Consider the following 72,089-nt stretch of genomic DNA (forward strand, 5'->3'; position numbering starts at 1 on the left):
CAAATTATTGTAACCACTATTCAGGTTTAGTAGTCTATTTTGTCTCAGCTGTAATCTTTTGCCTTGGTTTGGTACAGGTTTTTTGTTTACCTTACAGTGTTTTTAAATGATTCTTAACACTTTTCTGCCCCGAGTGAATTCTACATTAAGTCAAATAGCAATGAGTTAATTACAGGTAGCTCTGACAGGTTAAAACAGACAAACATAATAATTTACAAATAAAGTCTATTTTATTCCTTTCGGGACCAGGGACCATAATCTCCCACGTGAAATGTCAACTTTTCTCTTCCAGATGGCCTCTGAGCCAGAGTTGGGGTGAGGCAAGAGCAATTAAAAATACCACAAAACTTTTCCACTGGTTTAAAGTTCCCCTTTTCCGTATTCAGCATTTACTTGGTTTCTGTAAACTTTGACTGTTTTCTAGAGCTCTGACACACTTGGTTGTTAAAGTTTCTACTTGTTTTTTGATGTGACTATGAAGAGATGGGCATTTGCAACTGTCTATGCTAAAATTTTACTGATACACACTCACACTCACAACTGTGTGTGTTTTTTCTTTCGCCTATTTGCCAACAGTCAAAACAATGGGTATTAAAATCACTACAATATAAATTTCTTCATTTTTGTGCCTCCTAAGCTTTATTAACATAAAATATTAATATGGTTTTTATAGGCAAATTTATTTTTTCTATATAATGGCCTTTGATCATAAATATATATTTTTTTCTCAGAATCAACTTTTTAACTTTGTCTACAAAAAAAATGAAATTGTCTTGTCTACAGGTATACTCCCGAATTAAATGTTGTCTGGGTTTTAAGATTACTATAGGAGTAGAAAAGAGTTGCATATCATTAAATATTGAAAAATTTCCACAGTAATCTAAATAATTTTAAGAAAATATTTTACACACCACAAGACATTTATTTGTTGTTGATTTTATTTCCAATGACTAAGAAGATACTTTCAACTTTATATATATTCATGTGAAAAATCAACGTGTTCCCAATTTGTGCACTTTGTAGAAATACATACATTTTTGAATATTAAATGCTGTATTTATTTAGTACATATGATACTTTATAAATATATCATTGAATTTAATATTTTTAAAAGCTGAAAGCATCAACATTAATTTTACTTTGAAGCAGTTTGAACTTATTTTGAAACATTTGCACTGAACTTTTACTGTTTTAGAATAATATAGCACTTTCAAAAAGACCCATTGCTTAATATCACCAAAATGAGAGTTGAGTTTCAATATAAATTTTTGAAAGAAACGCATAATAAAACCATAGCAACATGTAAAAGGCAAAGGGAAAGACAGTCTGAAGAGACAATACAATCATGACAACCAGAGTGCAATAGGATACAGCTGCTGGTGATATCATATAGATACTATAAATAACTATCGTTAGCATGTTAAGCACTCAGTCTAACGGGAAAAAAGCAGACATTATAAAATATGATAATGTAAGCAAAGAGATGAAAATACTAAGAAAGAATAAAATGGAAATGTAAAATAATAAAATGTATTATATGATAAATAAGGAGTGCCTTCATGTGCTCATTGGTAGTCTGGATAAAGCCAAAGGAAGAATTAGTGTTTTTCAACTTCTGATTTACACACAAGTTTTAGGAACAGTACAGAAGTTTTCATATTCACACACATTTCCCTTTATTATTAAGACCTTACATAGTATGGTAGATTCATCATAGCACATAAAATAATATTAACACATTAACAATAAGTTCATACTTTATTCATTTTTCATTAATTTTTATCTAATATTGTCTTTAAAATTCCCTGTTCCATGCCAGATACCACATTATATTTAGAAATTGAACTGTTAATTTTTGAAAACGTAAAAATTCACATTTTTAATGCATTATACTTTTGCTATTGTAGTTTAATATTAAATTTCAATTTTAAAAACAAATCAATTCTTTTCTATTTTTTCCATTCCACTATTATAGTTTTTCATTTTACATTAAGTTTAATTTTCACTTAAGTTAATTGCTATACAAGTATAATATTTATGTATAGGTTTATTTTTTCATATGAATGTCCAGGTTTTTCCAGCACCATTTATTGAAAACACTGTAATTTCTCCACTGTATTGTCTTTGATCCTCTGTCAAAGATCATTTCTTTATCAAAGACATTTCTGTGGATTCTTTTTTGAACTCTTTATTCTGTGTCATTAATGTATGTGTCTATTATTTCATCAATATCAAGGAGTTTTAATAATTTTATAGTAAGTCTTGAATTCAGAAAATGTGAATCCTCCAATTTTGTTCTTTTATTTTCAGAATTATATTGGTACTTATAGATCCTTTGCCTTAAATTATTATACAATTTTGGAATCAATTTGTCACTATCTACAATATACCTTGCTGGAATGTTGATTGTGATTTTTTAAAAATTTATAAATTTAGCTGGAAAAAAGTTGACCTCTTAAATACCAAGCCTTCTAATCTATCAATGGTAATATCTCTCAATTCATTTTGGACATTCTGCAGTCATTCTTTCAAATATTTCTTCTACACTCTTCTCACTTTTTCTCCTTCTTGGATTTCTGAAGCATAAATTTTATACATTTTTGTAGTCCTATACAGCACTTTAACATTTCTTTCTATTTTACATTCTTTCCCTACCCCTTTGCATTTAGTTTGGAAAGCTTCTATTGACCTATCTTAGAGAACATTGATTCTTCCTTTGGCTTTATCCAGACTATCAGTGAGCCCATGGAAGACACTCCTTACTTATGATATCATACTTCTTATTATCCTACATTTCCATTTTATTCTTTCTTAGCATTTTCATCTCTTTGCTTACATTACCCTTTTATTTTATGTTGTCTGTTTTTTTTTTCATTAGACTAAGCTTTTAACATACTGATGATAGTTATTTACAGTTTCTATCGGATATCTCCAACAGCTGTATCCTATTACACTCTGGTTGTCACGACTGAATTGTCTCTTCAGACTGTGTTTTCCTTTGCCTTTTTCATGCTGCTAAGGTTTTATTATGTGTTTCTTCCAAAATTTATGTTGAAACTTAACTGTCATTGTGGTGTTATTAAGAAGTGGTTTCCTTTGGGAAGTGCTGAAGCCATGGGGCTCTGTGCTCATGAATTGGTTACCCATTTTAAAAGAGACTTTGGAGCAAGTTTGCCTCTCTTGCCCTTCCACCTTCCTCCACCCATGTGAGGACACAACAAAAAATTGTCATCTTAGATGCAAGACACCAAGCCCTTGCCAGACACCAAACCTGTCAGCAGCCTCTGATTTTGGACTTCCATACTCCAGAACTGTAAGAAATAAACGTATATTATTTACAAATTGCCCAGTCTGTGGTATTTTGTTTTAACAGGATAAATAGACTAAGATTAATGCCTTGTAAATTTGATTAGTAAGCCACATATCAGGTAGCAGGAATTGAGGTAAATAGAACTTTACTGTCAGTAACTATGTTGATTTGGCTAAAAATTGGGTCATGTTTATTATTTCTGGTTTCCCCAGAACTTTCTAGACCCACCCTTTAAAGATAAGTACCAGCACTATTCACAATAGCTAAGATATTAAATCAAACTAAGTGTCCAACAACAGATAAATGCATAAAACTGTGGTACGTATACACAATGGGAATACTGTACAAGAACAAAAAGGAATAAAATCTTGTCATTCACACAAATGTAGATGAAACTGGAGGACATTATGCTAGGTGAAACAAGCCAGCAACAGAGAGTTAACCACCACATGTTCTCATTCACATGTGGCTAAAATAAAATTGATCTCATAGTTGTAGAAACTATTACAAGAGATACTTGAAGCTTAGATGAGTAGGGAGAAGGGGTATAGGGAGAGTTTTGTTAAAAGATAAAAAATGGCAACTAAATAGGAGGAATTCATTAGCATTCTACAGCACTGTAGAATGGTTATAGTAAAAATACTATGTTACATAGTTTTAAATAGCTAGAAGGAGGATATTGAATGTTTCCAACATAAATGTACATTATAAATGCTATTACTGTGATCAAATTACCATACATTATATGTATTGCAGCATCACCATGTACCCCATAAATATGTGCAGTTATATATGCAAAATTATAAAAAAATAACAATAGTAAATAACTATCAGAGTCTTCAAAGTTATCTGGTGTCATTTTTGTCTTTTTTTTTTTTTTTTTTGACTATGGACTTTCGTCTCATATTAAGCTTCTCCAGAGAAGCAGAATCAAAACAGGATAGGGGGTGTATGTGTGTGTGTGTATGTGTTTAGGAATCTGCAGGGTGGGCCAGAAGTTTGAAAATCCAAGAAATGTAGTTCATGTTCAAAGGCAGTCTGCTCCCATCATTCCCTTTACCTTTTCCTCAGGGAGGTCAGTCATTTTGTTCTATTCAGGTCTTCAGCTGATTATATCACGCCTACCCAAATATGGATGATAATCTGCTTTACTCAAAATCCACTGATTTAAATGTAAATCTCATCCAAAAACATCCTTACAAAAACACCCAAGATAATGTTCTACCAAATATCTGGGCTCTGTGGCTTAGCCAAATTGATACATAAAATTAACTGTCACTTATGCATGCTGGTCTTCAGAGAGTCTGTCCTAAAGCTCCTTCAGCTGTCACGCACTGTTACTATACTGAATCCCTGTTGGTGTGGTGACAAGGTTAAAAGGGAGGAGCTTTCCATAATGTTTCAATTAAGTATCAGTGTTTTCTTGGGCCCTATCTTGGGGGCTCTAATCTTTTTTAGTTTATTCAGCATAATAGTTTATGTGTCCTCCTCTGGCTCCTCCTTGCCTCCTTGTCTGCAGTCTTCCCAATGCATTTGTTGGATTTATTAGTTCTTGCTGCCTATGGGCTCCTCTCCTGCAAGGCGATACTAGAAGCCAGGAGTGTGGTGGGATTGATTCCTCTCTCCAAACTGAGATAAAGTTTTAGAATTGGTTTCTGGCATCTTTTCTCCTAGGTGTAGGTCTTTGTAGTGGAAAAAAGATCTCTTTATGTTACTTTTTCCCTAATTCTGTCAGAGCCAAGAGATCCTCACATCTAGAGCCTACTAAGTTTCCTAGAGAGGAAGCCCATGAAATCCCCCATCAAGCCTGTCACCCAGTCGTTTCTCACTCTCATGCTAGTTAGCATTCAGGCTCCAGTTATTCATCAAAATTACCTTTGAGGGGTTACCATTGGTTTATGTCTCCTGTGACTCCTACTCCCGTGACACAATCCTTTATCTCTCTATACCCACTTGTCTCTCCACATTTTGAAAATGTGATTTGTCTTGTTAATTTAGGATTTTAGATCAATACTTTTCTAAGTGCTCTTTGAAAGCTCTGATAACATTCACAGTAAAAAGAAATCATCTCACAGGACTGTGAATGCATCAGCAGCTCTGGCTTTTCCTAAGAAGGAACATTTTTTATATATGGTGTGCATAAAGTCCAGTCATTCAAAGAATATTTGTCAATCATTATCTGGAGGCAAATTTGCTGAAAAAAATATATAACTTAAACATTTAATCTTGCTAAATATTTTTAATTGTAATTCATATGGTATTGTTTCTTTTAAAAGTCAGTAAGCCATTTTCATCTTTAATTATTGTGTCTGTCATTTTAATGAATATCTCACATAGTTTTTATTTGAATAATACCATTAATAATTCACCATTTAAGGTCAAGTTTCCCACTACCAAAATAAGTATTTGCAGTCCGCTATCTTCTCACATTTGAGATGCAAGCACAATATTTTTCCAAATATTTGCTAAATTCCTGGCAGACTGCCTCAGACATTCTATCCTATGAAGTCTTTATGAAATCAGCTGAACACGTGTGAACTATTTAACAGTTTCATTGAAGATAATGGAAGGTTACCATTTCTGTTTACACATTTTAAATGGAAGAAAGTTCTTTTTACCTGATGCATTTGATACAAAGTTTTCCTGGAGAGAGAAGGTTAATCTACATTATCCACCTTACCATTTAAAAACTGTCAGGGAGCAATTCAGGGCATGATGTGGACAGGTAGAAGTAGTGTTGGAAGTAATTTTTAATTTTACTTTGGTAGGTGGATTTATTCTCTTACACTAAGATACTGAATAACATATTTGATTTGTTTTGCTTTACTTTATTCCAGTAGCATGTAAAGAATTAAATGTCAAAAGAAAATATTTTTAATATTTCAAGCTAAATTGAATATTCTTCTTACAATATTAAGTTTAATATTGTTTAAAAACAATGGCATATGTCACATAATCCCAGGGCTATTTAAATGCTTTAGAGGATAAAAAGAAAAAAAGTTAACTTCGTCCTAAGGTACAAGATATAATAAATAACTAAACCATATAAAAATTTTATAAAATAGACTACTCTAGAACAATCTCACTTTAAATATCAATACAAAAATTTCAAACTGAATAGAAACAAATAAAATCAAATTGCACATTAGAAACAGTACTATATCATAATCACATTATACTGATTCCAGGAACAAAAGGTTAATCATAATTAAGAAATGCATTAATATATTTACCTATACATATAAATCTTAAGAGAAAAATACTATGATATTCCATGCATTTACACAGAAAACATTTGACAAGAATACACCAAACAGCCAATCAAAAGTGAAATGAAATAAAGATTAATGCATTTTATTTAATATGCAGAAGACCTATCCTCAATCTAAATGTCAGCATTATAATTGTGTACTTATTTGATCTTACACTAAAGTTAGGAGCTAGGCAAGAAAGTTCATCTAGTTAAAATGGCAAAGTAGGGAGCTCCATAGCCTTTTCCCTCTTTGGGAACCCTGAAAAAAAATAGCAAAGTTGTCAGAATCAACCTTACTGTAACTTTGAAAAACAGTCAGAGGTTTGCAACAATAATTGAGTACTTAATCAACAAAAGCTGTTACTTAAACATGATAGAAAATATTTGCAGCATGTTAATTTAGCCCTATTTCATCCCATTTCCTTGGCAGGACAGTGGTCTTGAAGATGATAATCTCAGTAGGTATTAGTTATGAAGGAAGAACAGTAAACTTTACTCTCAAGGACTTATGTTTGTATGTTTTGACCTATCTTAGGGTTCTCTGATTGACACGAGGCACTTGCTTTGTTTATTCTAATTCGAACTCTGACAGGGTATAAAAGGGTCTAAGTGAACGGCGTTGCTGGATACCATTATAAGGGAAATTAATAAGCTGCTTTTGCCTAGGATAAGAAAATACAGTTCAGATATGCCAAAATAGACACGAAAAAAAAAAAAAAAAAAACACCTTAGAGTAAAAGCTGAAGAATATAAATTTGGAGACTGTAGCTTCAAAAAGCTCCTGCATATAATATAATGTGAATAAAGTCTTCATGCACCTACTGAGGAAAAAACACGTCCTTGGAAAATTACTGAGAAGGCCCTACCTTTTCATTTCCAACTGATCTTTAAGGAAGACAACTAGGCCGGGCGCGGTGGCTCAAGCCTGTAATCCCAGCACTTTGGGAGGCCGAGACGGGCGGATCACGAGGTCAGGAGATCAAGACCATCCTGGCAAACACGGTGAAACCCCGTCTCTACTAAAAAATACAAAAAACTAGCCGGGCGAGGTGGCGGGTGCCTGTAGTTCCAGCTACTCCGGAGGCTGAGGCAGGAGAATGGCGTAAACCCGGGAGGCGGAGCTTGCAGTGAGCTGAGATCCGGCCACTGCACTCCAGCCTGGGCGACAGAGCGAGACTCCGTTTCAAAAAAAAAAAAAAAAAAGGAAGACAACTAATGCAGTGGCTGTTGTAGGAGTGATATAATACAGAGCTAATCAGCAAACACAGAAACTAAAAAAGACTGTTTTTTCTTTTCTTTCCTTTTGTTTTATGGTTCCAGAAATTTAAGAAAATTTAAGCCTCCCAAGTAGCTGGGACTACAGGCACCTGTCACCACGCCCGGCTAAATTTTTGTCTTTTTAGTAGAGACAAGGATTCATCATGTTAGCCAGGATGGTCTCAATCTCCTGACCTCATGATCTGTCCACCTCGGCCTTCCAAAGTGCTGGGATTACAGGTGTGATTCTTTTCTATGCACCCGGCCCATTGTTCTTTTCTATGCACTGTGGTTGCTTGTTTGCTTCATGTCTTTCCTATGCTACGTTTTAAAGTTTGCATTCTTTGTCATGTGTAGTTTCTGAAGTTGCTGTTCCTGTAGATTCTGGTAAGCTGCTGGTTTAACCAAAATTAGGCAGGAGATTAATAAAGAAATAAAAGACTGAGACACCACTGTAAACCAATGACAGTCATTTCTTGGAATGTACGGCAGATTAGTTTCAGGACTGCCCCCATAGATGCCAAACCCACAGGTGTTTGAGTCCCACAGTCAGCCCTGCAAAACCTATGGGCCTGGGCGCAGTGGCTTACGCTTGTAATCCGAGCACTTGGGAGGCCGAGGCAGGTGGATCACGAGGTCAGGAGTTCAAGATCAGCCTGGCCAACATAGTGAAACCCCATCTCTACTGAAAACACAAAAAGTTGGCTAGGCATGGTGGTGCATGCCTGTAATCCCAGCTACTCAGGAGACTGAGGCAGGAGAATCGCTTGAACTCGGAAGGAAGAGGTTGCAGTGAGCTGAGACTGCACCATTGCACTCCAGCCCAGGGGACAGTGAGAGATTTTGTCTGAAAAAAATTAATTAATTAATTAATTAATTAAAAATCCCCAGAAACCTATGGATATGAAAAGTCAGCCGTTCACATATGCAAGTTCTACATCCCCCCATACTGTATTTTCTGTGCCTTGACTGGTTGAATACATCCATGCTAAACCTGCAGATAAGGAGAGCTGTCTGTAGACCTAACAGACATATACAGAATATTGCAGTCAGCAACAGCAAAATATACAGCCTTCTTAAGTGCACATGCTACGTTTCTCAGGAGAGACCACGTCTTAATTAATTAAGAAAAAGAAAATCTGGCCAAGAACGGTGGCTCACAGCTGTATTCCCAGAACTTTGGGAGGCCGAGGCGGGTGGATCACGAGGTCAGGAGAATGAGACCATGGTGAAATCCCGTCTGTACTAAAAATACAAAAAATTAGCTGGGCATGGTGGTGGGTGCCTATAGTCCCAGCTACTCAGGAGGCTGAGGCAGGAGAATGGAGTAAACCCAGGAGGCGGAGATTGCAGTGAGCTGAGTTTGCACCACTGCACTCCAGCCTGGGCAACAGAACAAGATTCCATCTCAAAAAAAAAAAAAAAAAAGAGAGAAAGAAAAAAGAAAATCTCAATCATGCACAATATCTTCTTTGACTTCAATGACATAAAATTAAATATCAAAAACTAAAATAAAAACTGGAAAATTCACAAGTATGTGGAAATTTAAACAACATACACTTGGAGAAAAAATGACAATGAATAAAATGATAAATCAAAAAATAATTTAGAATAAAATTAAATTTACATTTTCGTAAGAGACACATGTAGAATAAAATGAATAAGATATCAAACTTATAGAATGAAATGAAAGCAATGTTCACAAGGAAACTTATAGCTTTATACAGTTATATGTATAAAGAAGAAAGATTTAAAATCAATAATTTATAGACTTCAAGGAAAAAAAAAAAACAAAAACAAAACTAAACGTGAAGCTAGTGTAAGAAAATAAATGATAAAATATTAGAGTAGGAAAAAAAGAGATAAAGAATAGAACAACAGAAAAAATCAACAAAACCAGAAGTTGACTCTTTCAAAAGATTAACAAAGCTAACAAAATTTTAACTGTACTTGATGAATAGTAAAAGAGAAAAATTTCAAATTATTAAAATGAAAAATGAAAGTGAGGACATTACTACAGTATGTAGGAGTCTACTGTAAACAATTGCATCCTAAAAAATTAGATAACCTAGACAATGTGGGCAATAATCTAGAAATATATAAATTATCAGGATTGACTAAAGAAGAAATAAAAAATCTGAACAGATCTATAAGAAGTAAAGAGTTTGAAATAGTAATATAAAAAAGAAAATCTCAAGAGCCAATAACATCACAATTGAATTCTACCAAACTTTAAAAACAGAATTAATAACAATCCTCAAACTGTTACAAAAATAGAAGAGGAAGCAGTTTTAATACATCTTATGAGGTCAGCATTCCCAGACACCAAAGCCAAAGACATCACAATAAAAGAAAACTATAATAAAATATCCCTTAAATATATTAAAAAAATCCTCAATAAAATATTAGCAAACCGAGTACAACTACACATACAAATTTATATACCATTAACAAGAGTGATTTAGGAATGCAAGTGCAGTTCAACATGAAAATTAATCATGTTTAATCAATTAATCATTAGTCATATCACATTAACAGAACAAAGGGGAAAAACATATTATCATCTCTATTGATGCGGGAAAAGCATCTGACAAACTCTATCATCTTTTTATGATACAACACTATACAAAGTAGGAATAATAGAATAGAATTTCCTCACCTGAAAAAGTGTATTTATGAAACTCTATAACCAGTATCATTCTTAACGATGGAAGACTAAAACTTTTCTAAGATCTGGAACATGTCATACTTGACTTATTTTACCACTTCCGTTCAAACATTAAATTGTACTAGAAGTTTTTGCCAAAGCAGTTAAGCATAATGAAAAAATAAAAGGCATAAATATTGAAAAGAAACACTAAAATTGTCTTTCTTTATAAATGATGTTATTCTATATAAAGAAAATACTGAATAATATATACACACAACTATTGCATGCTATAAATGACTTTAGAAAAGTTATAGGACACCATATCAATGAATAAATATCATTGCATTTCTAGATACTGCCAATGAACAATCTATAAATAAAATTAAGAAAACAATTACACATTCAATAGACTTCAAAATAATAAAATACAAATAAGTTTAACCAAAGGGGTGTAATATTTTACACTGACATTGCAAAATATTACTGAAAGAAATCTAAAAATTGCTAAGTAAATGGAAAGCCATCTTGTGTGCATGAATTAGAAGACTTAATATGGTCATGATTGAAATACTTCACAAAGAAATCTTCAGGTGCATTTCAATTTCTAACACTATCCTAATGGCCACTCTCTGTCTGTCTTTCAGAAATGAAACAGCCGATACTAATACTTCTATAGGATTGCCAGGGTTGCTGACTAGCTAAAACAATCTTAAAAAAAAAAAAAAAGGACAAAGTTGAAGGCAGGAATAATACCACAAATGTCAGGAATATTATTGAAAAGCTATGAAGCAAGAGAAGCAGAGTAGTACTGGCATAAGGACATTCATAGAAATTGAATTGAGTGTCCAGAAATAAATTTATACCTTTGTGGCCAACTTACCTTTGACAAGAATGTCAACACCACTTACTGTGAAAGCAAAATAGCCTCTTCAATAAACAGTGCTAAGAAAATGAAATATCCAAATACAAAAGAATGAAGTTGTACTCCTCTCTCTCAATGTAAACAAACATTAACTCAAAAAGGTCAAAGATGTAAATGTAAGAGCTGAAACTATCTTACTCTTAGCAGAAATCATAGAGGTTTCGTTTTGGCAGTGATATCAAAAGCATGAGAAACAAGAAAAAAATATATTAATAGGACAGAGTAAAAAATTTAAAAAATAGTTTATTCACAAAATATCAGAAAAGTAAAAACCATACCAAATGTGAGAAAATATTTACAAATCAAATATCTGACATGGCTCTAATATTTAGAATATATAAGAAACTCATTGCTCAACAACACAAAGACAAACAACTCAATAAAGACAATGAGTAAAAGTTCTAGAGAGACACCTCACTAAAGAGGACCTACAGATAGCAAATAAACATGAAAAGATCATCAAAATTATACATCATCATAGAATTGTGGAATAAAACAATGAAATACCAATAGACACCTGTTCGGATATTTATAATACAAAATACTGACAATACTAAATGCTGGTGTGGATTTGGAGCAACTGGAAGTCTCATTTATTGCAGGTGGAAGTGTAAAATGATAAGCTACTTTGGAATATCATTTGTAAGTCTCTTACACAGCTAAACATAATCTTATCCTAAGATTCAGTATTTGTACTCCTTGGAATTCACTCAAATGAATAGAAAACTTATGTCCACACAAAAACCTGCAAATGGATGTTTATACTATCTTTAGTCACAGTTGTCAAAACTTGAAAGCAGCCTAGCTGTCCTTCAATAGGTGAATGGATAAATAAACTGTGCTATACCTATGCAATGGAATATCATCCAGTGATGAACAGAAATGAGCTACCAAGCCATAAAAAGACATGGAGGAACCTAAAATACTGTTAAAGGAAAGAAGCCAATTAAATGAAAGAAGACTGTCGGAAAAGGCTAACACTATATAATTCATCTACAAGGCAATCTGGGAAAGGCTAAATTGTAGAGAGTAAAAACATCAGTAATGCCCAGAGCTTTGGGATAGGAAGGAGAATAAATAGGTGGAGCACAGGTAATTTTTAGTTTGATTAATTTTGTGTGATACTGTAATGGTGGAAACACAATATTATGCATTCATCAAAACCTATCACACTATACAACACGAAGAGTGAAACCTAATTTAAACTATGCACTTTAATTAAAATCACATATTTGTATTAGTTTTTTAGTTGTAACAAATGTACTACACTAATACAAGATGTCAGTAATAAAAGAGATTGTGTGCAGTGGGTAGGCGGGTTGCCAAGGAGAGGCAATATAGGAACTTTCTGCACTCTCTGCTCAAGTTTTCTGCAAATGTAAAAATGCTGTAAAAAAGAAAGTATATAAATTTAGAATACAATACACACACACAAACCTGTGGAGAAAAAAAAAAAAGAATGACCACTGTTTTATCATCATTTAACTTTGTATTACAGGCATTAAGTAATGCAATAAAGTAAGAGAAATCAACTGGAGGCATCAGAAACGGAAAAAAGAAATTAGAAAGTATCTTTTAATGCATGTCAACTAAAGATGACTATTGGTAAAAAAAAAAAAAATGTAAATCAATGTTTTTAAATCCACTTTAATCATTCTACTGCTCTGCCTATAAAATGATGATGTGGGCAGTGAAATTGTCATCACAACAACCTTTCTGTAATTGTATCCCTAGAAAGAAGCCCACTATCCTTTATTTTGGATGATCAAAGGTATCTCAAACAAGGAATAAAATATTTTTAAAAACTCATTGATTTACATGTTGTCAGCCTTTGATCACGGTCAGATTTCTATACATGCTATAAAAACACATGAGATTATTAGATTTTTTTTTTTTTCGATGAAGTCTCATTCTTGTCGCCCAGGCTGGAGTGCAATGGCACGATCTGGGCTCACTGCAACCTCCGCCTCCTTGGTTCGAGCAATTCTCTTGCCTCAGCCTCCTAAGTAGCTGGGATTACAGACACCTGGTACCACACCTGACTAATTTTTGTATTTTTTTTTTTTTTTATAGTAGAGATGGGGTTTCATCATCTTAGCCAGGCTGGTCTCAAACTCCTGACCTCAGGTGATCTGCCTGCCTCAGCCTTCCAGAGTGCTGGGATTACAGGCATGAGCCACCAAGCCTGGCCAGAATTTTGTTGAAAACTCGTGTAAGTAATGTTTCTTAACCAAAATAAAATAATGTAGAATAATAAAATTGACTTTCCCCATGGAAGATGAACTACCCTTTTTGTACTTTTTTTTTCCCAATATTTTTTGTGCTAGATTCAGTAGGTGCAAGTTTATTAGATGTGTATATTAAATGATGCTGGAGTTTGAGCCTCTAATGATTCCATTGCCCAAGTAATAAACATAGTACCCAATAGGTAGTTTTTAAAACCTTGCCTCACTGCCCTCTCTCTCCCCTTTTGAAGTCCCCAGTGACTATCATTCTCATCTTTCTGTCCATGTGTATCCAATATTTGCCTCCCATTTATGAGTGAGAATGTGTAGTATTTGGTTTTCTGTTTCTGTGTTAGTTTGCTTAGGTTAAACACAAAAATGCAAAACCAGCTGCATCTATGCTGCTGCAAAGGACATGATTTTGCTTTTTTGATGGCTGAGTGGAGTTCTAGCTGCAAAAACATGATTTTGCTTTTTTGGTGGCTGAGTGGGATTCTATTGTGTGTATGTACAATATTTTCTTTATTCAGTCCACTGTTGATGGGCACATAAGTTGATTCCATGTGTTTGCTATTGTGAATAGTGCAATAAACATAGAAGTGCAGGTATCTTTTTGCTAAAATAGTTTATTTCCCTGTGGGTATATACCCAACAATTGTGTTACTGATTCAAGTAGTAATGGATCCAGCAATCCAGTTACTCTTTATGGTTCTATCAAAAACCTCCAAACTGCTTTCTGCAGGAGGTGAACAAATTTTCACTCCCACCAAGAATATATGAGTGTCCCTTTTCCTCCACAGCCTCACCAACATCTCTTCTTTTTCATCATTTGTCTCACTCTGTTGCCCAAGCTGGAGGGCAATGGTGCGGTGTCTGCTCACTGCAACCCCTGCCTCTCAGGTTTAGGCCATTCTCCTGCTTCAGCCTCCCAAGCAGCTGGGACTACAGGTGTGTGCCACCACACCCAGTTAATTGTTGTATTTTTAGTAGAGACAAGGTTTCACTACGTTGGCCAGGCTGGTCTCAAACTCCTGACCTCGTGATCTGCCTACCTCAGCCTCCCAAAATGCTCGGATTACAGGCATTAGCCACCACAACTTTTAATAATAGCCATACTGCCAAGTGTGAGATATATCTCTTGGTGGTTTTGATTTGTATCTCTCCAATGATTAGTGATGTTGAGCATTTTCTATATGTTTGTTTAACACCTGTATGTTTTCTTTTGAGTAGTATCTATTCGTGTCTTTTGGCAACTTTTTAATCAGGTTATTTTTTTTCTTGTTAATTTGTTTAAGTTCTTTATAGATTCTGTATATTAGTTCTTTGTTATATGCATAGTTTTCAAATGTATTTTCTCTCATTCTTTAGGTTGCATGTTTACTCTGTTAGGAATTTATTTTGCTGTGCAGAGGCTCTTTAGCTTGACTAACTCCCATTTGTTTATTTTTGTTTTTATTGCATTTGTTTTTGGGGTATTCATCATAACTTTTTGCCTAGGGCAATATCTAGAAAAGCATTCCCTAGGTTTTGTTAGAAATTTTAGTTTGAGGTCTTACATTTAAGTCTTTAATTCATCTTGAGTTAATTGTTGCCTACAGTGAGAGGTAGGGGTCAGGTTTCATTCTTCTGCATGTGGTCAGCCAGTTTCCCAGCATTATTTAATGAATAGGATGTCCTTTCCACATTATTTATTTTTGTTGACTTTTCCAAAGATGGTTTGGTTGTAGGCTTGTTGCTTTGCTTCAGAGGTCTCTATTACGTTCCATTTGTCTATCCGTCTGCTTTTGTATCAGCACCATGATGCTTTGATTACTATAGTCATGTAGTATAGTTTAGTCTCAATTTATTTGATGCCTCTGGCTTTACACTTTTGGCATTAGATTGCCTCAACTACTCAGGCTCTAGTTTTGTTCCATATAAATACTAGGTTCGGCCGGGCGCAGTGGCTCATGCCTGTAATCCCAGCACTTTGTGAGGCCGAAGCGGGCAGATCACAAGGTCAGGAGACCGACCATCCTGGCTAATATGGTGAAACCTCATCTCTACTAAAAATATAACAAAATTAGCCAGGCGTGGTGGCAGGTGCCTGTAGTCCCAGCTACTCAGGAGGCTGAGGCAGGAGAGTGGCGTGAATCTGGGAGGCAGAGCTTGCAGTGAGCCAAGATAGCACCACTGCACTCCAGCTTGGGCTACAGAGCGAGACTCTATCTCAAAAAAATAATAAATAAATATAAAATAAAAATAAAATAAAATAAAATAAATGCTAGTTTTTTAAAAATTTTATAAAAACTGACATTATTAGTTTGACAGGAATAGTGTTGATTCTGGAGATTGCTTTCAGCAGTATGAACATTTAATGATATTGATTCATTTTTTTTTTTATTATTATACTTTAAGTTCTAGGGTACATGTGCATGACGTTTATATCATGTATAACTCCCCAATGCAATCCCCCCTCCTCCCCCCTCCCCATGATAGGCCCCAGTGTGTGATGTCCCCTTCCCGAGTCCAAGTGATCTCATTGTTCAGTTCCCACCTATGAGTGAGAACATGCGGTGTTTGGTTTTCTCTTCTTGTGATAGTTTGCTAAGAATGATGGTTTCCAGCTGCATCCATGTCCCTACAAAGGACACAAACTCATCCTTTTTCATGGCTGCATAGTATTCCATGGTGTATATGTGCCACATTTTCTTAATCCAGTCTGTCACAGATGGACATTGGGTTGATTCCAAGTCTTTGCTATTGTGAATAGTGCCGCAAAAATACGTGTGCATGTGTCTTTGTAGTAGAGTATTTATAATCCTTGGGTATATACCCAGTAGTGGGATGGCTGGGTCATATGGTACATCTAGTTCTAGATCCTTGAGGAATCGCCATACTGTTTTCCATAATGGTTGAACTAGTTCACAATCCCACCAACAGTGTAAAAGTGTTCCTATTTCTCCACATCCTCTCCAACACCTGTTGTTTCCTGACTTCTTAATGATTGCCATTCTAACTGTGTGAGATGGTATCTCATTGTGGTTTTGATTTGCATTTCTCTGATGGCGAGTGATGATGAGCATTTTTTCAAGTGTCTGTTGGCTGTATGGATGTCTTCTTTTGAGAAATGTCTGTTCATATCCTTTCCCCACTTTTTGATGGGGTGTTTGTTTTTTTCTTGTATATTTGTTTGAGTTCTTTGTAGATTCTGGATATTAGCCCTTTGTCAGATGAGTAGGTTGCAAAATTTTTTCCCATTCTGTAGGTTCCTGTTCACTCTGATGGTAGTTTCTTTAGCTGTGCAAAAGCTCTTTAGTTTAATTAGATCCCATTTGTCATTTTTGCTTTTGCTGCTGTTGCTTTTGGTGTTTTAGACATGAAGTCCTTGCCCATGCCTATGTCCTGAATGGTACTACCTAGATTTTCTTCTAGGGTTTTTATGGTATTAGGTCTAACATTTAAGTCTCTAATCCATCTTGAATTAATTTTCGTATAAGGGGTAAGGAAAGGATCCAGTTTCAGCTGTCTACTTATGGCTAGCCAATTTTCCCAGCACACCATTTATTAAATAGGGAATCCTTTCCCCATTTCTTGTTTCTCTCAGGTTTGTCAAAGATCAGATGGCTGTAGATGTGTGGTATTATTTCTGAGGACTCTGTTCTGTTCCATTGGTCTATATCTCTGTTGTGGTACCAGTACCATGCTGGTTATTGTAGCCTTGTAGTATAGTTTGGTTACTGTAGCCTTGTAGTATAGTTTGAAGTCAGGTAGCGTGACGCTTCCAGCTTTGTCCTTTTGACTTAGGATTGTCTTGGCAATGCGGGCTCTTTTTGGGTTCCATATGAACTTTAAAGCCGTTTTTTCCAATTCTGTGAAGAAAGTCATTGGTAGCTTGATGGGGATGGCATTGAATCTATAAATCACCTTGGGCAGTATGGCCATTTTCACGATATTGATTCTTCCTATCCATGAGCACGGAATGTTCTTCCATTTGTTTGTGTCCTCTTTGATTTCACTGAGCAGTGGTTTATAGTTCTCCTTGAAGAGGTCCTTTACATCCCTTGTAAGCTGGATTCCTAGGTATTTTATTCTCTTTGAAGCAATTGTGAATGGAAGTTCATTCCTGAATTGGCTCTCTGCTTGTCTGTTACTGGTGTATAAGAATGCTTGTGATTTTTGCACATTAATTTTGTATCCTGAGACTTTGCTGAAGTTGCTTATCAGCTTAAGGAGATTTTGGGCTGAGACAATGGGGTTTTCTAAATATACAATCATGTCATCTGCAAACAGGGACAATTTGACTTCTTCTTTTCCTAACTGGATACCCTTGATTTCTTTCTCTTGCCTGATTGCCCTAGCCAGAACTTCCAACACTATGTTGAATAGGAGTGGTGAGAGAGGGCATCCCTGTCTTGTGCCAGTTTTCAAAGGGAATTTTTCCAGTTTTTGCCCATTCAGTATGATATTAGCTGTGGGTTTGTCATAAATAGCTCTTATGAGGTACGTTCCATCAATACCAAATTTATTGAGCGTTTTTAGCATAAAGGGCTGTTGAATTTTGTCAAAAGCCTTTTCTGCATCTATTGAGATAATTATGTGGTTCTTGTCTTTGGTTCTGTTTATATGCTGGATTACGTTTATTGATTTGCGAATGTTGAACCAGCTTGCATCCCAGGGATGAAGCCCACTTGATCATGGTGGATAAGCTTTTGATGTGCGCTGAATCCGGTTTGCCAGTATTTTATTGAGGATTTTTGCATCGATGTTCATCAGGGATATTGGTCTAAAATTCTCTTTTTTTGTTGGTCTCTGCCAGGCTTTGGTATCAGGATGATGTTGGCCTCATAAAAAGTTAGGGAGGATTCCCTCTTTTTCTATTGATTGAAATAGTTTCAGAAGGAATGTACCAGCTCCTCCTTGTTCCTCTGGTAGAATTCAGCTGTGAATCCATCTGGTCCTGGACTTTTTTTGGTGGGTAGGCTATTAATTGTTGCCTCAATTTCAGAGCCTGCTATTGTCTATTCAGGGATTCAACTTCTTCCTGGTTTAGTCTTGGAGAAGTGTAAGTGTCCAGGAAATTATCCATTTCTTCTAGATTTTCTAGTTGATTTGCGTAGAGGCATTTATAGTATTCTCTGATGGTTGTTTGTATTTCTGTGGGGTCGGTGTGATATCCCCTTTATCATTTTTTATTGCGTCTCTTTGATTCCTCTCTCTTTTCTTCTTTATTAGTCTAGCTAGCGGTCTGTCAATTTCTTTGATCTTTTCAAAAAACCAACTCCTGGATTCATTGATTTTTGGAGGGTTTTTTGTGTCTCTATCTCCTTCAGTTCTGCTCTGATCTTAGTTATTTCTTGCCTTCTGCTAGCTTTTGAATGTGTTTGCTCTTGCCTCTCTAGTTCTTTTAATTGTGATGTTAGAGTGTCAATTTTAGATCTCTCCTGCTTTCTCTTGTGGGCATTTAGTGCTATAAATTTCCCTCTACACACTGCTTTAAATGTGTCCCAGATATTCTGGTATGTTGTATCTTTGTCTCATTGGTTTCAAAGAACATCTTTATTTCTGCTTTCATTTCATTATGTACCAGTAGTCATTCAGGAGCAGGTTGTTCAGTTTCCATGTAGTTGAGCGGTTTTGATTGAGTTTCTTAGTCCTGAGTTCTAGTTTGATTGCACTGTGGTCTGAGAGACAGTTTATAATTTCTGTTCTTGTACATTTGCTGAGGAGTGCTTTACTTCCAATTATGTGGTCAATTTTGGAATAAGTGCGATGGGTGCTGAGAAGAATGTATATTCTGTTGATTTGGGGTGAGAGTTCTATAGATGTCTATTAGGTCCGCTTGGTGCAGAGATGAGTACAATTCCTGGATATCCTTGTTAACTTTCTGTCTCGTTGATCTGTCTAATGTTGACAGTGGAGTGTTGAAGTCTCCCATTATTATTGTATGGGAGTCTAAGTCTCTTTGTAGTCTCTAAGGACTTGCTTTATGAATCTGGGTGCTCCTGTATTGGTGCATATATATTTAGGAGAGTTAGCTCTTCCTGTTGAATTAATCCCTTTACCATATGTATGGCCTTCTTTGTCTCTTTTGATCTTTGATGGTTTTAAGTCTGTTTTATCAGAGACTAGGATTGCAACCCCTGCTTTTTTTTGTTCTCCATTTGCTTGGTAGATCTTCCTCCATCCCTTTATTTTGAGCCATGTATGTCTCTGTATGTGAGATGGGTCCTGAATACAGCAGACTGATGGGTCTTGACTCTTATCCAGTTGCCAGTCTGTGTCTTTTAATTGGAGCATTTAGTCCATTGACATTTAGGTTCAATATTGTTATGTGTGACTTGATCCTGTCATTATGATATTAACTGGTTATTTTGCTCGTTAGTTGATGCAGTTTCTTCCTAGCCTCCATGGTCTTTACATTTTGGCATGTTTTTGCAATGGCTGGTACCGGTTGTTCCTTTCCATGTTTAGGGCTTCCTTCAGCGTCTCTTGTAAGGCAGGCCTGGTGGTGACAAAATCTCTAAGCATTTGCTTATCTATAAAGGATTTTATTTCTCCTTCACTGATGAAGCTTAGTTTGGCTGGATATGAGATTCTCGGTTGAAAATTATTTTCTTTAAGAACGTTGAATATTGGCCCCCACTCTCTTCTGGCTTGGAGAGTTTCTGCCGAGAGATCTGCTGTTATTCTGATGGGCTTCCCTTTGTGGGTAACCCGACCTTTCTCTCGGCTGCCCTTCAGATTTTTTCCTTCATTTCAACTTTGGTGAATCTGGCAATTATGTGTCTTGGAGTTGCTCTTCTGGAGGAGTATCTTTGTGGCGTTCTCTGTATTCCTGAATTTGAATGTTGGCCTGCCCTACTAGGTTGGGGAGTTCTCCTGGATGATATCCTGAAGAGTGTTTTCCAACTTGGTTCCATTTTCCCCCTCACTTTCAGGCACCCCAATCAGACGTAGATTTGTCTTTTTACATAATCCCATACTTCTTGTAGGCTTTGTTCATTTCTTTTTCTTCTTTTTTCTTTTGGTTTCTCTTCTCGCTTCATTTCATTCATTTGATCCTCAATCACTGATACTCTTTCTTCCAGTTGATCGAGTCGGTTACTGAAGCTTGTGCATTTGTCATGTATTCTCGTGTCATGGTTTTCATCTCTGTCATTTCGTTTATGATATTCTCTGCATTAATTAGTCTAGCTGTCAATTCTTCCACTCTTTTTTAAGATTTTTAGTTTCTTTGTGCTGGTACGTAATTCCTCCTTTAGCTCTGAGAGGTTTGATGGACTGAAGCCTTCTTCTCTCATCTCGTCAAAGTCATTCTCTGACCAGCTTTGATCCGTTGCTGGCGATGGGCTGCGCTCCTTTGCAGGGGGAGATGTGCTCTTATTTTTTGAATTTCCAGCTTTTCTGCGCCTGCTTCTTCCCCATCTTTGTGTTTTTATCTGTCTCTGGACTTTGATGATGGTGACGTACTGATGGGGTTTTGGTATAGGTGTCCTTCCTGTTTGATAGTTTTCCGTCTGACAGTCAGAAGGACTGTCTGTTGGTCTGTTGGAGATTGCTTGAGGTCCACTCCAGACCCTGTTTGCCTGGGTATCAGCAGCAGAGGTTGCTGAAGATAGAATATTGCTGAACAGCGAGTGTACCTGTCTGATTCTTTCTTTGGAAGTTTCCTCTCAGGGGTGATGCCACCCTGTGAGGTTGGGGGTGTCAGACTGCCCCTAGTGGGGGATGTCTCCCAGCTAGGCTACTCAGGGGTCAGGGACCCACCCGAGCAGGCAGTCTGTCCGTTCTCAGATCTCAACCTCCGCGTTAGGAGATCCACGGCTCTCCCCAAAGCTGTCAGACAGAGTCGTTCGCGTCTGCACCGGCCCCCGCTCTTTCCCCTAATGGACTGCAGCTGTGCGCTGTCCGCAGAGGTGGAGTCTACAGAGACAGGCAGGCTTCCTTGAGCTGCTGTGAGCTCCACCCAGTTCGAGCTTCCCAGCGGCTTTGTTTACCTACTTAAGCCTCAGCAATGGCGGGCGCCCCTCCCCCAGCCTCGCTGCTGCCTTGCAGATAGATCACTGCAGACGGCTGTGTGAGCAGTGAGGGAGGCTCCATGGGCGTGCGACCCTCCCGGACAGGTGTGGGATATATTCTCCTGGTGTGCCTGTTTCCTTAAAGCGCAGTATTGGGGTGAGAGTTACCCAATTTTCCAGGTGTTGTGTGTCTCAGTTCCCCTGGCTAGGAAAAGGGATTCCCTTCCCCCTTGCGCTTCCAGGTGAGGCGATGCCTCACCCTGCTTCAGCTCACGCTGGTCAGGCTGCAGCAGCTGACCAGCACCGATTGTCCGGCACTCCCTAGAGAGATGACCCCAGTACCTCAGTTGAAATTGCAGAAATCACCGGTCTTCTGTGTCGCTTGCGCTGGGAGTTGGAGACTGTAGCTGTTCCTATTCGGCCATCTTGCTCCGCCGCTCAATTTTCAATGATATTGATTCTTCCATCCATTTGCATGAAATGATTTTTCATTTGTTTTTGTCATCTGTGATTTCCTTCAGTGGTGTTTGTTTTGTAGTTCTCCTCATAGAGATGTTGTATCTCTGAGATTAGATGTATTCCTAGGTATGTTCTTCTGGCTATTGTAAATAGGATTGCATTCTCAATCGGGTTCTCAGCTTGAATATAACATTCAAGCTTATCATAAGCTAATTACAAGTGGTATACACTTATAACAAGTGTATAGAAATACTGCTTGCTTTTGTGAGTTGATTTTGCATCCTGAGACTTTGTTGAAGTCATTTGCTAGACTTAAGAGTCTTTTGGTAGAACTTTTAAGATTTTCTAGGTATAGAATCATATGATCAGTAAAGAGAGATAATTTGACTTTCTCTTTTCTTATTTTGATGCTTCTATGTTTTCTGTTTCCTGATTGCTCTGGATGGGACTTCCAGTAATACGTTGAATAGGAGTGGTGATAGAGACATTCTTGTCTCGCTCCACTTTTTAAGAGGAATGCTTCCGGCTTTTGTTCATTCAGTATGATGTTGGCTGTGGGTTTGTCATAAATGCCTCATTATTTTTACGTATGTTCCTTCAATGCCTGGTTTGTTGTGGGTTTAATCATGAAGGGATATTGTATTTTATTTAATGCTTATTCCATGTCTATTGGGATGTGCATATGATTTTTATTTTTAATTCTGTTTATGTGGTGAATCACATTCATTAATTTGCATATGTTGAAATATCCTTGCATTCCAAGAATAAAGCCCTCTTTATTGTGGTGAATTAACTTTTTGATGTGCTGTTGGATTCAGTTTGCTAGTATTTTTTGAAGATTTCTCCTATGTTAATCTGAAATATTGGCTTGTAGGTTTCTTTTTTTTGCGTCTTTGCCAGATCTTGATATCATATGATACTGGTTTTGTTGAATGAATTAGGGAAGAGTCCTTCTTTCTCAATTTTGTTGAATAATATTAGTAGGACAGTTACCAGCTCTTCTTTGTACATCTGATAGAATTTGGCTGTGAATCCAGCTAATCCACAGGGCTTTATTTGGCTGGTAGGTTTTTTATTACTGATTCAATTTCATTATCAATATTATTCTGTTTGAGATATCTGTTTCTTCCTAGTTTAATATTGGGAGTTGTGTGCATTTAAGAATTGATCCATTTCCTTTAGATTTTCTAGTTTGTGCACATAGAGGTACCTAGTAGGTCTCTGAGGATATTTTGTATTTCTGTGAAATCGATTGTGTTGTCACCTTTGTCATGTCTGATTCTGCTTATTTAGATCTTCTCCTTTATTCTTTGTTAATCTAATTAGCAGTCTATAATTCTTATTTATTCTTTCAAAAAACAGAGTTTTCATTTTATTGATCCTTTGTATTTTTTTGGATCTCAATTTCATTTACTTCTGCTCTGATTTTAATTATTTCTTTTATTATGATAGTTTGGGGTTTAGTTTGTTCTTGTTTTTCCAGTTGCTTTAGGTGTGAGGTTAAGTTGTTGATTTGAGATCTTTCTATCTTCTTGATGTAGTCATCTAGACCTATAACTTTCCTCTTTTTTTTTTTTTTTTTTTTTTTTTTTTTTTTTTTTTTTTTGAGACGGAGTCTCGCGCTGTCACCCAGGCTGGAGTGCTGTGGCCGGATCTCAGCTCACTGCAAGCTCCGCCTCCCGGGTTCACGCCATTCTCCTGCCTCAGCCTCCCGAGTAGCTGGGACTACAGGCGCCGCCACCTCGCCCGGCTAGTTTTTTGTAGTTTTTAGTAGAGACGGGGTTTCACCGTGTTAGTCAGGATGGTCTCGATCTCCTGACCTCGTGATCCGCCCGTCTCGGCCTCCCAAAGTGCTAGGATTACAGGCTTGAGCCACCGCGCCTGGCTATAACTTTCCTCTTAAGACTGCATACCAGAAGTTGTAAGTTGTTTCTGTATTTGCATTTGTTTCAAATACATTTTTCTATTTCTGCTTTAATTTTATTGTTTAAGCAAAAATCACTCAGGAGTAAATTTATTTTCCATGTATCTGTGGTTTTGAAAGTTCCTCTTGGTATTGATTTCTATTATTATTCCAGTACAGTCTGCGAAGATGCTTGATATAATTTCAATTTTTCCAATTTGTTGAGACTTGCTTTATGACTGATCATGTGGTCAATTTTAAAGAATGTTCCATGGGCAGATAAGAAGAAGGTATATTCTGTGATTGTTGGATGGATATTCTATAGATGCCTGTTAGGTCCAAATGATCAAGTCTCAAATTAAAGACCAGAATTTATTCATTAGTATTCTGCCTTGGTAATCTGTCTGATGCTGTTAGTGGTGTGTTAAAGTCCTCCACTATTACTGCTTGCCTGTCAAAGTATTTTGTCTAAAGATAACTGTTTTATGAATCTGGGTGCTTTGATGTGTAAATATTCAAGAGAGTTAGGTCTTCTTGAATTGAACCCTGTATCATCATGCAATGCCCTTGTTTGTCCCCTTTTTACTGTTATTGGTTTAAATCCGATTTTATCTTTTTTTTTTTGCTTTTTAAAAAATTTTCCATTTATCTGCTATGAAAAACAAAAGTAAATGGCTTATCATTACATGTGAGATGGGTCTCCTGAAGGTAGCAGAAGAATGGGTCTTGTTTTCTTAATCCAATTTGCCACTCTGTGTCTGTTAAGTGGAGTGTTTAGGCCATTTATATTCAAGATCACTGAGGAGGGGATTTGTGGGGGTGAAAGTTGACTCCTACTCCACAGTTATTACTGGGCTTTGGTGGTGCTGTCTTTAGCTGCTGGTGCTGTGCTTGCATTTCCTTTGACCTGAGGGGGGTTTTGATAGGTTGTACTCCTGCCTCCCTTAGGGGTGGTCTGTGCCAAGAGTTATATCTCCAGCAGAGTAGGGTTTCCTTCCCTCCCACTCCTCATAGCTGCTGTACTACTGTCCCCTAATTGATCAAAAGAGAAGACGTGAGTGCATAAACCTCTCCCTGGCTGCATGTCTTACTGCCTGGAAGAAACCTCAGCATCAGGAACTCTCCTTCCACTCCAGTACTGGGATGGGAGAGATCCCAATCCCATGGCCTAGCACTGGGGCACTTTCCACCCTTGACACTCAGTTCTGGCTGCGGGGGCCTTTCCCCTGTCCCAGAGTAACCACCCATATCTATGGCTTAAGACTGCAATGCCAGCTGTGTTCACTAGGTTACCAATGTTTCTAAACTCTCAAAATGGTGCCACCTGTGGGCTTGCCCTCTCATGCAAGAAACGTGAGCAACAAGCTGTGGAGAGTGCAGTCCACTCAAGTCTCAGTCTCACAGCAGCCCCTAGCAGGGCACTGGGTATTGTCTTGGGTAGGTGGAGGAGAGCCTGGCTTCCCTGTCCCTCCTTGGCTGGGCAGCAGCTGTAGCCATTTCAGCCCAAGCTCAGGCAGAGTTTGATATACAGCTTGGCATTAAACTTTCAAAATGATACCTTAGGCCTGCAACCCAGGAGGGTGGGACATGACTTCAGCAAGCAGTATGGCCAAGAAGCCATGAAGAGTGGACTTTGTCTGGGTCTCAATCTCACAGCAGCCTGTTGCAGCAAAGAGGGTATTTCCTAGGTATATACGGGATGGCCTGATTTCTCTATGGACTCTTGGCTGGGCAGTGGCTACAGCCATATCAGCCTAAACTCAGGCCAAGTGTGGAGCTCAGCCTAGAATTAAACTCTCAAAATAGCACCTTGGCCTAGGGTATAAAAGATGGGGCACCACCCAGGCAAGCAGCGTGGGTAAGAAACTGCAGGGAGTGCAATCCACTCCCTTCTCAGTCTCAACAGCAGCTCATAGCACTGTAGTAAGCACTCATCCAGGGGCACATAGGTGCACCCATTCTCCCCTCTTCCTCCCTCCAGCAGAGCAGCAGCTGAAGCTGGATCTGTAGATTCCTGGTATTTGGACTCTCAGAATGCCTCCCAGCTGTAGCTGCTCCAGGATTCAGTGACTGTAGGATTCTTTGTTGATTCCTTTACTGGACCAACATCTCTGTGAAAAGCTTAGACAGCTCCATATGTCAGACATGAGGCTCTAGTCATCAAGGGTTTCTTGCATAGCCAAAATCATTAAGGCCCACTTCAGAGCTCTGGGATTTCTCTCTTGCTGCTTTCCTGCATCCAGAAGCTGCGCTCAGCTCTCAGCAAGTTCCCAGCTGGGCAAGCTGCTCTGAACCCTCTTCTTAATTCTGGCACTTCCATATCTTCTCTGCCAAATCCAAGCATTTGTTTCTTGCTAATCTGTTTGAAATGTGAGTGTCTACATACTATTCTGGCTCTTCTCCTGGAGGAGGAACATACTACCTGTGTCTAGTTGACCGTTTTGATCCCAGTCTCTTTTTGTCTTTTTGAACTGGTCTTCATGATAGACTTGACAAACAGGGCTGCTGTCCAAATTATGCAAAGTCAAAGTAAAACCTGTCAGAGCACACCAATTAAATTCCTCTGTTTCTGAGTCATTCCACTTCACTTCCATGTGCTGTATTTTGGGCTACTAAATGAGGTGAGAAACAATGTTTTTATCTCACAGGCAGCTGCCTTTGAAATACCAAATATGATTTGGTGTTGTGATGGTTAATACTGAGTGTCAACTTGATTGGATTGAAGGATACAAAGTATTGATCCTGGATGTGTCTGTGGGCATGTTGCCAAAGGAGATTAACATTTGAGTCAGTGAGCTGGGAAAGGCAGACCCACCCTTAATGTGGGTGGGCACAATCTAATCAGCTGCTAGCTCGGCTAGAATATAAGCAGGTAGAAAAATGTGAAAAGAGAGACTGGCCTAGCCTCCCAGCCTTCATCTTTCTACTATGCTGAATGCTTCCTGCCCTAGAACATCGGACTCCAAGTTCTTCAGTTTTGGAACTCAGACTGGCTCTCCTTGCTCCTCAGCCTGCATACACACACACACACACACACACACACACACATATATGTATGTGTTTAAAACAGTGAAATCATAATTTTATATATATATGTGTGTGTGTGTGTGTGTGTGTGTGTATTCCATTATTTCAGTCCCTCTGGAGAACCCAAATACAGGTGTAAACATGATGTAAGATTGTCCAGGGAATATTTTCTGAACTGTGATATTGGACACACCAGAGGAGACTTTTACTAGAAAGAACTTTTTAAAAAGCATTCCTTGGTAAAGATAAATTGCCACCACTTTTGCTGTTACATCAGCCAGGTCAATTCCATCAACACAATTATTATTATTACAGAGCCCTGATTTTTTCTGTCACCACACTTTATAATTACTTACCTGTGGAATGTGCAGGACACCTTGAAGGTGAGGGAAATTACAGACTTACTCCTTCTGGTAATGGCATTATAGGTACTTTGTACCAATACTGTCACTGAGAACAATTAAAATTGCCGGATAAAATAAGGAGGGAAAAGCCCATGATGTTAGAGTACATGTGGTAGAAAGCACAGAAGGTCAGCAGAGTACTAAAGGTTTTTCTGTAGGGGTGGAGATAGGCCAAGGGCTTACTTTTAGCAGACTCAGGGGGCCCAAGGACAGAAATGAAGGCTGAGATATTGCTCAGTGAGGAACGTAATTGAGGAAACATTGATACCTTATGCTGGGACCCTAATGGTTACATTTCAGAGTCAGTGTGAACCAGATGTGGTTTGTTTTACTCCTACTCCAACTCAGGAAATTGGGCAGCAAGCAAATTAGGGATAAACAGTAAAGGAAGACATCCTGGCCTGAGAAGTGTTGACCTTTGTGCCTGTGAAGTGCTATGCTTTCATGGATGGGTGAGCTGGTTACTCTTTATCTAGTTATTCTGAGAAACACCTTGCATGAAGTTCATCAGTGGGAGTCTGAGAGTATGAAGCCCTCAGACACTTGGCCAATCTAAATGCAAATTCTTATATGGTAAAAGGAAAGAATGCTCAAAAAATCTGTTAAGAGTGTTTACCTTGAGGAAGGAAAAATGTAGAAATAGGATGGAAGGAAAGCAATTGGTCTACCAACTTTATTATTTATAATATATTGCTTGAATTAGAGATTTTGAGGAAAAATGAGCATTTATTCCTACTGGGTGGTGGAAAGATAGTAGTTCTTAAAACTGATCTTTAAGTATGGGCATACCTTGGAGATAACTGCTAGTTGAGTTCCAGATCATTGCAACGAAGTAAATTAAGTGAGTCGTGGGTATTTTCTTTGGTTTGCCACTGTATATGAAAGTTATGTGTACACTATACTGTAGTCTATTAAGTGCAATAGCATTATGCCTAAAACAATATGCAGGCCTTAGTTTAAAAAGACTTTAATGTTAAAAAATGCTAATAATCACGTAGGCCTCCAATAAGACTAAACCTTTTGGTGGAGGAGAGTGTTGCTTCAATGTTAATAGCTTTTGCCTGATCAGGGTGGCAGTTGCTGAAGGTTGAGGTGGCTCTGGAAATTTATTTAAATAACACAACAATGAAGTGTGCTGTACTAGTTGACTCTTGCTTTCATAAAAGATTTCTCTAAAGCAGGCGATGCTGTTTGATGGCATTTTATCCACAGTATAACTTCTTTCAAAATTGGAATCAACCCTCTCAAACTCTGCCACTGCTTTATCAACTAAGTTCATGTCATATTGTAAATCCTTTGTTGTCATTGCAGTAACATTTACAGCATCTTCACTAGGAGTAGATTCCATGTAATAACACACTTCTTTGCTTGTCGACAAAAAGCAATTTCTCTTTTGTTAAAGTTTTACCCTGAGATTTCAGCAATTCAGTGGCATCTTGAGGTTTCACTCCTATTTCCAGTTCTCTTGCTATTTCCACCACATCTGCAGTTATTACCTCCACTGAAGTCTTGGATCTGCCATTTGCATCTAGAATGGTGAATTTTTCCCAGAGGGTATCCAATTAACTTTACCCATATCCATCAGAGGCCTCAGTATCTCTGGCAGCTATCATCATACAAAATATATTTCTTACATAGTAAGACTTGAAAGTCAAAATTACTCCTTGATCCATGGCTGCAAATGGATACTATGTCAACAAATATGAAAAAGCATTAATCTCTTTGTACATCCCCATCAGAGCTCTTGGACAACCAAGGGAATTTTCAGTGAGCAGTAATATTTTAAAATAATTTTTTTTTTCTGAGAATGCTGTAAACAGGTGTGATGTTTGTCATTCTATTTATAGAACACAAGCAGAGTAGATTTAGAATAATGCTTAAAAGTCCTAGAATTTTCCGAATGATAAATGAGCATTGGCATCAACCTGAAGTCACCAGTTGCATTAGCTCCTAACAAGAAAATCAGAGTGTTCTTTGAAGCTTTGAAGTCAGGTATTGCCTTCTTCTTAGCTATGAAAGTCCTAGATGGCATCTTCTTCCAATAGAAGACTATTTCATCTACATGGAAAATCTGTTGTTTAGTGTTGCCATCTTCATCAATGATCTTACTTTTATCTTCCGGATAACTTGCTGCAATTCTACACCAGCATTTGTTGCTTCACCTTGCACCTTTGGGTTGTCGAGATTACCTCTTTCCTTATGCATTATTAACCAACTTTGGCTCACTTAAAACTTTCCTTCTGCAGCTTTCTTACCTTTCTTAGCCTCATAGAATTGAAGAGAGTTATAGCCTTGCTCTGAGATAGGCTTTAACTTAAGGGAATTTTGTGTCTGGTTTGATCTTCTATCTAGACCACCAAAATGTTCTCCATATCAGCAATAAGGCTGTTTTGCTTTCTAATCATTCCTGTGTTCACTGGAATAGTACTTTACATTTCATGAAAGACCTCCCCCTTTGCATTCACAACTTAGTTAACTCTTTGGTCCAAGAGGTCTAGCTCTCAGGCTGTCTCAGCTTTCAACATGCCTTCCTCACTAAGTATAATCATTTCTAGCTTTTTATTTAAAGTGACAGGTGTGGGACTCTTCCTTTAACTTGAACACTTAGAGACAAATGTAGGGTTATCAATTGGCCTCATTTCAATATTGCTGTGTGTCAGGGAATAGGAAGGCCTGAGGAAAGGGAGACAGATGGGCAAACAGTCAGTAGATGGAGCAGTCAGAACACATGCATCTGTCAATCAAGTTCACCATTTTATATGGGCGTGATGCATGGCACCCAAACAATTACAGTAGTTACGTCAAAGATCACTGGTCACAGATCACCATAACAGACATACTAATAAAAAGTTTACAATGTTGTGAGAATTACCAAAATGTGACACTGATAACTAGAGTGAGCACATGCTGTTGGAAAAATGGGGCCAATAGATGTGCTGGACACATCTGGACACATTGAGGGTTGCCACAACCTCAATTTGTCAAAAACTGCAATATCTGCAAAATGCAATAAAGCATAAAGCAATAAAGTGAAGTAAGCCTGTATTTAGGTTTTTGAAATTTTAATTATTAAAGTAGCAATGCAGAGAGTGGGGGAGAAAGAAAATCTGTTCAAAAACATCAGAAACTTGCCTATTTCTTTTCCAGAAAAGATTCTAGTTCTTATGGAATGTCTTATATATAACATTAATGAAAACAACAACCATACAACCAAAGGTAGTTTGTCAATTCTTAACAACTATTATCCCTTAATTGTGCAAAAATATCTTCCTCTGGGCAGTGAGGTGTCATTTCAATAGGAGAGAATATACAAATTTGTTGTTGATAGTAAGAAATATTCTAAGATGGTGAAAAGATTTCAGGGTTTTTACATGACAGGACTGCCAGAAACACTATTTCTCCAAAGATGAAGTACTGTGATACTGAAAGTTCTGAGGAACAGTGGGTGAAGCCATTCTGTAAAAAGACACTGAGTTACCCATCTGTGGACTCCTCAGTGAATGCAGAATGAGCCAATTCCAACATGAATGGTTTCACTGTGAATGTATATGTTTATGTCTAAAAACATGGGCTATGCAGAGTATTAAGTTGGAAGTCCATATTTATTGGATTCTTTTTATTACCTACCCCTGATGTTCACTTAAGTCTCATGAAATGGAAAGTCTACTTTTAAACTTCTCTCCAATTTAGTCATTTTTTCATCTAAATCAACATCATCTCTCAATTTATTGTGACAGCCTTTAAAACAATTTATTTCCAGGCTCAGCCTTATTTCTACAAATGTATTTTCCACATATAATTCAGTGTAGATACTGCGAAATCTGATCACTCATTTTCCCATTGCAAACTCTCCAATGACTGTTGCTCTCAGGCTTAAGGTAGGTATTTACAGAGGTTTACAAGTTTATCGGGTACATAGATAAAGAGACAAACAAGAAGGACCAGAGAAATTATTCAAAAATCTTAAAAAATCAATACTTAGAGTGTGAGTATGAGTTTTTCAAGGAGAATACAAAATGATTATGAGCATTCTAGGCAAAAGAAACATTGTTTGCAAGAACTTGGAGACATGAGAGTACTTGATATTTTCAGGGAAACATTGCAGAATAATAAAGTGTCTCCTGGGCAATGTTAGGTACAGGGAAAGATAAGTAAAATTTGTGATTTCTGTAATACAATGTTTTGTGATTTTGATTACTATTTTGTCTTTGTGGAAGCCTAAATGTTCTTTGTGAGAACATATGAATCATATGTTTAAGATTAGCCTAAAGTGGACATAGGTCTACTCCTTAATAAGGCATTTTCCATCTTCCATCCTTTTCAATGATGCAGGATTTTTTTTTTTTTTTTTTTGGTGGTCTAAGATACACCAGGGTTAGTAGAATACTGCTTGATGACTGGTATTATTTGGATGTGACTAATGACTATGAAATTAGAGTATAATTCCCAGATATTGGGTTCGGGCAAAGATTGGCTATTAAACCTGAAGAACCTATAAGCAAGAGCCTGTATGAATTAGGAAATAATAAATATTGATAAGTGGGTGATACAGATATGAAAGCCATCAACCACACGTGGTAATTGGAGACTCAGCATGAACAAAATTGTTTAGAAAGTATGCACAGAGTAGTACAACAGGAAGCACTTGACAAGCATGCAGTGACTAAAGGATCCTGTAAAAATGAGTGAAATAATGTAGTTGGAGAGAAAGAATATAGTTTAGGAGCAAATGATGCCATGGAGACCCAGACAGGGGTCAATCCTATGAAAAACTGACAAGTGATCAAGATGAGGATTGTTAGAAACTCAAATGCAATGAGTTAAGTAGGAGTTATACATATATACATTTTACATTTTTTACGCCTAGGTAGTATCACAAAGGAATTCTAAATGTCTACAGAATGGTAGATGGGAAACTCATTGTCAAAGGAAATTTTTAGTAATGGGGGAAAATTGGCTACAATTTGAAGCTGAGGGAGTGAGAGTAAGATAATTTAGATCAGTGACTTCTGTTATTTTTATGCTTTCTTTTTTTTTTTTATTTTTTATTTTTATTTTTATTTTTTATTATACCTTAAGTTCTAGGGTACATGTGCATAACGTTTATATCATGTATAACTCCCCAATGCAATCCCTCCCTCCTCCCCCCTCCCCATGATAGGCCCCAGTGTGTGATGTTCCCCTTCCCCAGTCCAAGTGATCTCATTGTTCAGTTCCCACCTATGAGTGAGAACATGCGGTGTTTGGTTTTCTCTTCTTGTGATAGTTTGCTAAGACTGATGGTTTCCAGCTGCATCCATGACCCTACAAAGGACGCAAACTCATCCTTTTTGATGGCTGCATAGTATTCCATGGTGTATATGTGCCACATTTTCTTAATCCAGTCTGTCACAGATGGACATTTGGGTTGATTCCAAGTCTTTGCTATTGTGAATAGTGCCACAATGAACATACGTGTGCATGTGTGTTTGTAGTAGAGTAATTTATAATCCTTTGGGTATATACCCAGTAGTGGGATGGCTGGGTCATATGGTACATCTAGTTCTAGATCCTTGAGGAATCGCCATACTGTTTTCCATAATGGTTGAACTAGTTTACAATCCACCAACAGTGTAAAAGTGTTCCTATTTTTCCACATCCTCTCCAACATCTATTGTTTCCTGACTTCTTAATGATTGCCATTCTAACTGGTGTGAGATGGTATCTCATTATGGTTTTGATTTGCATTTCTCTGATGGCGAGTGATGACGAGCATTTTTCATGTGTCTGTTGGCTGTATGGATGTCTTCTTTTGAGAAATGTCTGTTCATATCCTTTCCCCACTTTTTGATGGGGTGTTTGTTTTTTTCTTGTATATTTGTTTGAGTTCTTTGTAGATTCTGGATATTAGCCCTTTGTCAGATGAGTAGGTTGCAAAACTTTTCTCCCATTCTGTAGGTTGCCTGTTACTCTGATGGTAGTTTCTTTTGCTGTGCAAAAGCTCTTTAGTTTAATGAGATCCCATTTGTCAATTTTGGCTTTTGCTGCCGTTGCTTTTGGTGTTTTAGACATGAAGTCCTTGCCCATGCCTATGTCCTGAATGGTACTACCTAGATTTTCTTCTAGGGTTTTTATGGTATTAGGTCTAACATTTAAGTCTCTAATCCATCTTGAATTAATTTTCGTATAAGGGGTAAGGAAAGGATCCAGTTTCAGCTTTCTACTTGTGGCTAGCCAATTTTCCAGCACCATTTATTAAATAGGGAATCCTTTCCCCATTTCTTGTTTTTGTCAGGTTTGTCAAAGATCAGATGGCTGTAGATGTGTGGTATTATTTCTGAGGACTCTGTTCTGTTCCACTGGTCTATTTCTCTGTTGTGGTACCAGTACCATGCTGTTTTGGTTACTGTAGCCTTGTAGTATAGTTTGAAGTCAGGTAGCGTGACGCCTCCAGCTTTGTCCTTTTGACCTAGGATTGTCTTGGCAATGCGGGCTCTTTTTTGGTTCCATATGAACTTTAAAGCAGTTTTTTCCAATTCTGTGAAGAAACTCATTGGTAGCTTGATGGGGATGGCATTGAATCTATAAATAACCTTGGGCAGTATGGCCATTTTCACGATATTGATTCTTCCTATCCATGAGCATGGTATGTTCTTCCATTTGTTGTGGTCCTCTTTGATTTCACTGAGCAGTGGTTTGTAGTTCTCCTTGAAGAGGTCCTTTACATCCCTTGTAAGCTGGATTCCTAGGTATTTTATTCTCTTTGAAGCAATTGTGAATGGAAGTTCATTCCTGACTTGGCTCTCTGCTTGTCTGTTACTGGTGTATAAGAATGCTTGTGATTTTTGCACATTAATTTGAATCCTGAGACTTTGCTGAAGTTGCTTATCAGCTAAGGAGATTTTGGCTGAGACGATGGGTTTTTCTAAATATACAATCATGTCATCTGCAAACAGGGACAATTTGACTTCTTCTTTTCCTAACTGGATACCCTTGATTTCTTTCTCTTGCCTGATTGCCCTAGCCAGAACTTCCAACACTATGTTGAATAGGAGTGGTGAGAGAGGGCATCCCTGTCTTGTGCCAGTTTTCAAAGGGAATTTTTCCAGTTTTTGCCCATTCAGTATGATTAGCTGGGGTTTGTCGTAAATAGCTCTTATTATTTTGAGGTACGTTCCATCAATACGAATTTATTGAGCGTTTTTAGCATAAAGGGCTGTTGAATTTTGTCAAAAGCCTTTTCTGCATCTATTGAGATAATCATGTGGTTCTTGTCTTTGGTTCTGTTTATATGCTGGATTACGTTTATTGATTTGCGAATGTTGAACCAGCCTTGCATCCCAGGGATGAAGCCCACTTGATCATGGAGGATAAGCTTTTTGATGTGCTGCTGAATCCGGTTTGCCAGTATCTTATTGAGAATTTTTGCATCGATGTTCATCAGGGATATTGGTCTAAAATTCTCTTTTTTTGTGTGTGTCTGCCAGGCTTTGGTATCAGGATGATGTTGGCCTCATAAAATGAGTTAGGGAGGATTCCTCTTTTTCTATTGATTGGAATAGTTTCAGAAGGAATGGTACCAGCTCCTCCTTGTACTTCTGGTAGAATTCAGCTGTGAATCCATCTGGTCCTGGACTTTTTTTCGTGGGTAGGCTATTAATTGTTGCCTCAATTTCAGAGCCTGTATTGGTCTATTCAGGGATTCAACTTCTTCCTGGTTCAGTCTTGGGAGAGTGTAAGTGTCCAGGAAATATCCATTCTTCTAGATTTTCTAGTCGATTTGCGTAGAGGCGTTTATAGTATTCTCTGATGGTTGTTTGTATTTCTGTGGGGTCGGTGGTGATATCCCCTTTAACATTGTTTATTGCGTCTATTTGATTCCTCTCTCTTTTCTTCTTTATTAGTCTTGCTAGCGGTCTGTCAATTTTGTTGATCTTTTCAAAAAACCAACTCCTGGATTCATTGATTTTTTGGAGGTTTTTTGTGACTCTATCTCCTTCAGTTCTGCTCTGATCTTAGTTATTTCTGCCTTCTGCTAGCTTTTGAATGTGTTTGCTCTTGCCTCTCTAGTTCTTTTAATTGTGATGTTAAAGTGTCAATTTTAGATCTTCCTGCTTTCTCTTGTGGGCATTTAGTGCTATAAATTTCCCTCTACACACTGCCTTAAATGTGTCCCAGAGATTCTGGTATGTTGTATCTTTGTTCTCATTGGTTTCAAAGAACATCTTTATTTCTGCTTTCATTTCGTTATGTAACCAGTAGTCATTCAGGAGCAGGTTATTCAGTTTCCATGTAGTTGAGCGGTTTTGATGAGTTTCTTAGTCCTGAGTTGTAGTTGATTGCACTGTGGTCTGAGAGACAGTTTGTTATAATTTCTGTTCTTGTACATTGCTGAGGAGTGCTTTACTTCCAATTATGTGGTCAATTTTGGAATAAGTGCGATGTGGTGCTGAGAAGAATGTATATTCTGTTGATTTGGGGTGGAGAGTTCTATAGATGTCTATTAGGTCCGCTTGGTGCAGAGATGAGTTCAATTCCTGGATATCCTGTTAACTTTCTGTCTCGTTGATCTGTCTAATGTTGACAGTGGAGTGTTGAAATCTCCCATTATTATTGTATGGGAGTCTAAGTCTCTTTGTAGGTCTCTAAGGACTTGCTTTATCAATCTGGTGCTCCTGTATGGGTGCATATATATTTAGGAGAGTTAGCTCTTCCTGTTGAATTGATCCTTTACCATTATGTAATGGCCTTCTTTGTCTCTTTTGATCTTTGATGGTTTAAAGTCTGTTTTATCAGAGACTAGGATTGCAACCCCTGCTTTTTTTTGTTCTCCATTTGCTTGGTAGATCTTTCTCCATCCCTTTATTTTGAGCCTATGTATGTCTCTACATGTGAGATGGGTCTCCTGAATACAGCAGACTGATGAGTCTTGACTCTTTATCCAGTTTGCCAGTCTGTGTCTTTTAATTGGAGCATTTAGTCCATTTACATTTAAGGTTAATATTGTTATGTGTGAACTTGATCCTGTCATTATGATATTAACTGGTTATTTTGCTCATTAGTTGATGCAGTTTCTTCCTAGCCTCGATGGTCTTTACATTTTGGCATGTTTTTGCAATGGCTGGTACCGGTTGTTCCTTTCCATGTTTAGGCTTCCTTCAGGGTCTCTTGTAAGGCAGGCCTGGTGGTGACAAAATCTCTAAGCATTTGCTTATCTGTAAAGGATTTTATTTCTCCTTCACTGATGAAACTTAGTTTGGCTGGATATGAAATTCTGGGTTGAAAATTCTTTTCTTAAGAACGTTGAATATTGGCCCCCACTCTCTTCTGGCTTGTAGAGTTTCTGCCGAGAGATCTGCTGTTAGTCTGATGGGCTTCCCTTTGTGGGTAACCCGACCTTTCTCTCTGGCTGCCCTTAAGATTTTTTCCTTCATTTCAACTTTGGTGAATCTGGCAATTATGTGTCTTGGAGTTGCTCTTCTGGAGGAGTATCTTTGTGGCGTTCTCTGTATTTCCTGAATTTGAATGTTGGCCTGCCCTACTAGGTTGGGGAAGTTCTCCTGGATGATATCCTGAAGAGTGTTTTCCAACTTGGTTCCATTTTCCCCCTCACTTTCAGGCACCCCAATCAGACGTAGATTTGGTCTTTTTACATAATCCCATACTTCTTGCAGGCTTTGTCATTTCTTTTTCTTCTTTTTTCTTTTGGTTTCTCTTCTCACTTCATTTCATTCATTTGATCCTCAATCGCTGATACTCTTTCTTCCAGTTGATCGAGTCGGTTACTGAAGCTTGTGCATTTGTCACGTATTTCTCGTGTCATGGTTTTCATCTCTGTCATTTCGTTTATGATTTCTCTGCATTAATTAGTCTAGCTGTCAATTCTTCCATTTTTTTTCAAGATTTTTAGTTTCTTTGCGCTGGGTACGTAATTCTCCTTTAGCTCTGAGAAATTTGATGGACTGAAGCCTTCTTCTCTCATCTCGTCAAAGTCATTCTCTGACAGCTTTGATCCGTGCTGGCGATGGGCTGCGCTCCTTTTCAGGGGAGATGCGCTCTTATTTTTTGAATTTCCAGCTTTTCTGCCCTGCTTTTTCCCCATCTTGTGGTTTTATCGGTCTCTGGTCTTTGATGATGGGACGTACTGATGGGGTTTTGGTATAGGTGTCCTTCCTGTTTGATAGTTTTCTGTCTGACAGTCAGAAGGACTGTCTGTTGGTCTGTTGGAGATTGCTTGAGGTCCACTCCAGACCCTGTTTGCCTGGGTATCAGCAGCAGAGGTTGCCAAAGATAGAATATTGCTGAACAGCGAGTGTACCTGTCTGATTCTTCCTTTGGAAGTTTCCTCTCAGGGATGACTCCACCCTGTGGGTGGGGTGTCAGACTGCCCCTAGTGGGGGATGTCTCCCAGCTAGGCTACTCAGGGGTCAGGGACCCACCTGAGCAGGCAGTCTGTCCGTTCTCGGATCTCAACCTCCACGTTGGGAGATCCACGGCTCTCCCCAAAGCTGTCAGACAGAGTCGTTCGCCTCTGCACCGCCCCCGCTGCTTTCCCTATTGGACCTCAGCTCTGGGCTGTCCCCAGAGGTGGAGTCTACAGAGACAGGCAGGTTTCCTTGAGCTGCTGTGAGCTCCACCCAGTTCGAGCTTCCCAGCGGCTTTGTTTACCTACTTAAGCCTCAGCAATGGCGGGCGCCCCTCCCCCAGCCTCGCTGCTACCTTGCGGATAGATCGCCGCAGACGGCTGTGTTAGCAGTGGGAGGCTCCGTGGGCGAGGGACCCTCCGGCCAGGTGTGGGATATATTCTCCTGGTGTGCCTGTTTCCTTAAAGCGCAGTATTGGGGTGGGAGTTATGCGATTTTCTAGGTGTTATGTGTCTCAGTTCCCCTGGCTAGGAAAACGGATTTCCTTCCCCCTTACACTTCCAGGTGAGGCGATGCCTCGCCCTGCTTCAGCTCACGCTGGTCAGGCTGCAGCAGCTGACCAGCACCGATTGTCCGGCACTCCCTAGAGAGATGACCCCAGTACCTCAGTTGAAAATGCAGAAATCACCGGTCTTCTGTGTTACTCGCGCTGGGAGTTGGAGACTGGAGCTGTTCCTATTCGGCCATCTTGCTCCGCCCCTCCTTTTATGCTTTCTTAAAGTACATATTATGAAGCATAAGCTTGACTTCTGTTCCAAAATGGCAGGATAAGCACAGGCTGGCTTCACTCACCACCTACAGAAAACCAAAACCAAATATATAGCATAAAAATTTCCAGCAGCAATATCCCAGGGCTCAAATGTGAGGATGAATCAGTTCCTAGGACTACAGAGAAGGACAATAACAACGACAAAATACTTTGAGCAAATTAAAGAGAATTGTATTTTCGTATTCACAATACTTCTCCCTGCAGCTGGCCCAGCACCAAGCACATGGAAAAAATTCCCTGACTCATGGTTTCTATACTGGAAAAAGTGAGACCGAGGTGGACAACCAGCTTCCCCACCATCTTGGTTTTTTTTGGCAGATCTGTCCATGCCTCACGCATGAGAAACATTCCGAGTACAGGAATGGAGACGTATGCCTGAGAACAGCTAGAGACAAAGGGGACAGGTGAAACTATTATCCCTAGCTTTGAAAACTCTGCTGCATAACTCAGCCAAAGTAGACATCAAATCAGTGTGAGTGTTCAGCATCACCATGCTATAGGAGGTAAATTACACAGACGCCCTAGTCATAAACCCTAGCCAGCCCTTCCATGCTCCTGGGATGACCTCTTTGGGAACTCCCTCATTCCATATGCTCTGATTGTTTGCTAAAGCAGAGACAAACCTGGACTTTTGGTGCCATCTTGTACTGAAAAGGAGGCAGTGACCTAGAAAAAAATATATATATAAGAAATCAAGCAGGTAAATTATGAAGAATCTCTCAGCAAACATAAACATTTTTAAAAAGCCAGACAGAGAAAACTGCAATACAAAAGTAATTATTCAATGCAAAGGCAGATGACATTCAAAAGAAACAAGAGCAAACAGGAAACCATGACATTCCCAAACAAAGTGAAACCAGTGGTTGACTACAATGAGTCAGCAATATGTGAGCACCTTGATATGTGAGCACCAATAATGTGAGCACCAATAATTCAATAATGTGAGCACCAATAATGTGAGCACCAATAATGTGAGCACCAATATGTGAGCACCAATAATTCAAAATAGCAATTTAAAGGAAACAGTGATCTCCAATACAACATGCAAAAACAATTTAAAAATTTATTAGACAAATTCAACAAAGAAATTGAAATAATAAAAACAAACAGAAAATTTTAAAACTAAGAAATATATTTGTTGAAATGAAAAATTCATTAGAGACTCTCAAAAGCAGACTATATTAAGCAGAGGAAAATATCTATGATCTTAAAGATAGTCTATTTGAAATTACACAATCAATAGAGAAAAAAAGGAAAAAGACTAAAGATCATTTATAATTACCTGAAGAGACCAAACATAAGAATTATTGGTGTTTGAGAGAGTTGAAGACGAGCAAGGGTAGAAAGCTTATTTATATAAATAATAACAGAAAACTTTCCAAAACTTGAAAAAGATACTAAGTACAGGAAGGTTAGAGAACACCAAACAGATTTGACCCAAATAAGACTACCCCAAGGCATATAATAATCAAACTCTCAAAGCGCAAGAACCAAGAGCAGATCCTAGAAGCAGCAAGAGAAAAGAAGAAAATGACCTATGAAGGAACTCCAATTCATCTGGCAACAGACTTCTCGGTGTACACCATGCACCACACTTCTCAACAAATGGCAAAAGGGAATGGAATAACATTTTCAAAGTGCTGAAAGAAAAAAGAATTTGCCATTCAAAAATGCTTTATCCACCAAAGCTATCTTTCAACTACAAAGGAAAGGGAATTCACCATCAACAGATCCAACTTACAAGAAATGCTAAAGGGAGTTCTTCAATCTGAAAGAAAAAAAAAAAATGTACAAAAGGGACGCATCAGAAGGTTTAAAATTCATTGGTAAAATTAAATACAAAGGCAACCCAGACTACTCCAATACTGTAATTGTGGCATGCAATCCACTTATAACACTAGTATGAAGTATAATCTGATTAATACATTAACCATTCAAGCAATAATTCTGAAGTTGAGGAGTGTAATTAGGCTGAAGGAAGAGAAGACTAACCAAGAATATATCCAGATGAATTATATGGTACTTAAACCGACCTCCACAGTCTCATTAGCCATGTACCCTCACACCCAATCCCAGTTACCAAAGGTATCTGCATGGCTGTCACCACCTATATTTTCTATAGCTTCCTACAAAAGATAAATAATACTAACTTACTTAAAGTTAAAAGTTGGTCACTGATAATATCTGTAGAAAAATTTAAAAATCATATGAAGAAAAATAAAATAATTAGCAAATAGAAGTGCTTATTAACTTGTTGAATAAATATAACAAACTGATACCCAGATTAAAAATAAAATTGTCTTGAAAGTTGAAAAGAGACTATCCATTCTTTCATTTAAAAAAAATTGAAAAATTGAGATTTCTGGAGTGATTCTTGTTATTTTTTATTAATATATAACAGCCTGAAAATTATATTATTTATCAAAAAAATTAAAAATTGTAGGCAGAGAAAAATGTAGATTTTAACAGTTTTCTATTACAAGTGCATATATTAAAAGATCATAATAAAACAAGTTCTTCTTTTAACCAGTCTGAATTTCTGAATTTGATTTTGCCTTCCTTTATGATCTGTGGCATGCAAAGCTGCTCTTAAGAACATGGAGACAGCCTCAGGCCCAGCACTTGACCAAGAGGGCATGCTCCATACACCACAGTGCAGTGTCCTTAGCGTTTCTAGCACATCTCTTTGGTCTTTTTTTTTTTTTTTTTTTCATTTGAAACTAATGCTTATATCTCAAAGTGAACAGAAAAATAAAGGAATGAAAGAACCAGCAAAGTTTCTCTATTATTCCCTTGTACTTTAGGGAAAAGTTATATCTCGGTAATTCTCCCAAATTATTACATGTTTATACTTTCATTGAAAACATACATTTGTGATAAAATAAATACCAAGAACTCCCATGGTAGCAATTTTTTCAGCAACTCTCACGCTGAAAATGTTTCTTTGTAATATCCAGGCTAAATTCCTTCTATTACAGATGAAGCTAATTTTCTTAAGTTCTATCCTTAGTGAAAATAGAGGGCAATCTGCACTCCCCTCCACCCTGTCAATACAATACTCTTGAATACAATTTAATTTACCTTCAACTTCCCCTGCTCCATACATACGGTTTCATTAACCTTTTTCCATAAAGGCTATTTAAGTTATCTTGTCACCCTTATAAAGTTGAGTTTGAAATGCCTCAAACTGCAAGTAATAAAGCTGTCACAAATCTTAATTAGAAAAAACATGACTTCAAATTATTTTTATTCTGTGTAGCTACTCTATATAAAACTAAATGTAACTGCTCTAGCCAAATATATTATCTCACTTACATTTTAAAAATCAGTACCCCATCACTGACTTATTTTCATTTTGAGCACCGTGATCTCTTTGTATTTTCCCAGAATACTATATCATAATGTACTATACATATAAAACTCCAATTTCAAGATATAGAAAGAAACGAAAGAAGAGGATTTACCCTGATAAAAGTATCTGTTAGCAGAAAATCAGACGGTAAATCAGTGACATAAAAGTTACTTAATACAAAGATTAACATTGAATCTAGAATGCTAGCACAGTCAAACAAATGCCAATAAAATCTAATGGTTTATTCTTCATTGGTGCTGCAATATAATAATCTTAGGGAGAAAACAAGCAAGAACCAGTAATAATGCATTTACCTGAACTCTCCTTTGGAATGTCTACAGATTCTTTCAGGAAGCTTAGCATTTCTGATTGGTGGCAAGGTCAAATACTGACAGCTGTGCTGTCCAATAGTCATTATCTGCACGTGGCTACTAAGCATTTGAAATCTGTCTAGTCTGAATTGAGATGTGCTATAACGCAAAATACACAATGGAACTTGAATGTCAGGATGGAACCAAAAATGTAAAGTATCTTAATCAAGTTTTGCATTGATTAAATGTAAAATAACATTTTTATAATTGGGTCAAATAAAATGTGTTATTAAAATTAATGTCATTTTAAAACTTTCTAAGTGGCAAGTAGGAGACTTAAAATGACTATGTAACTTGCATTTATGGCTCACATTATATTTCTACTGAACAGTACTGGTTTTGAGCAGGATTGTCAAACTAGCACTCTTGGTCAAATCTGACCAGCTGTCTGTGTAAACAAAGTTGTATTGAAATGCAATCATGCTTATTCTAAATGTCCTATAGTCTAAGGACATTTTTGTGCTACAGTGGTAGTGTTGAGTAGTAGTGACTATACTGACTCACAAAGTATACAATATTTATATTTGAACCCTTACAGAAAAAAATGTTTGCCAATCCTTGATCTAGAGAAACAGCAGATGACTTGAAGTAGTGAAAATGAGTGGGGTGTATTTAGCAGAGAAGAGAAGATTTGTGAGATTGGAAAATTTGAAAAGGCATACTGTCTCTAAAATAATTAAAAAGGAAACTGAAATGAATAGCCAAACAAAACATATTTTCTAAGCTGAGTCTTTTGAATGTAAAAAGTATTTAAATTTAATGAATTCTAGTTTGTCTTTTTTTCTTTTTTTAATTTTGTTTTTTTGGGATTTTTGTTTCTTATTTAAGAAACCTTTGCTTGATCCATTATTCCAATGATTTCCTCTCGTGTTTTCTTCTAAATGTTTATAGTTTTATGTCTTAAACATAAGTTAATGATGTATTTCCAGTTACAGTTAGCATATGTTGCTATGTAAGGGTTGAAGTTCATTATTATACATATGGGCATCCAGTTTTTTTCCATCACTATTTGTTGAAATATTATTTTGTTCCAAATTGAATGGAGTTGACACTTTTGTTAAAAAAAAAAAAAAAAAAAAAAAACACTCAAACAAAACAACACAATCTTGACCCTATCTGGGAAGGTCTAATTCTAGACTCCTTGTCCGAACCATACTGCTTTGTTTAACAAAGACCTGCAGTCTGTTAATAAATAAATAAATGCCCTCTAAACTTGTTTTTGTTTTTTCCATTCAGCTACTCTAGGTCCTTTACTTTTCTATAAAAATTAAACGTCATGTCATTTTTTTAAAGCTTGTTGGCATTTTGATTAGAATTATATTGCATTTACAGATCTAAGGGAAGATTGACATCTTGAAAATATAAAGTTCTACAATCCATGAACTTGGTACATCTCTTAATTTATTTCAGACTTTTAAATAATTGTAGCTAATATTGTTGTTTCTATTATTTGAAATTTGCACTTATTTGCCTAATTTTATATTTAAATGTTTTATGTTTTGATATGATTGTAAATGCATTGTAAACTGAATATTTAAGTATAAGCATCTTATTGTTTATTGCTAATACATAGAAATACATCAGATTATTGTATATTGATTTTATGTACTGCTGTCCTGCTAAACTCACTTATTAGTTGAATAGCTTTTTTGTAGATTTATTAGAACTTTCTACAGAGATAATCACTTCATCTACCAGTAAAAGAAGTTTTATTTCTTGCTTTCCAATGTGATGGATTTTATTTCTTTTTCTGACTCTGTTGCACTGGTTATGCCACCGGTATCATGCTAAATAAAACTTGTACATATAAAGCTAACTACTTCATTCCTGATTTTAGGGAGAAAGTATTCAGTATTTCACCATTAAACATAGTAAGCTATCAGCATTTCATATATGCTTTTTGTCAAATTAATAAAGTTATCTGCTACTTTTAGTTTCTGAGTATGTTATCATGAATGAATATTGATTTTGTCAAATGTGTTTTGGTACATTTATTGAAAGTGTATGTGATTAGTGAGGTAATATGGTCTTTGTTGTGGTTGATTACTAAATAATAAGCAAATCTTGTATTCTGGGAATGATTGCAAGTTTTTTTTTTTATTATTATACTTTAAGCTCTAGGGTACATGTGCATAACGTGCAGCTTTGTTACATATGTATACATATGCCATGTTGGTGTGCTGCACCCATCAACTCGTCAGCACCCATCAGTTCATCATTTATATCATGTATACCTCCCCAATGCAATCCCTCCCTCCTCCCCCCTCCCCATGATAGGCCCCAGTGTGTGATGTTCCCCTTCCCGAGTCCAAGTGATCTCATTGTTCAGTTCCCACCTATGAGTGAGAACATGCGGTGTTTGGTTTTCTCTTCTTGTGATAGTTTGCTAAGAATGATGGTTTCCAGCTGCATCCATGTCCCTACAAAGGACGCAAACTCATCCTTTTATATGGCTGCATAGTATTCCGTGGTGTATATGTGCCACATTTTCTTAATCCAGTCTGTCACAGATGGACATTTGGGTTGATTCCAAGTCTTTGTTATTGTGAAGAGTGCAGCAATAAACATGTGTGTGCATGTGTCTTTGTAGTAGAATAATTTATAATCCTTTGGGTATATACCCAGTAGTGGGATGGCTGGGTCATATGGTACATCTAGTTCTAGATCCTTGAGGAATTGCCATACTGTTTTCCATAATGGTTGAACTAGTTTGCAATCCCACCAACAGTGTAAAAGTGTTCCTATTTCTCCACATCCTCTCCAACAACTGTTGCTTCCTGACTTCTTAATGATTGCCATTCTAACTGGTGTGAGATGGTATCTCATTGTGGTTTTGATTTGCATTTCTCTGATGGCGAGTGATGATGAGCATTTTTTCATGTGTCTGTTGGCTGTATGAATGTCTTCTTTTGAGAAATGTCTGTTCATATCCTTTCCCCACTTTTTGATGGGGTTGTTTGTTTTTTTCTTGTATATTTGTTTGAGTTCTTTGTAGATTCTGGATATTAGCCCTTTGTCAGATGAGTAGGTTGCAAAACTTTTCTCCCATTCTGTAGGTTGCCTGTTCACTCTGATGGTAGCTTCTTTTGCTGTGCAAAAGCTCTTTAGTTTAATTAGATCCCATTTGTCAATTTTGGCTTTTGCTGCCGTTGCTTTTGGTGTTTTAGACATGAAGTCCTTGCCCATGCCTGTGTCCTGAATGGTACTACCTAGATTTTCTTCCAGGGTTTTTATAGTATTAGGTCTAACATTTAAGTCTCTAATCCATCTTGAATTAATCTTCGTATAAGGGCTAAGGAAAGGATCCAGTTTCAGCTTTCTACTTATGGCTAGCCAATTTTCCCAGCACCATTTATTGAATAGGGAATCCTTTCCCCATTTCTTGTTTCTCTCAGGTTTGTCAAAGATCAGATGGCTGTAGATGTGTGGTATTATTTCTGAGGACTCTGTTCTGTTCCATTGGTCTATATCTCTGTTTTGGTACCAGTACCATGCTGTTTTGGTTACTGTAGCATGTAGTATAGTTTGAAGTCAGGTAGCGTGACGCCTCCAGCTTTGTCCTTTTGACTTAGGATTGTCTTGGCAATGCGGGCTCTTTTTTGGTTCCATATGAACTTTAAAGCCGTTTTTTCCAATTCTGTGAAGAAACTCATTGGTAGCTTGATGGGAATGGCATTGAATCTATAAATTACCTTGGGCAGTATGGCCATTTTCACGATATTGATTCTTCCTATCCATGAGCATGGTATGTTCTTCCATTTGTTTGTGTCCTCTTTGATTTCACTGAGCAGTGGTTTGTAGTTCTCCTTGAAGAGGTCCTTTACATCCCTTGTAAGCTGGACTCCTAGGTATTTTATCCTCTTTGAAGCAATTGTGAATGGAAGTTCATTCCTGATTTGGCTCTCTGCTTGTCTGTTACTGGTGTATAAGAATGCTTGTGATTTTTGCACATTAATTTTGTATCCTGAGACTTTGCTGAAGTTGCTTATCAGCTTAAGGAGATTTTGGGCTGAGACAATGGGGTTTTCTAAATATACACTCATGTCATCTGCAAACAGGGACAATTTGACTTCTTCTTTTCCTAACTGGATACCCTTGATTTCTTTCTCTTGCCTGAATGCCCTAGCCAGAACTTCCAACACTATGTTGAATAGGAGTGGTGGGAGAGGGCATCCCTGTCTTGTGCCAGTTTTCAAAGGGAATTTTTCCAGTTTTTGCCCATTCAGTATGATATTGGCTATGGGTTTGTCATAAATAGCTCTTATAATTTTGAGGTATGTTCCATCAATACCGAATTTATTGAGCGTTTTTAGCATGAAGGGCTGTTGAATTTTGTCAAAAGCCTTTTCTGCATCTATTGAGATAATCATGTGGTTCTTGTCTTTGGTTCTGTTTATATGCTGGATTACGTTAATTGATTTGTGAATGTTGAACCAGCCTTGCATCCCAGGGATGAAGCCCACTTGATCATGGTGGATAAGCTTTTTGATGTGCTGCTGAATCCAGTTTGGCAGTGTTTTATTGAGGATTTTCGCCATGACGTTCATCAGGGATATTGGTCTAAAATTCTCTTTTTTTGTTGTGTGTCTGCCAGGCTTTGGTATCAGGATGATGTTGGCCTCATAAAATGAGTTAGGGAGGATTCCCTCTTTTTCTATTGATTGGAATAATTTCAGAAGGACTGGTACCAGCTCCTCCTTGTACCTCTGGTAGAATTCAGCTGTGAATTCATCTGGTCCTGCACTTTTTTTGGTGGGTAGGCTATTAATTGTTGCCTCAATTTCAGAGCCTGCTATTGGTCTATTCAGGGATTCAACTTCTTCCTGATTTAGTCTTGGGAGAGTGTAAGTGTCCAGGAAATTATCCATTTCTTCTAGATTTTCTAGTTGATTTGCATAGAGGCATTTATAGTATTCTCTGATGGTTGTTTGTATTTCTGTGGGGTCAGTGGTGATATTCCCTTTATCATTTTTTATTGCATCTATTTGATTCCTCTCTCTTTTCTTCTTTATTAGTCTTGCTAGCGGTCTGTCAATTTTGTTGATATTTTCAAAAAACCAATTCCTGGATTCATTGATTTTTTGGAGGGTTTTTTGTGTCTCTATCTCCTTCAGTTCTGCTCTGATCTTAGTTATTTCTTGCCTTCTGCTAACTTTTGAATGTGTTTGCTCTTGCCTCTCTAGTTCTTTTAATTGTGATGTTAGAGTGTCAAATTTAGATCTTTCCTGCTTTCTCTTGTGGGCATTTAGTGCTATAAATTTCCCTCTACACACTACTTTAAATGTATCCCAGACATTCTGTTATGTTGTATCTTTGTTCTCATTGATTTCAAAGAACATCTTTATTTCTGCTTCATTTCGTTATGTACCCAGTAGTCATTCAGGAGCAGATTGTTCAGTTTCCATGTAGTTGAGCGGTTTTGATTGAGTTTCTTAGTCCTGAGTTCTAGTTTGATTGCACTGTGGTCTGAGAGACAGTTTGTTATAGTTTCTGTTCTTTGACATTTGCTGAGGAGTGCTTTACTTCCAATTATGTGGTCAATTTTGGAATAAGTGTGATGTGGTGCTGAGAAGAATGTATATTCTGTTGATTTGCGGTGGAGAGTTCTATAGATGTCTATTAGGTCTGCTTGGTGCAGAGATGAGTTCAATTCCTGGATATTCTTGTTAACTTTCTGTCTCGTTGATCTGTCTAATGTTGACAGTGGAGTGTTGAAGTCTCCCATTATTATTGTATGGGAGTCTAAGTCTCTTTGTAAGTCTCTAAGGACTTGCTTTATGAATCTGGGTGCTCCTGTATTGGGTGCATATATATTTAGGAGAGTTAGCTCTTCCTGTTGAATTGATCCCTTTACCTTTATGTAATGGCCTTCTTTGTCTCTTTTGATCTTTGATGGTTTAAAGTCTGTTTTATCAGAGACTAGGATTGCAACCCCTGCTTTTTTTTGTTCTCCATTTGCTTGGTAGATCTTCCTCCATCCCTTTATTTTGAGCCTATGTATGTCTCTGCATGTGAGATGGGTCTCCTGAATACAGCAGACTGATGAGTCTTGACTCTTTATCCAGTTTGCCAGTCTGTGTCTTTTAATTGGAGCATTTAGTCCACTTACATTTAAGGTTAATATTGTTATGTGTGAACTTGATCCTGTCATTATGATATTAACTGGTTATTTTGCTCGTTAGTTGATGCAGTTTCTTCCTAGCCTCGATGGTCTTTACATTTTGGCATGTTTTTGCAATGGCTGGTACCGGTTGTTCCTTTCCATGTTTAGGGCTTCCTTCAGGGTCTCTTGTAAGGCAGGCCTGGTGGTGACAAAATCTCTAAGCATTTGCTTATCTGTAAAGGATTTTATTTCTCCTTCACTTATGAAACTTAGTTTGGCTGGATATGAGATTCTCGGTTGAAAATTCTTTTCTTTAAGAATGTTGAATATTTGCCCCCACTGTCTTCTGGCTCGTAGAGTTTCTGCTGAGAGATCTGCTGTTAGTCTGATGGGCTTCCCTTTGTGCGTAACCCAACCTTTCTCTCTGGCTGCCCTTAAGATTTTTTCCTTCATTTCAACTTTGGTGAATCTGGCAATTATATGTCTTGGAGTTGCTCTTCTGGAGGAGTATCTTTGTGGCGTTCTCTGTATTTCCTGAATTTGAATGTTGGCCTTCCCTACTAGGTTGGGGAAGTTCTCCTGGATGATATCCTGAAGAGTGTTTTCCAACTTGGTTCCATTTTCCCCCTCACTTTCAGGCACCCCAATCAGACGTAGATTTGGTCTTTTTACATAATCCCATACTTCTTGTAGGCTTTGTTCATTTCTTTTTCTTCTTTTTTCTTTTGGTTTCTCTTCTCGCTTCATTTCATTCATTTGATCCTCAATCGCTGATACTCTTTCTTCCAGTTGATCGAGTCGGTTACTGAAGCTTGTGCATTTGTCACGTATTTCTCGTGTCATGGTTTTCATCTCTGTCATTTCGTTTATGATCTTCTCTGCATTAATTAGTCTAGCTGTCAATTCTTCCACTCTTTTTTCAAGATTTTTAGTTTCTTTGTGCGGGGTACATAATTCCTCCTTTAGCTCTGAGAGGTTTGATGGACTGAAGCCTTCTTCTCTCATCTCATCAAAGTCATTCTCTGACCAGCTTTGATCCGTTGCTGGCGATGGGCTGCGCTCCTTTGCAGGGAGAGATGCACTCTTATTTTTTGAATTTCCAGCTTTTCTGCCCTGCTTCTTCCCCATCTTTGTGATTTTATCTGCCTCTGGTCTTTGATGATGGTGTCGTACTGATGGGGTTTTGGTATAGGTGTCCTTCCTGTTTGATAGTTTTCCTTCTGACAGTCAGAAGGACTGTCTTTTGGTCTGTTGGAGATTGCTTGAGGTCCACTCCAGACCCTGTTTGCCTGGGTATCAGCAGCAGAAGTTGCCGACGATAGAATATTGCTGAACAGCAAGTGTACCTGTCTGATTCTTCCTTTGGAACCTTCCTCTCAGGGGTGTACTCCACCCTGTGAGGTGTGGGGTGTCAGACTGCCCCTAGTGGGGGATGTCTCCCAGCTAGGCTACTCAGGGGTCAGGGACCCACCTGAGCAGGCAGTCTGTCCGTTCTCAGATCTCAACCTCTGCGTTGGGAGATCCACAGCTCTCCCCAAAGCTGTCAGACAGAGTTGTTCACGTCTGCACCGGCCCCCGCTGCTCCCCCTATTGGTCTTCAGCTGTGCGCTGTCCCCAGAGGTGGAGTCTACCGAGACAGGCAGGCTTCCTTGAGCTGCTGCAAGCTCCACCCAATTCGAGCTTCCCAGTGGCTTTGTTTACCTACTTAAGCCTCAGCAATTGCGGGCACCCCTCCCCCGGCCTCTCTGCTGCCTTGCGGATAGATCACCGCAGACTGCTGTGTTAGCAGTGAGGGAGGCTCCGTGGGCGTGGGACCCTCCTGGCCAGGTGTGGGATATATTCTCCTGGTCTGCCCGTTTGCTTAAAGCGCAGTATTGGGGTGGGAGTTACCCGATTTTCCAGGTGTTGTGTGTCTCAGTTCCCCCGACTAGGAAAACGGATTCCCTGCCCCCTTGCACTTCCAGGTGAGGCGATGCCTCGCCCTGCTTCAGCTCTCGCTGATCAGGCTGCAGCAGCTGACCAGCACCGATTGTCCGGCACTCCCTAGTGAGATGACCCCAGTACCTCTGTTGAAAATGCAGAAATCACCGGTCTTCTGTGTCGCTTGCGCTGGGAGTTGGAGACTGGAGCTGTTCCTATTCGGCCATCTTGCTCCGCCCCCAATGATTGCAAGTTGATCATGATTTATCATTCCTTGTACATGTAGTTTGATTTAATTTACTAAAAATTATTAAAATTTACTAAAAATTGTTAATAATTTTAAAATAACATTGCTTATTTCATTTTGTCTCATACTATATATTATTCTGCTTTTGATATGAAGCTAAGCTGGATTTATAAAGTCTAATAAATGAGTGTGGAAGTTGTCGCTCCTCTTTTCTGGAAGAGTTTGAATTAATATTTCTTTCTTCAAATGAGGTAGAATTCAACATTGAAACCATCTGGGCCTGGAATTTACATCATGGAAAGGTCTTTATATTTAGTGTATTTTTTTAAAAATATAAAATTATCAGACAATGCATTTGTTCTTTAAATGTCTATGATAGTTTTTGTCTTTAAAGGAGTTTGTCCTTATCCTCTAAGTTATTGAATGTATGATATAAAAATTATTCATAGTATTTTCTCGTTATCTTTTATTTTATGTAGAATCTATAGTGATAATTTCTGTTTCATTGTTGATACTGCTAATTTGTGTTTTCTCAGTTTTTCCTTGAATAGCCTGAGTAGAAATTTACATATTAATCTTTTTAAAGAATCATATTTGAGTTGCATTGATTTTCTCACATAACGTTTTTTCTTTGTTAATAATCTATGTTCTCTACTTTATTATTTTCTTTTGTCTGGCTACTTTGGTTTTTATTTTCTTTTGTTTTACTGTTTTCTTAACGTTAATGCTTATATCTAATTCTTTTATTCTACCTTTTCTTCCAATATAAGTATCTACTTTATAACTATATCTAATCGGTTCTTTAGCTATATTCCACAAATGTGGGTGTGTATGTTTTAATTCTCATTTAGTTCAAGATATTTTCTAATTTACTTTATGACTGCTTATATCACCCAGAAGATATTTAAGAGTGTAGTTGATAATTGTTGTACATTTGTTGTTTTTCAATTATCTTCTTGCTATTGATTGCCAATTTAGTAGCATTTTGGTCAGAGAAGATACTTTGTTTTATTGAATAGAGTACAATGTATAAAGTATAAAGTACAACAGACTACATACATTTTCTAGTTTAAAATTTTATATTTATTTATTTTATTTTAAGTTCCAGATATATGTGCAGGACATGCAAGTTTGGTACATAGGAAAACATGTGCCAGGGTGGTTTGCTGCACCTATCAAACCGTCACCTAGGTATTAAGCCCAGCATGCATTAGTTCTTTTTCCTAATGCTCTCCCTCTCCACCTTCCCTCAACAGGCCCCAGTGTGTTTTGTTCCCCTCTCTGTGTCCATGTGTTCTCGTTGTTCAGCTCCCACTTATAAGTGAGAACATGTGATATTTGGTTTTCTGTTCCTGCATTAGTTTGCTGAGGATGACTTTCAGCTCCATCCATGTCCCTGTAAGGGACATGATCTCATTCCTTTTTATGGCTGCCTGGTATTCAATGGGGTAGGTACCACATTTTCTTTATCTAGTCTATCACTTAATTTCATGTCTTTGCTATTGGGAATAGTGCTACAATGAAATTACATGTGCATTTATCTTTATAACAGAATGATTTATATTCCTTTGGGTATATACCCAGTAATGGGACTGCTGGGTCAAATGGTATTTCTGGTTCTAGGTCTTTGAGGAATTTTCTGCATAAGGCTAGCCAATTCTCCCAACACCATTTATTAAATAGAGAATCCTTTCTGCACTGCTTGTTTTTGTCAGGCTTGTCAAAGATCATATGGTTGTAGATGTGAGGTCTTATTTCTGAATTCTCTAGTGAGGTCTTATTTCTGAATTCTCTGTTCTGTTCCATTGATCTGTGTATCTGTTTTTGTACCAGTATCATGCTGTTTGGGTCTTATAGTTTAATTTGAAGTCAGGTAGTTTGTTCTTTTTGCTTAGAATTGTCTTCGCTATTTGGGCTCTTTTTTGGTGCCATATGAATTTTAAAATAGTTTTTTTTTTTCCTAATTCTGTGAAGAATGTAAATTGTAGTTTAATGGGAATAGCATTGATCTATAAATTGCTTAAGACCATACTACCTAAATATGGCCATTTTCACAATATTGATTCTTCTTATCCATGAGCATGAAATGTTTTTCCATTTGTTTGTGTCCTCTCTGATTTCCTTGAGCAGTGGTTTGTAGTTCTCCTTGAAGAGGTCCGTCACTTCCCTTGTTAGTTGTATTCTTAGGTATTTTATTATCTTTATAGCAATTGTGAATGGGAGGTCATTTATGATTTGGCTCTTTGCTTGCCTGTTGTTAGTATACAGGAGTGCATGTGACTTTTGCACATTGATTTTGTATCTTGAAACTTTGCTAAAGTTGCTTATCAGCTTAAAAAGCTTTTGGGCTAAGATGAGACCATACACATTTTAATATACAAAATCTCAATCAATTGAGATTTCTTCAATGTCTTTGTGTATCGTCTATTTTGGTGAGTTGCTTATGTACATTTGGATAAATGTGTTAATCTGTTTTTAGTTGAATGTTTACAATTACCACTTAGGTCCAGTTGGTTGTAATGTTGTTGAAGTCTCGTGTATTTATACTAGTTTCCTGTCCACTTGTTCTACCAATTATTTAAGAGTTTGATGATGAAATTTCCAGCTTTTAGGATTTTTCTGTTTCTCTTTACATTTCTTGATCTCAGTCTGCTCTGCTTTAAGTTGCATTTTACATGCTTATGCTGGATGATCATGTTCTCTTGACAAATTAATCCTTGTATCATTATGAAATTAACCTATTTACCTATAGTAATATTCCTTGCTCTAAAGTCTACTTTATAATAATATGGCCATTTAACTTTTAAATTATTTTGGCTCAATGTGTGTATCATGTATCTTTTTCATGCATTAACATTTCACTTTTTTAGCTATATTTCACCTTTTAAAGTGGATTTCCTTATACAGAACAAAGTGTCTTTATTTTATCCAATCCAGCAATCTGTTTTTTAATTTGGCTACTTAGATACTTTACATTTAAGGTGATTATTGATATAATTTGGCTTAAATCAATCATCACAATACCTTTTTTTCTGTCTAATGTACAGTTTGTTCAGTTTTGTCCTCTATCTTAATAATCTCTTGGATAAATTAAAATTGTTTAATGTTTCTATTTAATCATTACTATTGTCTTATTATTTCCTCCTTTTCTGTCACTTAGTAGTTATTCTAAGTTTTTAACTTAATGCAATTTAACTTTAATATGGTTCCACTTCACATATTATGTAAGAAATCCACACAATATAGTTTCATTTTCCCCTACCATTTTTGTGCTATTACTCTAGTTCTACATACTCTGTAAGTTCCACAATATATTGACTGTTTTTTAATTTAAAAAGTTAATAATCTTTGAGACAGATTAATACATAAGAAAAAGCTATACATTTACTTCCAGTTTTACCAATTTTATTTCACTGTGAAGATTTTTATTTCCTTCTTACATAATTTTTATTCTGCCTTAAAGACTTTCTTAATATTTCTTCAAGTGTAGCAATTCTCCTGCCTCACCCTCCCGAGTAGCTGGGACTACAGTCACACACTAACATGCCCAGGTAATTTTTTTTGTGTTTTTAGTAGAGATGGAGTTTCACCATGTTGGCCAGGATGGTCTCGATCTCTTGACCTCGTGATGTACCCACCTCAGACTCCCAAAGTGCTGGAATTACAGGTGTGGCCACCATGCCAGGCCAAAATCTCTCAGCTTTTTGTGAATAAAAAGTGTTTATTTTATCTTTAACTTTGAAATATATTTTGATGGGTAAGGAATTACAGTTTACATACATTTTGTTTTTCAGCATTTAAAAATACATTATTTTTTTCTGACCTGCAGTTTTTCTTGGAAGTCAGCTGCTATTCTTATACCTCTCTATATATGAGTATTTTTCCCCTTGCTTCCTTTATGAGTCTCTTCCTCTTTCATTGGTTTTCAGCAATTTCATCATGTCTTTAGGTAGACTTTTTTAGGTTTATTCTACATTTGTTTATTGAACTTCTTGCATATGTGTTCTCTCTCTCTCTCTCTCTCTCTCTGGAATTTCAATTATGCCTACATTAGACTGTTTAATATCGTCTCATAGGTCACCAATGTTCTATTTAATTTTCTGTTCTTTTTATTTTTGAGCTACATTTTGGAAAATTTCAATTGCTAATAATTCAAGTATGCTGCTCTTTGTCTCTGTATCAGCTTATATGCTATTATCACGCAGGGTTTTATTTTTTTAATTTTAGATACTATACTTTTCATCCATAGAAGTTCCATTTGAGTATTTTCTGCAATCAATCACTCACACTGTTTACTTTTTTCAGTCTTCTGAACCATATGGAGCATGTTTATAATCTATCTTTGCTGTCTTTGGTAGTTCCATCATCTTCATCTTAGTATGTTTCTACTGATTGCTTCTGCTGCTGCTTATGAGTCCTATTTTCATGCTTCTTTAAGAGCTGATTTTCCTATTGGACAGCATACATTAGCGTTTGATGTTATTAATTGTTGCATTTTATTGTATTTCTTTCAATAAAGTTTTATTTATTTTGGCAAATATTTAAGCTAGCTTGAGGCAATTCGATCGCTGAGGTCTGCTTTCAAGATTTGGTAGCAGCTTTAGAGGTTTCAACTGTTCTGCTTTGTGGGGACATAGACTTTTCCCACTTCTGTTGGCACACTAGAAATTATCTGTCTGTTCATTTATGAAGAATCTTTCCCTAATCTCAAGTGCTTCCTTCTTGTGCATATACCAATCAGTACTTAGCTAGAGAATCATAGGAACCCTTGGCAGATCTCTGGAGTTCTCTCTCCCATGAAACTCTGTCCTCTATTCTGATTGGCTTAGCCTCCCTGACTCTGATTTATAACTTTTAACTCAGTGGAATCAACGGGCTTTGTTAGGCTCCTCCTCCCTACACTGCAGACTGAAAATTGATTCCAGTCATAAATCAGGAATTAATCAGATTCATCTTGTTTCTCCCCATTTTCAGAAAATAAAATCCTGTATTGTCTTTCTTTCTTTCTTTTTTTTTTTTTTTTTTTTTTTTGAGGCGGAGTCTTGCTCTGTCGCCCAGGCTGGAGTGCAGTGGCCAGATCTCAGCTCACTGCAAGCTCCGCCTCCCGGATTCCCGCCATTCTCCTGCCTCAGCCTCCCAAGTAACTGGGACTACAGGCGCCCGCCACTCGCCCGGCTAGTTTTTTGTATTTTTAGTAGAGACGGGGTTTCACTGTGTTCGCCAGGATGGTCTTGATCTCCTGACCTTGTGATCCGCCCGTCTCGGCCTCCCAAAGTGCTGGGATTACAGGCTTGAGCCACCGCGCCCGGCCTTGTCTTTCTTCTAATGCCTACAATGCAATATTTTATATATTTTGTCAGATTTCTCATTGTTTAATGTATTATTCCACATTATTGAAAACTGGAAGTCCCTTAATTCTTTTAACTTTTATAGTTTTCTTCTGTTTGCTTTATTTTTCTCCTAAGACATTAACCTTTCTATTTATTTTATCTTGTGTTCATTTTGGCTTTTTAGTCATATTGAATTTTCTTTTTTCTAATTTCCAAATTTTTTGAAATATTTTATTCTTGCATTTTTCTAATTTTGCTGTTTTCTTTTCTGTCTTTAATCATTTTCTAAGTATGCTACAGTGCCTTTTGAAACAGTAGGTGACATTTTTACCTGTTTTAAAGGAAAGTCTTCCTGGCGTCATTCACAGAAATGCTCCTCAGTCATTCTTCTTAAATGACTCTATGTGGAATTAGACACTGACACTTTTTTGTGATTCAATCTTTACGTAAAATTTGTTTTCCTGAATTCAACATGATGTGATATACGGAACAGCTATTTAACTTCTCAGAGCCCTTTCTTCTCTTGTTTTCTTGTTTTTTGAGGTTCCCAGGACCTGTTTCTTTTCATCAAGTTTATCTGAGCTTTCACTTTCTTTTGTTTCAAACTCTCTGTCCTACTTATCTTGTTCCAATTTGAGTACTTTCTCCTCAGTGTGAAGTCTTGAAAGGTAGCCCTGGTTCATCAGTTTTGAGAGTTCATAGAGGTTAGAAAGCCTGGGCCCTTCAATGCTTTCTACATTGGACCTATTGCACTCAACAGCTTTTGGATTGTGAAAATTCATCCCAGCTACTATATCTGCCCCACTCTTTATTTTATAAGAATGGGATTTTAGTTATATTTAGTTCTAAGGTTTACAATCCTCATAATTTCTCCCTTTTGATTGTTTCTGCACAGACACTCATAGCAGGCAGGTGTTAAGGTTGTTGATGAATTTCTCTATCCACTTGTGCTTTAAAGTTTGTGACAATATCGTGTCACCTAGATTACCATGTTTTTTTATTTTTTTTTTGTAAATGAAGTCCTGTGGTTTTATTTTTACTCTCCAGTCCATTTTGACATTTTAAGTTAGAGATTCAAGAAAATTAAAAAAAAACAAAAACAAAAACAAAAACACATAACTACACAACCAATACTGCTGGCATCTGTCCAGATTTTCTCTCTTTTTTTATTTTGTTTATTTATTTATTATTTTGAGATGGAGTCTCTCTGTCACCGGGTTGGAGTGCAGTGGCGCGATCTCAGCTCACTGAAATCTCCGCCTCCTGGCTTCACGCCATTCTTTTGCCTCAGCCTCCCGAGTAGCTGGGACTACAGGGAGGCATCACCACGTCCAGCAAATTTTTGTATTTTTAGTAGAGATGGGGATTCACCATGTTAGCCAAGTTGGTCTGAATCTCTTAACCTCCTGATCCGCCCACCTCGGCCTCCCAAAGTGCTGAGACTACAGGCATGAGCCACTGCGCTTGGGCAAATTTCTCTATTTTTGAAAGAGAAAGACTAGTTTAAATCATGAATGGCCTTCATCTGTAATCACTTTGTAAACCATTGCCTCTATTTCCATGGGCCTGTATCTTTTCTATAATTGCAAATACGTTCTATATCATTTTCTGTTGCTGTTGTAATTTAAATGTGTTTTTGCCCAATATTCTTTCATGTGTGCAATCACTATTAGGCTAGCCCACTAGGTGTGGCTCTAAGGTGTGAATTTCATGAATGGAGACTCCCTAGCCTGAGTGGAAGCATTCACCAGATCTACAGAATACGTAAAGCAGTTTGTTAGCTTAGAGAACTTTATATGAAGAAAAACAAGGAGTGGGCAAGCAGACAAGGTAGTAAAAACGTGCCTGAAAATATTACAGCTTTATGTAGTGGAAAAGGCAACTATAGGACTAAAATTATCTCTTGAGAGTCCTTTTCATCTGCCAAGCTAGAAGTGATTTGAAGTCATTTCTAAATGTACTTTTTCTAGGTGGATATACTCAGGGTGACAAAGAGTTACTCCATAAACATTCTATTGAGATTTGAGATTTGGCAGCCAGATACTTCTTTCTTTTTTTTAACAAGCATTCTCAAGGTTTTTGGTTTTTTGTTTTTTTTTTAAATACATCTCTGGACAGTTGTAAAATGATTAAGTATACATATTAAAACTTACTTATCTTGTGGGGTTTTATGGAACCCACTGGCACTTTTTGGCATAGAGTCTATCGCACTCTATTAAAATTGTCTGTGTATATGTCTGTCTTCCTCCACTACTAGGCAAGAACCATGTTTTTTTTGCTATTTTATGTCCAGTGCCCAGAGAAATAGGATGTAATATAAAATTCATCATCTAAAAATCCAGACTAATGCAGCAGACCAGTCTGTAAATTTAATTAATTTGTCTGACAGTATGAAAATGGAAGAGCTCACTAAAAACAAGAGCCATAATCCAGTCAGTGGTTATAGAGCGATTACCTGCTTTAGGGCTGATTTCACTAGAGGTGGACTTTTTATTGATTTCTACAAGAGAGTGATGTGATGGTTTTAGAATCATTAATGCCACGGAAAATGCCTTGGTGGTGGTGAAACAAAATCAATGATTACTTATGTATTGAAGGAGATACGGCCTGAATGTGTTTCCTCCGAAACAGAAACAGAGGAAGGTATTAAACATTATAATGTCTGCACATGATGCTCCATGACTGTCAAATAGTCTGATTGCATATTCCAGCAGTAAAATAATTTTAAACATGCTCCCAATGCATGCTTGATTTCAAACCACCAGTAAAGAATAATTCTAGATACTTATCTATTAGTTCAACATTAGCTATACAGAAAGTATTAATATATATTTATATTTCAGATGGTTTCTTGCCCTTACTTTGTCAGATATAATTACATCATCAGTATTTTTTTGATGAACTAGTCAAACCAAATAGTTCTTACTATGAACAGACCAGCTGTTAGTTGTCCTTTTATACTTACTTTATTCATATACTTATTTCAGGATTTCTTGACACAATGCATTTTTATTCTCCTTCATATTTTATGATATTTTAATGTAGATAATTCTGTCCACCTAGCATACATAAAATACATTGTGTTATGATATTCCAAAATAGTTAAATAAGTGAAAGTTCACCACCTGCCAATACCACCACTTTGCACAAGACCCCTTCTTCCCAGGTGTGCCTCACATAACACATGAAACATGATATGCTGGTCATTAAAAAGAAGTAAAGTCATCAGTGTCAAACTACACATTAAATAATAAAGAAGCTGAATTGCATTCTTCTTTTTAGATAAAAATAGACATAACTTAGAAGATCAAATATTTTTCTCAAACCCCAGTAAAACATTTAGTTCACCAGCTGGCGGGGGTACAGGAACAATATTCACAAGATAGGTCATGACCACTGAAGGAACATGAGTAAGATAAATGGAATTAAGATGCACTAAATTTTGAATTACTTGAGATTAGACTTATCTCCTTACAGATATCTCTGTTATCCTGTTACATGGTTGTGTAGAAAAGAGTTAATATGGCAGGTCTAGGAGCTGTCCTGTTTGCAAGACTGACTATTGGGTGACATCTGAGAACTTCGATTTCAGGAAGACGTTCGCTTGCCTAGCTTCTTTGTATTAACAATATGGTTTATGACAAATTCCTATTTTCTTTATGAGGGTCTTAAATTTGGAAGGTGCTAAGCAAAGGCTACCACGAGACCAGCCTCCATTTAAAAACCCTGGTTATTGGATTCTTAATAAGCTCACCTGGTAGAAAATATTGCACATTTTCACAATTCATTGCTGGGGGAGTCAAGCACATTCTGTTTGACTTCTTGGGAAAGGGGAAAGGACTTTTGGAAGTTAGCGCCTGTTTTCTCCTGTCTTTTTCCTTTTTGGCTTTTGCTTCGTATCAACTTGCTGGAATCATAATCATAAGACTCAATACTGAGTCCCATGGGTCCTCCTAGCAAACCAGTGAATCTGCAGATGATTATGAAAAAATGGTTTGGTAGATTTGACAGGAAGAAAAAGGCCACCAAATTTGTGCTAACTACATATTAATTTTTCGAATCTACTCACAACTTTGGTCAACTTCACAAACTTCAGTTAATATTATTAGTAACTGCAGATATATCTCTAAGTTGTTAAGGAAGTTAACGATCTGCTGTGCTACAGCAACCATTGAATGACATGTGTTCTACTTACATCACCACCACCAACTTGCTTTACATTATGAACTTTATGCGTGCTAAGAACTGGGGGTCTGGACCACTTGAATCCTGTTTTACACAAAATAGCGAAACCAAAATTGGTGAAACAGGCTAACGAGATTTGAAATGTTACCATTCATAGTTTACCTAAAATAGTTTGGAAAGCACAAATGTCAACCCAGCTCTGGTTTCTTCTTTCTATTTTGCCATTTCTGCAATGACAAATAAGCCCAAGTTGCTCACCCAGATGTGTGTCCACAGTAGTGTGTGGCTGAAGGGCATTGGCAAGTAAAGTCCAAAATTTGAACACATCAGGAATAAAACTAGATATTTAAATACAGGATTCCATGTAATTTGGTGATCTCATGGTTTTGTGTATGAATTTGGTCAGAATTTTCAAAATACTTTTGAGTAATTTTGTTAATAAATTACTTCTTTGTTTTCTCAACTTACCTACTAAATGCTATTGTCATCTCTCCCTTCTCTCCTCACGCGTCTCTGCATTTCTCCCTTCACTAATAATTTCCCTGCACTATTGGCATGTCCACTGCCAAGGTGCCCAACAGACATTTCCTGTGCTAGCCATTTCAGTTTTTCCAGCCAGGCAGTCAGTCATACTATGTGTTTGTCCTTTTGACTTTCTCTTCCTTACATTTTAATTCATTAATACTGTTTTTTCTTAAAGACATTCAAGGTCTGTGGAATAACAGAAACTTAATATTAAATTTATTACTTTTTTTTTTTTTCGAGATGGAGTCTCGCTCTGTTGCCCAGGTTGAAGTGCAGTGGCAAGATCTCAGCTCACTGAAACTCCTGCCTCCCGGGTTCACACCATTCTCATGCCTCAGCCTCCTGAGTAGCTGGAACTACAGGCACCCACCACCATGCCCAGCTCACTTTTTGCATTTTTAGTAGTGATGGAGTTTCACTGTGTTAGCCAGGATGGTCTCAGTCTCCTGACCTCGTGATCCACCTACCTCGGCCTCCCAAAATGCTGGGATTACAGGCATGAGCCACTACACACAGACCTATTAAATTAATTTCTATTCAAAATCAATGATTTTGTTCCTTTTAATGTATCCAGGGACCCTCGGCTTTCTGCAAAAATATCTCTGAAAAATAAGGATCTCACAAGATTAAAAACCAAGACTTTCACAAAGATTACTAAAACCCAGGGGAAAGTTTCTAAAAATTGAAAGCTATATGGAAATAAAATGAAAAATACATTGCATAATTTTCTCACAATTGCATGATTTTGACACACCTTTTGCCAAGTTAAAAAATAAACGAAGGATTGACAGTTTCTTAGAAGTCACTTCATCCCTAATACCTTTTTTCCTCTGGTCGAAGACCCAGGGTTTATACTTAGAAGACAACCAGAGTCTCTGTCATCCACACATGGGATAAGGTTCTGCATCTCCTCAACTACTCTTTCCCAGCATCATTTTAATTCTATACACTCCCTGAAAATAACAAACCATGATTGGGAGAAAATATTGTGTTCTAAAGCTTTATAAATTCTTTGGGAGGTATTTATCACCAAAAAGATCATGTTTTGAAAACTGTCATTTATCATATATGTAATTAGGTTTTGGTATCTGAGAGGAGGCATTATTTTTATTCTCCAGAGTTATTCTAGAAGAATGGTCGCACAGCACTGCAAAATCAGCTGAACATCTCATCTTCTAGCTGTCAAAGTTATAATCACTACCAAATAACATGGTAGTCATGTATGCCTTTTCTTGTTTGAAAAATTGGGTGCTTGAACTTTCTTTATTGAAAATAAAAGTTCTAAAGTGACTACTATGTAAGGATTCTTCCTGGTCAGTTTGCCAGTTGAGTATGAGAAGATGAGTCACAATGCCCAATATTTTTCTTAAACCTAAGAGATTAGAGCAAATTTTGCTAAACTTTTTCTGTAATGGATCAGTTAATGAAAGCTGTAGGCTTTGTGGCCCATGTATCAACTCTGTTACTAGAATGCAAAGACAGCTACTGACAATATATAAATGAATGAGCATATTGTATTCTAATAAAACTTTATGGACACTTAAATTTCAATTTCATATAATTTTCATGTGTCATGAAATACAACCTTCTTTTAACTTTTTTCAACCATTCGAAAACATAAAAACCTGGCCAGGTGTGATGGCTCATTCCTGTAATCCCAGCATTTTGGGAGGCTGAGGCAGGAGAATCACCTGAGGTCAGGAATTTGAGACCAGTCTGGCCAACATGATGAAACCCCATTTCTACTAAAAATACAAAAATTAGCTGGGCATGGTGGTAGGCACCTGTAATGCCAGCTACTTCGAACGCTGAGGCAGGTAAATCGCTTGAACCTGCGAAATGGAAGTTGAAGTGAGCCGAGATTGTGCCACTGCACTCCAGCCTGGGCGACAAGAGTGAGACTCTGTCTCAAAAAAAAAAAAAAAAAAAAAAGTAAACTTTTTCAGTTTGTGGGCCATAGAAAAATACATGTACAAATATACATTTACAAAGTCTTATTACATAGATAGTCTTATGATATCACAACTTACAAATGGAATCCAAATTCAGTTTAAGCAGAATAAGAATGATATTCAGAGTAAAGCCTGAAAACATTAACATTGTAACTTCTGCAGCAGTCATGTTTAATAATTTTCATTTAGTCTTTTCTCTCTTTTTTTTTTATTATTATTTATTTATTTTTATTATACTTCAAGTTCCAGGGTACATGTGCATAACGTGCAGGTTTGTTACATATGTATACTTATGCCATGTTGGTGTGCTGCACCCATCAACTTGTCAGCACCCATCAATTCATCATTTATATCATGTATAACTCCCCAATGCAATCCCTCCCCACTCCCCCCTCCCCATAATAGGCCCCAGTGTGTGATGTTCCCCTTCCTGAGTCCAAGTGATCTCATTGTTCAGTTCCCACCTATGAGTGAGAACATGCGGTGTTTGGTTTTCTCTTCTTGTGATAGTTTGCTAAGAATGATGGTTTCCAGCTGCATCCATGTCCCTACAAAGGACGCAAACTCATCCTTTTTTATGGCTGCATAGTATTCCATGGTGTATATGCGCCACATTTTCTTAATCCAATCTGTCACAGATGGACATTTGGGTTGATTCCAAGTCTTTGCTATTGTGAATAGTGCTGCAATAAACATATTGTGCATGTGTCTTTGTAGTAGAATAATTTATAATCCTTTGGGCATATACCCAGTAGTGGGATGACTGGGTCATATGGTACATCTAGTTCTACATCCTTGAGGAATTGCCATACTGTTTTCCATAATGGTTGAACTAGTTTACAATCCCACCAACAGTATAAAAGTGTTCCTATTTCTCCATATCCTCTCCAGCACCTGTTGTTTCCTGATTTTTTAATGATTGCCGTTCTAACTGGTGTGAGATGGTATCTCATTGTGGTTTTGATTTGCATTTCTCTGACGGCGAGTGATGATGAGCATTTTTTCATGTGTCTGTTGGCTGTATGAATGTCTTCTTTTGAGAAATGTCTGTTCATATCCTTTCCCCACTTTTTGATGGGTGTTTTTTTTTTTCTTGTATATTTGTTTGAGTTCTTTGTAGATTCTGGATATTAGCCCTTTGTCAGATGAGTAGATTGCAAAAATGTTCTCCCATTCTGTAGGTTGCCTGTTCACTCTGATGGTAGTTTCTTTTGCTGTGCAGAAGCTCTTTAGTTTAATGAGATCCCATTTGTCAATTTTGGCTTTTGTTGCCGTTGCTTTTGGTGTTTTAGACATGAAGTTCTTGCCCATGCCTATGTCCTGAATGGTACTACCTAGATTTTCTTCTAGGGTTTTTATGGTATTAGGTCTAACATTTAAGTCTCTAATCCATCTTGAATTAATCTTCGTATAAGGAGTAAGGAAAGGATCCAGTTTCAGCTTTCTACTTATGGCTAGCCGATTTTCCCAGCACCATTTATTAAATAGGGAATCCTTTCCGCATTTATTGTTTCTCTCAGGTTTGTCAAAGATCAGATGGCTGTAGATGTGTGGTATTATTTCTGAGGACTCTGTTCTGTTCCATGGGTCTATAGCTCTGTTTTGGTACCAGTACCATGCTGTTTTGGTTACTGTAGCCTTGTAGTATAGTTTGAAGTCAGGTAGCGTGATGCCTCCAGCTTCGTCCTTTGACTTAGGATTGTCTTGGCAATGCGGGCTCTTTTTTGGTTCCATATGAACTTTAAAGCAGTTTTTTTCCAATTCTGTGAAGAAACTCATTGGTAGCTTGATGGGGATGGCATTGAATCTATAAATAACCTTGTGCAGTATGGCCATTTTCATGATATTGACTCTTCCTATCCATGAGCATGGTACGTTCTTCCATTTGTTTGTGTCCTCTTTGATTTCACTGAGCAGTGGTTTGTAGTTCTCCTTGAAGAGGTCCTTGACATCCCTTGAAAGTTGGATTCCTAGGTATTTTATTGTCTTTGAAGCAATTGTGAATGGAAGTTCATTCCTGATTTGGCTCTCTGTTTGTCTCTTACTGGTGTATAAAAATGCTTGTGATTTTTGCACATTAATTTTGTATCCTGAGACTTTGCTGAAGTTGCTTATCAGCTTAAGGAGATTCTGGGCTGAGACAATGGTGTTTTCTAAATATACACTCATGTCATCTGCAAACAGGGACAGTTTGATTTCTTCTTTTCCTAACTGAATACCCTTCATTTCTTTCACTTGCCTGACTGCCCTAGCCAGAACTTCCAACACGATGTTGAATAGGAGTGGTGAGAGAGGGCATCCCTGTCTTGTGCCAGTTTTCAAAGGGAATTTTTCCAGTTTTTGCCCATTCAGTATGATATTAGCTGTGGGTTTGTCATAAATAGCTCTTATTATTTTGAGGTACATTCCATCAATACCAAATTTATTGAGTGTTTTTTGCATGAGAGGCTGTTGAATTTTGTCAAAAGCCTTTTCTGCATCTATTGAGATAATCATGTGGTTCTTGTCTTTGGTCCTGTTTATATGCTGGATTACGTTTATTGATTTGTGAATGTTGAACCAGCCTTGCATCCCAGGGATGAAGCCCACTTGATCATGGTGGATAAGCTTTTTGATGTGCTGCTGAATTCGGTTTGGCAGTATTTTATTGAGGATTTTTGCATCGATGTTCATCAGGGATATTGGTCTAAAATTCTCCTTTTTTGTTGTGTCTCTGCCAGGCTTTGGTATCAGGATGATGTTGGCCTCATAAAATGAGTTAGGGAGGATTCCCTCTTTTTCTATTGATTGGAATAGTTTCAGAAGGACTGGTACCAGCTCCTCCTTGTACCTCTGGTAGAATTCAGCTGTGAATTCATCTGGTCCTGGACTTTTTTTGGTGGGTAGGCTATTGATTGTTGCCTCAATTTCAGAGCCTGCTGTTGGTCTATTCAGGGATTCAACTTCTTCCTGGTTTAGTCTTGGGAGAGTGTAAGTGTCCAGGAAATTATCCATTTCTTCTAGATTTTCTAGTTGATTTGCTTAGAGATGTTTATAGTATTCTCTGATGGTAGTTTGTATTTCTGTGGGGTCGGTGGTGATATCCCCTTTATCATTTTTTATTGCATCTCTTTGATTCCTCTCTCTTTTCTTCTTTATTAGTCTTGCTAGCGGTCTGTCAATTTTGTTGATATTTTCAAAAAACCAACTCCTGGATTCATTGATTTTTTGGAGGGTTTTTTGTGTCTCTATCTCCTTCAGTTCTGCTCTGATCTTAGTTATTTCTTGCCTTCTGCTAGCTTTTGAAAGTGTTTGCTCTTGCCTCTCTAGTTCTTTTAATTGTGATGTTAGAGTGTCAATTTTAGGTCTTTCCTGCTTTCTCTTGTGGGCATTTAGTGCTATAAATTTCCCTCTACACGCTACTTTAAATGTGTCCCAGACATTCTGGTATGTTGTATCTTTGTTCTCATTAAAGAACATCTTTATTTCTGCTTCATTTCGTTATGTACCCCGTAGTCATTCAGGAGCAGGTTGTTCAGTTTCCATGTAGTTGAGCGGTTTTGATTGAGTTTCTTAGTCCTGAGTTCTAGTTTGATTGCACTGTGGTCTGAGAGACAGTTTGTTATAATTTCTGTTCTTTGACTTTTGCTGAGGAGTGCTTTACTTCCAATTATGTGGTCAATTTTGGAATAAGTGTGATGTGGTGCTGAGAAGAATGTATATTCTGTTGATTTGGGGTGGAGAGTTCTATAGATGTCTATTAGGTCCCCTTGGTGCAGAGATGAGTTCAATTCCTGGATATCCTTGTTAACTTTCTGTCTCGTTGATCTGTCTAATGTTGACAGTGGAGTGTTGAAGTCTCCCATTATTATTGTATGGGAGTCTAAGTCTCTTTGTAAGTCTCTAAGGACTTGCTTTATGAATCTGGGTGCTCCTGTATTGGGTGCATATATATTTAGGAGAGTTAGCTCTTCCTGTTGAATTGATCCCTTTACCATTATGTAATGGCCTTCTTTGTCTCTTTTGATCTTTGATGGTTTAAAGTCTGTTTTATCAGAGACTAAGATTGCAACCCCTGCTTTTTTTTATTCTCCATTTGCTTGGTAGATCTTCCTCCATCCCTTTATTTTGAGCCTATGTATGTCTCTGCATGTGAGATGGGTCTCCTGAATACAGCAGACTGATGGGTCTTGACTCTTTATCCAGTTTGCCAGTCTGTGTCTTTTCATTGGACCATTTAGTCCATTTACATTTAAGGTTAATATTGTTATGTGTGAACTTGATCCTGCCATTATGATATTAACGGGTTATTTTGCTCATTAGTTGATGCAGTTTCTTCCTAGCCTCCATGGTCTTTACATTTTGGCATGTTTTTGCAATGGCTGGTACCGGTTGTTCCTTTCCATGTTTAGGGCTTCCTTCAGGGTCTCTTGCAAGGCAGGCCTGGTGGTGACAAAATCTCTAAGCATTTGCTTATCTGTAAAGGATTTTATTTCTCCTTCACTTATGAAACTTAGTTTGGCTGGATATGAAATTCTGGGTTGAAAATTCTTTTCTTTAAGAACGTTGAATATTGGCCCCCACTCTCTTCTGGCTTGGAGAGTTTCTGCCGAGAGATCTGCTGTTAGTCTGATGGGCTTCCCTTTGTGGGTAACCCGACCTTTCTCTCTGGCTGCCCTTCAGATTTTTTCCTTCATTTCAACTTTGGTGAATCTGGCAATTATGTGTCTTGGAGTTGCTCTTCTCGAGGAGTATCTTTGTGGCATTCTCTGTATTTCCTGAATTTGAATGTTGGCCTGCCTACTAGGTTGGGGAAGTTCTCCTGGATGATATCCTGAAGAGTGTTTTCCAACTTGGTTCCATTTTCCCCCTCACTTTCAGGTACCCCAATCAGACGTAGATTTGGTCTTTTTACATAATCCCATACTTCTTGCAGGCTTTGTTCATTTCTTTTTCTTCTTTTTTCTTTAGTCTTCTCTTCTCATTTCATTTCATTCATTTGATGCTCAATCGCTGATACTCTTTCTTCCAATTGATCGAGTCGGTTACTGAAGCTTGTGCATTTGTCACGTATTTCTTGTCTCATGGTTTTCATCTCTGTCAGTTCGTTTATGGCCTTCTCTGCATTAATTATTCTATTTATCAATTCTTCCACTCTCTTTTCAAGATTTTTAGTTTCTTTGTGCTGGGTACGTAATTCCTCCTTCAGCTCTGAGGAGTTTGATGGACTGAAGCCTTCTTCTCTCATCTCGTCAAAGTCATTCTCTGTCCAGCTTTGATCCATTGCTGGCGATGAGCTGCGTTCCTTTGGAAGGGGAGATGTGGTCTTATATTTTGAATTTCCAGCTTTTCTGCCCTGCTTTTTCCCCATCTTTGTGGTTTTATCTGCCTCTGGTCTTTGATGATGGTGACGTACTGATGGGGTTTCGGTGTGGGTATCCTTCCTGCTTGTTAGTTTTCCTTCTAACCGTCAGGACCCTCAGCTGTAGGTCTGTTGGAGATTGCTTGAGGTCCACTCCAGACCCTGTTTGCCTGGGTATCAGCAGCAGAGGCTCCAGAAGATAGAATATTGCTGAACAGCAAGTGTACCTGTCTGATTCTTGCTTTGGAAGCTTCCTTTCAGGGGTGTACTCCACTGTGTGTGGTGTGGGGTGTCGGTCTGCCCCTAGTGGCGGATGTCTCCCAGTTACGCTACTCAGGGTCAGTGACCCACTTGAGCAGGCAGTCTATCCGTTCTCAGATCTCAACCTCCATGTTGGGAGATCCACTGCTCTCTTCAAAACTGTCAGACAGAGTCAGGTTTCTGCTGCTTTTTGTTGTTGTTGTTGTTGTTGTTGTTTAGCTGCCCTGTCCCCAGAGGTGGAGTCTACAGAGACAGGCAGGCCTCCTTGAGCTGCTGTCAGCTCCACCCATTTCGAGCTTCCCAGCGGCTTTGTTTACCTACTTAAGCCTCAGCAATGGTGGGCGCCTCTCCCCCAGCCCCACTGCTGCATTGCCCTTAGATCACAGACTGCTGTGCTAGCAATGAGGAAGGCTCCATGGGCGTGGGACCCTCCCGGCCAGGTGTGGGATATAATCTCCTAGTGTGCCCATTTGCTAAGACCCTTGGTAAAGCGCAGTATTGGGGTGAGAGTTACCCAATTTTCCAGGTGTTGTGTGTCTCAGCTCCCCTGGCTAGGAAAAGGGATTCCCTTCCCCCTTGTGCTTCCCAGGTGAGGCGATGCCTCGCCCTGCTTCAGCTGTGGCTGGTCGGGCTGCAGCAGCTGACCAGCACCGATTGTCCAGCACTCTCTAGTGAGATGAACCCAGTACCTCAGTTGAAAATGCAGAAATCACCTGTCTTCTGTGTCGCTGGCGCTGGGAGTTAGAGACTGGATCTGTTCCTATTCGGCCATCTTGCTCCGCCCCCCTGTTTTTCTTTTTTAACACCAACCTTAAAATAACTGCCCAAAATGGAGGTTAAAAATTTGTTAGACATACACATATTTCTTGCATACAGCTTTTAAAAATTTGACAAAATGTGACAACTCATTTGAAATAAGAAATAAAGGAAGTTGATAAACATTACTGCATTAATTTCAGATTTTGAGATTGCATTAATAGAAGAATGTTTCTGATACAAATTGTAAAATTTGAAATATTTACTCAGAAAAAAAGATAAATTTGATTTTTGTTTATTTATTTATTTTTATTTTTTATTTTTATTTTTTTTCAGAGACAGGATCTTGTTCTGTCACACAGGCTTGAGTACAGCTGTATGATTATGGCTCACTGCAGCCTAGACCTCCTGACCTCAAGCAATTCTCTGCCTCAGCCTCCCAAAGTGCTGGGATTGCAGGCATGGGCCACTGCACCCTGCCTGAATGTTATTTTGAATAGAAATAGTTAAAGAACTGTTGGCATTGTTAGGATATCTTAAAAGGAAATACTCTCAATTTGGTTTAAGTGTTGGGGTGAGGGAATTAAAGATGGCTGAGGAGAAGAAGTAGCTCATAACTTACAGATAATTTGGGAAGAAGAAATTGAAGTTTTGCACTTGAGTAGGAGTCACTGGAGAAACCCAGAGGTGGAAGTTGAAATTTAGGAGGGAGCTCATAGACGAGGTGTAAAGTTAAGTAGCATCTTCACTGCCCCATACTCAAGAGGGCAGATGTGCGACAAGGACCCATTCCCTTGAGTGCCGCTACTTCCAGAGTTTTCAGCTCTGAAATTCCTTCCAGATAGAAGCAACTTCTTACCAGTCATTTCAAAAAATCCCTCAACAGTTTCGACTATTTGATAAATAGAAAATACAACCAATTTTAAAATTAGTAGAAATAACCTTTCCTACCCACTTCTCCAAAATCAAGTCTAAGATAACTCCAAAAGTCATTTATTATTCTAAATTACATTTTCCTTGAGAACAACCTGGATATGAAATGGGTTTAGTTCATCTTTGTTCAATGGGTGTTGCTCACGTATGATGCACAAATGGATGTTTGTTGAATGAATAGCAGAGGTAGTGTTTGTGGATCTACAGAAAATCATCAGGATCATGTCATAGAAACAGGGCATGCTGTTAATGCTGTATCTAGAAAAGTTTTAATTTCAGGCAAGTCTTTTCTACTTCTCTCTGCTCTAACCTAGGGTTTCTCACTTCAGTACTACTTACACTTTGTGATGATGTCTCTTTGACAGGGGTCTGCCCGGTATCTTGCAGGATGGTTAGCTGCATCCATGGCCTCTGCCCACTGGATGCCAAGAGCATCATCCCCTGCTGTGGCAACCAAAATGTCTCCAGGAATTTCCAAATATCTTCTGAGCCCTTGGGGGCCGAGAAGCAAAACTCATACCAATGTATCTTCTGTGTAGTTACCCCAAGATCATAGCTGTAACACAAACTAAAACCTTTGCAGCCATAGAGCAGAAGTCATAAACCAAAAAGTCCTCTGGTACCATGGGGAGTATGGCAATTGAGGGGTGTGGATCTCACACATTCACTGAAGAGTTAACATTTTGTTTAAAAGAGGAACTTGTTATTCAGGTATTCTTACTAAGTGAGCAGAAACCTGTAATCCAGATGTATTTATGAAATTCCTAATATTTAAATTCTAACAATTACTTCAAATGCTATTTGTAAGCATGGTGTCTGCTATACCTATGAAAGTCAAATAAAATGCATGCATGGGCTGTCTTTAGAACTTAGGCAGCTCTATTTCAAAGGGCTGCCATAGAGATAAAAGACAAGGGCATTGTGTATATCAGTGCTGCCAGTATCCCTGGATATTCTGATATTCCAGGAAGGAAATGTAGCCTTGCTTCCAACAATTAACTTACTGATCTAATCTTTCTTTCCATAACTACCATGCTGGGTAGAGGCAGAAAATAATGAGATAAATGTGAGTGTAAAATTTAACTTTTGCCTTAGACATACATAACTGTTTTTTGTTGTTGTTGTTTTTGTTTGTTTGTTTGTGTATTTGTTTGTTTTTCAGTTTAAAGCTGTCTGTTTTAACTTCAGATTCCTTGGGGTAATTAGTCTTTCAAAAGACTTTTTTTCTTGCCTCCCTAATAGTCCCCAGTCAGTGGCAAGTTACTTGGGCAGGCCCCTGGATAGTATGGGACAGATGTCCTCAGACGTGGTCTCCGCCTTTAGGGCATAGGACATTTATCATCTGGATCTTCCTAGCATCGTCTGGCTCTGCTGCCAGCATTTTACTGGGACCCAGTCTGGAAACAGTCATATTCCAAAGCCACAGAGATCCATCCTCACAATTCCTACAAGTCCACCAGACCTTCAGTATCCCAGACTCATCACAGCTTCTTCTAAAATACAACTTAGTAGTCGTGTGGATGCCAGCACTTCTCTAACTGTCCTGTTATATTCCAGGTTGCACACTGGAGAGCTCAGTTACTCTGCACTGTGTTTGGGGCCTCACTTCTCTCTTTTCTAGGTTTCTATTTTCTGTACACCCAGCTCCATCCTACAACGAGGCCATAGATGCTGGGGGTTAGGGGTTACTCAGGACCTATAAGCTCAACCTCTGTTCTCTCTCTCTCTCTCTCTCTCTCTCTCTGAATCTCTCCCTTCATTTTCTAGGAAATGTTTCCACCTCTTCTCCAACAAAGTGGATTCCTCTTATCATCTTCTCATTTCTATGTATTTGTGCCCTATAGAAGATCTTGACTTGTCAAAACATTGCACTTGTTATATAAAGCAAGGATTTGATCTAGTCAAATACTTTTCTGGCAAGCGACTCAAAGAAGATTGTCTCTGAAGCCCATATGCTTAATTAGTTCTTTCATTCTGTGGTATTCACCCGCCACAAAAAATGGGTGAGGACCATTGATGTGGGTGGCGGGAATTCACAACGCAACAGACTTCCACAGTATGGCAGCACATTTGCGGGCCTGTGCATCTTTGAATCATTATTTTATATATCCAGCCTGTGAAGCTGGATGAGTCACATAATCTCTTAGGCATTTGTTGTGAACAATTCTGAGTGCTCCGTGAGTCAATGGATCCTGATACAAATGGAAGCGCTGATGTTATCCCCACCCACA

The sequence above is a fragment of the Trachypithecus francoisi genome, unplaced genomic scaffold (assembly GCF_009764315.1).
Source record: "Trachypithecus francoisi isolate TF-2019V2 unplaced genomic scaffold, Tfra_2.0 Lachesis_group7, whole genome shotgun sequence".
Classification (NCBI taxonomy): Eukaryota; Metazoa; Chordata; class Mammalia; order Primates; family Cercopithecidae; genus Trachypithecus; species Trachypithecus francoisi.